We start from the raw sequence: 72,089 nt of genomic DNA, 5'->3' as shown, positions 1-72,089 counted from the left end.
CCTGACTGAACTTCTGGAGAGAGTTTGCTGCACTGAAAGTAAAGGGGCTGAATAATTTTGCACGACCAATTTTTCAGTTTTTGATTTGTTAAAAAAGTTTGAAATATCCAATAAATGTCGTTCCACTTCATGATTGTGTCCCACTTGTTGTTGATTCTTTATGTTTGAAGCCTGAAATGTGGCAAAAGGTCGCAAAGTTCAAGGGGGCCGAATACTTTCGCAAGGCACTGTAAATATAGGACAAAACACATCACAACAAGAGAGATAACACAACACTACATAAAGAGAGACCTAAGACAACAACATAGAAAGGCAGCAAAACATGACAACACAGCATGGTAGCAGCACAAAACATGGTACAAACATTATTGGGCACAGACAACACACAAAGGGCAAGAAGGTAGAGACAACAATACATCACACAAAGCAGCCACAACTGTCAGTAAGAGTGTCCATGATTGAGTCTTTGAATGAAGAGATTGAGAGTGTTTGTTGCAGCTCATTCCAGTCGCTAGCTGCAGCGAACTGAAATGAGGAGTGACCCAGGGATGTGTGTGCTTTGGTAACCTTTAACAGAATGTGACTGGCAGAACGGGTGTTGTATGTGGAGGATGAGGGCTGCAGTATCTCAGATAGTGGGGAGTGAGGCCGAAGAGGGTTTAATAAATAAGCATCAACCAATGGGTCTTGCGACTGGTATACAGAGATTACCAGTTTACAGAGGAGTATAGAGTGCAGTGATCTGTCCTATAAGGAGCATTGGTGTGTAACGGCTTTCCTCCTGGGAAGGAGAGGCGGACCAAAATGCAGCGTGGTTATAGTTAATGTTTTTTAATAGGAAAACTCAACATGAACATAATACAAAACAATAAATGTGCAACAAACACAAAGACAGGAAACAACCACCCACCAAAACCCAACACAAAACAGGCTACCTAAATATGGTTCCCAATCAGAGACAATGACTAACACCTGCCTCTGATTGAGAACCATATCAGGCCCAAACACAGAAACAGACAAACTAGACATCCAACATAGAATGCCCACTCAGATCACACCCTGACCAAACAAAACATAGAAACATACAAAGCAAACTATGGTCAGGGTGTGACAGTACTCCCCCCCCCCCCCCCAAGTTGCGGACTCCTGCCGCAAAACCTGAACTTATTGGGGAGGGTCTGGGTGGGCATCTGTCCGCGGTGGCGGCTCTGGTGCTGGACGTAGCCCCCACTTCACCATAGTCTTAGTCCGCCTCATTGTCCGCCTCCGTGGCCTCCTAACCACAGCGACCCTTCTACATGACCCCACTGGACTGAGGGGCAGCTCGGGACAGAGGTGGCAGCTCTGGACAGAGGGGCAGCTCTGGACAGAGGGGCAGCTCGGGACAGAGGGGCAGCTGGGGACAGAGGGGCAGCTCGGAACTGAGGGGTAGCTCCGTACTGGCTTGTTGGACATCAAGAAAACAAGTCAGTTGATTATTGACAAGTTTTTTCAACACTTTTGATAAACAAGAAAAAATAAAAATAGGCCTATAACAGCTAGGATCAGCTTGATCTCCCCCTTTAAATAAAGGACGAACCGTGACTGCCTTCCAAGCAATGGTATCCTCCCCAGAAAGGAGAGACAGGTTAAAAAGGTTGGAGATAGGCTTGGCGATGATAGGGGCAGCAACCTTAAAGAAGAAAGGGTCTAAACCATCTGACCCAGATGTTTTTTTAGGGTCAAGATTAAGGAGCTCCTTTAGCTCAGCCATGTGCTTCTTGTCAGTAACAACCAAATCATCAACATTAAGGGACATGGGCAGCTGTGAGGAGGAGGATTTATTCTCCAGGTCTTTAACTGTTTTCCAGAACTTCTTGGGGTTAGATCCACAGTGAGAGAACTGCTCCTTAAAGTAACTAACTTTGGCCTTCCGGATAGCCTGAGTGCAATTATTTCTCATTTGCTTGATCAATAACTAGTCAGCCTGAGTATGCGTGTGCCGAGCATTTCGCCGAATGCAAATCTTGAGGTGGAGTAACTGTGCATGATCACGGTCGAACCAGGGGCTGAACCTGTTTTTAATTCTCATTTTCTTTATGGGGGTGTGTTTGTTTATTAACAATACCACTGAAAATATCAAAAAAGAAGGTCCAAGCGTCTTCGACGGAGAGGATCAAGCTGATTCTATACCATTTTACAGAGGCCAGTTCGTGAAGGAAGGCTTGCTCAGTAAAGTTTTTCAGCAAGTGTCTATGACAAATCAGGACAGGTCGTTTCACTGAGCAGCCATTACGAACACAGGCTGTAAAACAGTGATCACTAAGGTCATTACAGAAAACACCAGACTGATACCTATCAGGATTATTTGTGAGGATAACTTCGAGGAGTGTAGCCTTTTCTGGGTGTTTGGAGTCATACCTTGTGGGATTGGTAATAATCTGCGAAAGAGTTAGAGAATCCCATTGCTTTAGGACTTGGTCAGGTGGTTTAAGCATGTCCCAATTTTGGTCACCAAGCAGGACCAATTCAGTTTTAGTGTAAGGGGCAAGGAGAGAGCTTAGGGCAGGTAGGGTACAGGCCGGTGCTGATGGAGGATGATAGCACCCAACAACTGTCAACAAAGAGCTATTTGAAAGTTTAATGATTAAAACCAGCAAATCAAATTGTTTGGGGACAGACTTGGTGTGTAACAGCTCTCGTTGGTAGAAGGAGACCAAGGCACAGGGTGGTAGGCATACATCGTAACTTTATTGATTACACCAAACAAAATAACAAAGCCAAAAAACGAAAGCACACAGTTCTGTCAGGCTACAGAAACTAAACAGAAAACAAGATCCCACAACCTAATGGTAGGAAAAAGGGCTGCCTAATTATGATCCCCAATCAGAGACAACGATAGACAGCTGCCTCTGATTGGGAACCACACTCGGCCAAAAACAAAGAGACAGAAGATATAGAATTTCCCACCTGAGTCACACCCTGACCTAACCAAACATAGAGAATAATAAGGATCTCTAAGGTCAGGGCGTGACATGGTGGAGACAACTGAGCACTGAAGGTGATCCTTGGTAAAGATTGCCAGATTGCCACCTTTGGAATATCTGTCTTGCCAAAAAAGGTTATTTACTTAGGGAGCTGAATACTTATGCAATGACTATATTTGTGTTACATTCTTTAAAGATGAATACCATTTTTGTAAGAAATTGTTTTCCACTTTGACATGACGGAGTATTTTGTCTAGATTGTTGACAAATGACAATTCAATCATTTTGAGTCCCACTTTGTAACACAATAAAATGTAAGGTGTCTGAGGGGTATTCAGAAAATCCAAGGGGTCTGAATACTTTTGAAAGGCATTGTATTATGGAATTACCTTTTATTTTTACACAATAACAGACATGAACATTTAAATGGTAAAATTTCAGGTAATCATATCCCAAATACAATTTGCCCATCCTAACCTACAATTTGTCAAGAACGGTTGGGATCACAAAAGATGACTGCCTTAACTTTGGAGGACATAAAATATCTGCATGGAACCAGCTTTACCCGAAACTTGGGCTCCAATAATACGTTCAATCCAAAATCATAATTTGGACAATGGAATAATGTCATTAGGTAGTAATCGTTATTCCATTATTAATACTTTGTCTGTCAGTTGATATGTCTGGGACTCTTCTGTGCCTCTAGCTATAAATGATCCTCTCAGGGTTATAAGTAAAACCTTGTCCTTACAATGATTCATAGTATCCATCAGATTTTGGCATTACAAGAATAATTTTGGTAATCCCCCCATCTCCCCTGTAACTATTCCCCAGGTCGTTGCTGTAAATGAGAAGGTGTTCTCAGTCAACTTACCTGGTAAAATAAGGGTTATATAAAAAATAAAAAAACATTTGTAGTAAATCTACTATAAGCTCCAACCCTTACAAGTAGAAACACGTGGACGGAGCCAGACGCTGCTTTCTGCAAGTGTATAGCTCAGACGCTTGGAGAGGAATGCTCATTAAAAATATATATATATTACCTTTAAAACTCTACCTGCTACAATGCTCCAATTCTTAATAGGCTTTAGGCTTTAATTCCATATTAGCTTCATGTTACTAAAACTCTTCCAGGTGCTTCTTTGAAAACATAATTTTACTACAATGTAGTTCTGGCTTCTTTTCTATTGCCTTATATCAAAAGGGAGAAGTGTTTTGCCAATAGTGTTTAGGCCACCATTGTCAACCTACTGTATTCACTGGGGGTTGGGTTTGGATTTTATGTGGAAACTATAAGTCATGTCAGATCCGACTGTAGCAGCTAAGGCATAACACCTTCTCTCATTGTAGCAGCTGTGGCATAACACCTCTCTCGCTGTAGCAGCTGTGGCATAACACCTTCTCTCTAACTGTAGCAGCTGTGGCATAACACCTTCTCTCTCACTGTAGCAGCTGTGGCATAACACCTTCTCTCTCACTGTAGCAGCTGTGGCATAACACCTTCTCTCTCAATGTAGCAGCTGTGGCATAACACCTTCTCTCTCAATGTAGCAGCTGTGGCATAACACCTTCTCTCTAACTGTAGCAGCTGTGGCATAACACCTTCTCTCTCACTGTAGCAGCTGTGGCATAACACCTTCTCTATCACTGTAGCAGCTGTGGCATAACACCTTCTCTCTCAATGTAGCAGCTGTGGCATAACACCTTCTCTCTAACTGTAGCAGCTGTGGCATAACACCTTCTCTCTCACTGTAGCAGCTGTGGCATAACACCTTCTCTCTCACTGTAGCAGCTGTGGCATAACACCTTCTCTCTCACTGTAGCAGCTGTGGCATAACACCTTCTCTATCACTGTAGCAGCTGTGGCATAACACATTCTCTCTCAATGTAGCAGCTGTGGCATAACACCTTCTCTCTAACTGTAGCAGCTGTGGGATAACACCTTCTCTCTCACTGTAGCAGCTGTGGCATAACACCTTCTCTCTCACTGTAGCAGCTGTGGCATAACATCTTCTGTCTCACTGTAGCAGCTGTGGCATAACACCTTCACTCTAACTGTAGAAGCTGTGGCATAACACCTCTCTCACTGTAGCAGCTGTGGCATAACACCTCTCTCTCACTGTAGCAGCTGTGGCAAAACACCCTCTCTCTCGCTGTAGCAACTGTGGTATAACACCTCTCTCACTGTAGCAGCTGTGGCACAACACCTCTCTCACTGTAGCAGCTGTGGCATAACACCTCTCTCTCACTGTAGCAGCTGTGGCAAAACACCCTCTCTCTCGCTGTAGCAACTGTGGTATAACACCTCTCTCACTGTAGCAGCTGTGGCACAACACCTCTCTCACTGTAGCAGCTGTGGCATAATGCCTTCTCACTCACTGTAGCAGCTGTGGCATAATGCCTTCTCACTCACTGTAGCAGCTGTGGCATAATGCCTTCTCACTCACTGTAGCAGCTGTGGCATAATGCCTTCTCACTCACTGTAGCAGCTGTGGCATAATGCCTTCTCACTCACTGTAGCAGCTGTGGCATAATGCCTTCTCACTCACTGTAGCAGCTGTGGCATAATGCTTTCTCACTCACTGTAGCAGCTGTGGCATAATGCCTTCTCACTCATTGTTACACTTCAGTTATGACTTTCGTGGGGCAATGATGGGATTTCTTCTTTCTTCCCAGAGGATTCTGGGGCATCAAATTCAGAAGAAGGGTATTCCTGCTCTTTCTTTCTTAAAGATTTGATGTTTAACTAGGCAAGTCGGTTAAGAACAAATTCTTATTTACAATGGCAGCCTAGGAACAGTGGGTTAACTGCCTTAGTCATGGGCAGAACAACAGCTCGGGGATTCATTGTCAGCTCGGGGATTCAATCTAGCAACCTTACAGTTAGTGGCCCAACGCTCTAACCACTAGGCTACCTGCCTCCCTAGGATGTGGAGGCTATAATTCTCCACTGTTGACAACATTATCATAAGACAGTCATAAAGATGTCCTCCCAAATCCTATTGTCAGGCTTTTATTGTAATCTAATTCAAAAGTTCCACCTTCTTGAAGATGTGAAGGCTGTCTTCATATGTGAATTACAACATTACCATAAGACAGTCTTAAAGATGTCTTCCTAATATAGACTTTTATTTTAAATCCTAGCAGTTTGTGTGGCAGTTATTTTACCATTGAGAAAAAGGTTTTCCCAGCAGACGTTAAAGACTGCTGAAACTCCACACTCTCACCCAGTCTGTTTCCACACTAGCCACCAGTCTGAACTCTGACACTCAGCCCACAAAAATATAGATTACGGTATTTTCAGTCCAACAAAAACACCAACAATCACAAGCTCTGCTTAAAACTCAGTTCTGCCGGGCTTCCTCCTCTTTCCGCTAGAATGGCTTTGTTTTAGCGTCTTTTAGTGTTCTTGAGTGTCTCGGTCTTGTCTCAGATATATTTGTACTCGGTCTTGACTCGGTCTCAGACAGTGAGGACTCGTAATTTCTTCCTGAGACCAGCCAAGACGAGCGGAGTAAAAAACTCATAATTATCAACTTCCATTCAGTCAGCGAATAAAACTGCTTGTATACACTCCTTTCTTGAAACAAAAATACAGTATATTAACAGCCTTAACATATATTATAGCCATGTTTACACAGTGGTGAACCTATAGGTCTTCAGTGTGTGACAGGTTAGTACAGTGGTGAACCTATAGGTCTTCAATGTGTGACAGGTTAGTACATTGGTGCACCTATAGGTCTTCAGTGTGTGACAGGCTAGTACAGTGGTGAACCTATAGGCCTTCAGTATGTAGCAGGTTAGTACAGTGGTGAACCTATAGGCCTTCAGTGTGTGACAGGTTAGTACAGTGGTGAACCTATAGGCTGTCACTGTGTGACAGGTTGGTGATTTTGAAAAGACAACAATGGTAATACCAGCACACTCATGTAGGAGAGTTCACTTTTTGTACAACCCAATGGGCCCTGGACGTTCTGTCGCCCTAGGCGAGACAAATCTCTGCCACCCCCCTCCTATCCCTGCTAAACCATGTATAGCAAGGGTCAGCAATAGGTTTGGCCATGGACCAATTTTTTTCTCACCTTAAAGTTGGAGGAACAGAACATAATAGCAGCCCAATTCTTAGGCCTACACTGCAAATTAAACACAATTTTTAACACATCTCGTTAGCAGGCTATATAATCAGTTCAATGTCAATATGAGTACATTGATAAAATCACCAATGTCTCTATTATATTTGTTATTTTTGTTTTTCTTGTGTGCGTTGATTGGGGAAAAACATCTTGTAATCAAAAGAAAATGTTGGGCTGAAAAAGTCTCAAAAGAAAGGAGGATGATGAAAATAGAAGATTCAGCAAAGAATGGACAGAGAAATAGGCATTCATACCATATTTCTCCAACTGTCACGTTCTGACCTCTATTTCCGTTGTTTTGTATTTATTTAGTATGGTCAGGGCGTGAGTTGGGTGGGCAGTCTATGTTTGTTTGTCTATGTTAGTGGCTTGTGTCAGCACAGGTCTCATTTTGTAGCTTCACGGTCTAATTTGGTTTATTGTTTTTGTTACTCGTTTGTATAGTGTTCAGTCTTTCTTTATTAAAGATTTTACCATGGACACTTACCACGCCGCATATTGGTCCTCTGATCCTTCTCGCCTCTCCTCTTCAGACGAAGAGGAGGACGACCGTGACACCAACATCCAACCAGAGTGTCTTGTTTGCAAATATTTAAATCTTAGGCATCCTTGTAATTCTAAGCATGGTACTTTCAAAAGTTACCTTTCCACCCAGACAGAGACGCTCTACTGGAGAAGAAAAATGTAAGCTTCAACTGCTGGTTACTCGTCCATTGCATAACCCTAAAACAGAAGTGCTTCCCTAAAAGCTGCCTGGGTTTAACCTGTTATGGCTGCAATCCCGATACCGGGATCGATATGACAACTACCAGTGAAAATAGAGGGCGCCAAATTCAAACCACAGAAATCTCATAATTACAATTCCTAAAACAAACATGTGTCTTATATCATTTTAAAGCTATTCTCGTTGTTAATCCCATCAAAGTGTCCGATTTCAAATAGGCTTTTCAGCGAAAGCACTACAAACGATTATGTTAGGTCTCCACCAAACCACAATAAGCACAGCCATTTTCCTGCAAAATATAGCATTCACAAAAAACAGAAATAAAGATAAAATGAATCACTAACCTTGAATTATCTTCATCAGATGACACTCATAGGACTTCATGTTAGACAATACATGCATATTTTGTTTGATAACGTTCATATTTATATAAAAAAGTTTACATTGGCGTGTTAGATTCACTAGTTCCAAAAATATCAAGTGATTTTGCATAGCCACATCATTCAACAGAAATACTCATCATACATGTAAATGATAATACAAGTTATACACATGGAATTATAGATATACCTCTCCTTAATGCAACCGCTGTGTCAGATTTCCAAAAAACTTTACGGAAAAAGAAACGCATGCAATAATCTGAGAAGGCGCTCAAAATGTAAAAACACCACAGCCGCAAAGATGGCATCAACATAAACAAGAAATTACATGATAAATATTCCCTTACCTTTGATGATCTACATCAGAAAGCACTCCAGGAATCACAGGTCCACAATACATTTTTATATTGTTCGAAAATGTCTGTTATTTATGTCCAAATACCTTCTTTTGTTAGCGCGTTTAGTATACATATCCAAACGCTATTTCTGGTCAGTGTTATATCGGACAAAAACTTCAAAAAGTGATATTACCGGTTGAAGAAACATTTCAAACTAAGTACAGAATCAATCATTAGGACGTTTTTAACATATAGCTTCAATAAAGTTCCAACCGGAGTATTCCTTCTTGTCTACATGAGCAATGGAACGCAAGTGACTACCATGAGGAAAAAGCGCGATCACAAAATGGCTGCTTGATGGACATCTGATATATTCTGCTCTCATATGCATCACGTCTTTCTCTGGCATTTTTAAGCTTGTTTCTACCATAAAGCATCACGGAGTTAAGCATTGTTATAGAACGCTTTATATGATCTGGATACTTTTTACGTATTTATTTTCAAATATAAATATAAAGCTGACAATAGGTATCCCTTTTTCCCTTTTCTTTAACAAAGGGAATGGGATACCCTCACTCAATTTGAGCCCAAAAATCCAAACACACCTAGCTCTTCCCAGACACTGAGCTATTTAAAGAGTGCATGTGACAGTAGGTATTGCGGTATTGTGGTATTGCTCACTTGAGGTAGAGTACCTTATGATAAGCTGTAGACCACGCTATTCAACGAGAGTTCTCATCTATATTATTTGTAGCCATCTATTGACCACCACAAACCAATGCTGGCACTAAGACTGCACTCAACAAGCTGTATAAGGCCACAAGCAAACAAGAAAATGCTCATCAAGAAGGGCACTCCTAGTGGCTGGGGACATATGGCTCCTAGTGGCTGGGGACTTACTTGCAGGAAAACCTATGTTCATTTTACATCATTTCTACCAACATGTCACATGTGCAACCAGAGGAAAGAAAACTCTAGACCACCTTTACTCCAAACACAGAGACGCATACAAAGCTCTCCCTCGCCGAGCTAAAAGCTAGAGCTGCCGCTTTCAATGAGCGGGACACCAACAGGATGCTTATAAGAAATCTGGCTATGCCCTCAGACGAACCATCAAACATGCAAAGTGTCAATATAGGACTGGGATTGAATCCTACTACATCGGCTCTGACACTCGTCAGATGTGGCAGGGATTGCAAACTATTACTAACTACAAATAAAAACCTAGCCGCGAGCTGCCCAGTGATGCGAGCCTACCAGACGAGCAAAAAATGCCTTTAATGCTCGCTTCAAGACAAGCAACACTGAAGCATGCATGAGAGCAACAGCTGCTCCGCAAGACTATGTGATCACGCTCTACGTAGCCGATGTGAACAAGACCTTTAGACAGGTCAACATTCACAATGCCTCGGGCCAGACGGATTACCAGGACGTGTACTCAAAGCATGCGCGGACCAACTGGCAAGTGTCTTCACTGACATTTTCAACCTCTCCCTGACTGAGTCTGTAATACCTACATGTTTCAAGCAGACAACTATAGTCCCCGTGCCCAAAAAAGCGAAGGTAACCTGCCTAAATGATTACCACCCCATAGCACTCACGTCGGTAGCCATGAAGTGCTTTGAAAGGCTGGTCATGGCTCACATCAACACCATCATCCCGGAAAACCTATTCAAGCTCCAATTCGCATACCGCCCCTACAAATCCACAGGTGACGCAATCTCAATCGCACTTCACACTGCCCTTTCCCACCTGGAGAAAATGAACACCTATGTGAGAATGCTGTTCAATGACTACAGCTCAGCGTACAACACCATAGTGGCCTACAAAGCTCACCACTAAGCTAAAGATCCTGGGACTAAACACCTCCCTCTGCAACTGGATCCTGGACTTCCTGATGGGCCGCCCCCAGGTGGCTGGCCCTCGCTACATATTCACCGCCAGACCCACTGGCTCCAGGTCATCTATGTGTCTTTGCTAGGTAAAGCTCCGCCTTATCTCAGCTCACTGGTCACGATAACAACGCCCACCCATAGCACACGCTCCAGCAGGTATATCTCACTGGTCATCCCCAAAGCAAACACCTCCTTTGGCCGCCTTTCCTTCCAGTTCTCTGCTGCCAATGACTGGAATGAATTGCAAAAATTGCTGAAGTTGGAGACTTATATTTCCCTCACTAACTTTAAACATCAGCTATCTGAGCAGCTAAACGATCGCTGCAGCTGTACATAGCCCATCTGTAAATAGCCCATCTAATCTACCTACCTCATCCCCATATTGTTTTTTATTTACTTTTATGCTCTTTTGCACACCAGTATTTCTACTTGCACATCATCATTTGCACATCTATCACTCCAGTGTTCATTTGACAAATTGTAATTACTTCGCTACTATGGACTATTTATTGCCTTACCTCCTCACGCCATTTGCAAACACTGTATATAGACTTAAATATATTTTTTCTATTGTGTTATTGACTGTACGCTTGTTTATTTCATGTGTAACTCTGTGTTGTTGTTCGTGTCGCACTGCTTTGCTTTATCCTGGCCAGGTCACAGTTGTAAATGAGATCTTGTTCTCAACTGGCCTACCTGGTTAAATTAAATAAAGGTGAAATTATTTGTATTTTTTATTAAAATATATATAATGTGTAACTGATGGCATTTGAACTACTTTGCAGATATGAAACAAACAGACAATCATAACATCAGTCAAAAATATCAAATTCCCAGTTTATGCTAAAAAAAAAAACTTTATAAGAGGTTCTAAAAATAGGTTCAATTTGACTCAACAGTCCATGATGTACACTAAGGCATTGTTGGCAGAATAGTGGGATGCAGTTCAATGCATGATTCATATAATTCACCAACACATTTCTTGGTAGTCCCAAAAATATTGCCATCAGGTTATAAATCACACCTGGCCTGCTAAATTGTTTGCTGCCTCCATTCTTTACGCACTGTTTCAGTTTCAATTACTCAATATTCTGGACAAAAATTAATGAATGTAACTATGGCTGGGAATGTCAATACAAATAAACTAGCAATGGCAATGATCACAAGTCAATCATAATGTGGCTAATAGGCTAGCTTATCTAATTTAGCAAGCTAAAAACATGGAGCATAAAGTTAGATAGATAGCTAGCTAGCTGCTAGGAGGATGTCATGCCATTGGAGGAGTGGGTGAATGACTGACTTTTTCCCCTCATATCGTTTTTCAGTGGCTATACACAGATAGAGATGCAGGTGTCATTTGGTTAGCTAGCATGAACTTGAACGACTGTTATTCAGATAGCATATCTCTTGCATTTGCAAATTCAGATCAATTGATTAATAACACCCGCTGAATATGACCGGTGTCAGTAAACGTAGACAAAAAAAGTCATAGTTAGTCAAGAACGCTCTAGATAACATGTAAACAGCCTAACCAGCTCTGCTACAGCGAGTACAATGGTCAGAGTGAGATGTTCTCTCATTTATGTTTGGAAGGAGCTAGCTAGCAAGCTAGCCAACTTTAGCTAGTTAGCTTGGGTGCTTGGTTGGGACAAGCATGTATTGGCAGGCAAGCTTCAGAAGGATGTGGAGGCCACAATTCCCCATAGTTTATCAGTGCAATTTTGATGGCCAACTAGCTGAAACATTTTGAGATGGTTTATCTAATGTCCTTCATTAGATTTTAGCTTACCTTGATCTGGCATTAGTTGTTGATCTTGTTGTTGTTCATGTGCATAACTGAGGGAGAGAGAGTGTACCTTTTCATGGTTTTGATCAATAAGACTGCAAAGTACCCAAATGTAAGAGGACTCCCGTGGTGTTTACATATTTGCAGAAATCCATTCAGGTGTATTTTGTGGCTTTTGGTGAATGCGTTCTAATGATCTAAAGTCCTCCAAAGTTCAAAGTGAATGATGGCAGGCCCATGTGGCAAATGGCTTGTTTGTATAAAGGCCTACTGTAGCTCTGATTGGCTATAGCGCACCGGTCTGTGTAGACTCCTGTCCCAGATATTTTTATTCAGTTGTATCTATTAATTGTCCAAACTCACGGACGCTTTCCCACTCTATATTGCAATAGAATGTCCACAAATGCCTTAGTATACGTAATTCCCAAACATTCTAAGAATTTATGAAAACATGAAAATGACCATATCTAAGTGGTCGCCTCCTGGGGGTGTATATGAACAGATTTCATGAATATTTAATGTTGCTAAAATGCTGTCAGTTCTACTTTAAATGCAACAATGTTTCACACACACAAGTTATTTTCAAAGAGATGGCTAACAACAGCAAGCGCGCTGCAATAAAAAACACAGTTCCACTCATCAGATGATGATCATTTGAAACAACTTCTTGTTGAAAGTTATTCTTGAAAAGGGAGAAGCTAACAAATTAGCAACAACATCCTCTTTGATAACACCTGCTGCAGCCGCTGCAAACTAGCCAACAACAAAAGCTAGCTAGCTAGACAGTCGGAAAAACTACAGCTCGCTATTGGTCAGTGACCTGTTGGCCTTCAAAAAGGCAGAAGATTCCATACGTTTTTGTAAGAACGGTCCCACCCATTAAGTGAAAATGTTATTGGTTGATTCCACTGTCACTCCAAAAAATGTCCCTTATTCATTTGAATGACAGATGCCTTTATCTAGCTTCTGATAAAACCTTGACGTTCTGATTAAGTGTTTTGAACTAAGTGTTCTCATTCCATTAACTTATGTTCCAACTGAAAGCAAGACCTCACCTATTCCTCTGGTCTTAAAATTATAAACTTAGTAAGTGATTTAAACTAACAACAGCTGCTTGATATCACTGTCCAACTAATAAACATTTCTCTTCAAATGTAATTTGGTAGTTGAGGCAGACATTGGGCAGTTTGAACAAGCCTGATTTCTACTCAAAGATATTGACCGTAGCACTGCAGTAACTGCATATCCCTATTTTCAATAGACACACATGATTACAGGGCAGACACAAATGACTGGAAAGAAAGAAGGCAAAAAATGTGTGTCTGCATTTTTAAATGTCGTTATGTTTATTTTACATGGAATACTACATTCTGAATGGACACACACACACATTATCCCTAACCCCTTCTCTCTTATCAAAGGAGATTTGGGAAGTGAGTGTTCTTGTGTTGTGGCTTGAAGCCCCTGCCTTAGGGCACCATGAACCATCTTCATGGGTTATTATGTGTTCAACGTAAACAACGGTTTTCTACAGTAGGCCTGGCGGAGTGAATTGTCATGTAGATTTACTTTATTTATTTACATTTGAGTCATTTAGCAGATGCTTGTATCCAGAGCGGCTTACAGTTAGTTACGGATTGAAGTTAAGTTATGTGTCATGCACCGCGTATAAAGATTATTCAAAATAATATAAGGACACAGCAAAAATATTACTTTCTTCACCAACGAGCCTCAATAATACCCAGCACACGTGTAAATATATATGACACCTAGCAGCATATAAATATATATAATACCCAGAATATATATATATAACACCTAGCAGCATATGTAACACCCAACATATACAGTACCAATAAAAAGTTTAGACACACCTACTCATTAAAGGGGGTTTCTTTAAAAAAAACTATTTTCTACATTGTAGAATAATAGTGAAGACATCAAAACTATGAAACAACACATATGGAATCATGTAGTAACCAAAAAGGTGTTAAACAATTCTTCAAAGTAGCCGCCTTGATGACAGCTTTGCACACTCTTGGCATTCTCTCAACCAGCTTCATGAGGTAGTCACCTGGAATGGATTTCAATTAACAGGTGTGCCTTTTTAAAGGTACATTTGTGGAATTTGTTTCCTCCTTAATGCGTTTGAGCCAATCAGTTGTGTTGTGACAAGTTAGGGGTGGTATACAGAAGATAGCCTTATTTGGTAAAAGAGCAAGTCCATATTATGGCAACAACAGCTCAAATAAGCAAAGAGAAATGACAGTCCATCATTACTTTAAGACATGAAGGTCAGCCAATACGGAACATTTCAGGAACTTTTAAAGTTTCTTCGAGTGCAGTCGCAAAAATCATCAAGCGCTATGATGAAACTAGCTCTCATGAGGACCGCCACAAGAAAGGAAGACACAGAGTTACCTCTGCTGCAGAGGATAATTTCATTAGAGTTACCAGCCTCAGACATTGCAGCCCAAATAAATGCTTCACAGAGTTCAAGTAACAGACACATCTCAACATCAACTGTTAAGAGGAGACTGCGTGAATCAGGCCTTCATGGTCGAATTGCTACAAAGAAACCACCACTAAAGGACACCAATAATAAGAAGAGACTTCCTTGGGTCAAGAAACACGAGCAATAGACATTAGACCGGTGGAAATCTGTCCGTTGGTCTGATGAGTCCAAATTTCAGATTTTTGGTTCTAACCGCCGTGCCTTTGTGAGACACAGAATAGGTGAACGGATGATCTCCACATGTGTGGTTCCCACCATGAAGAATGGAGGAGGAGGTGTGATGGTGCTTTGCTGGTGACACTGTCTGTGATTTATTTAGAATTTAAGGCACACTTAACCAGCATGGCTACAACAGCATTCTGCAGCGATACGCCATCCCAACTGGTTTGCACTTAGTGGGACTATCATTTGTTTTTCAGCAGGACAATGACCCAACACACCTCCAGGCTGTGTAATGCTATTTGACCAAGAGGGAGAGTGTTGGAACGCTGCATCAAATGACCTGGCCTCCTTTGGGATGATTTGGACCGCAGAGTGAAGGAAAAGCAGCGAACAAGTGCTCATCATATGTGGGAACTCCTTCAAGACTGTTTGAAAAGCATTCCAGGTGAAGCTGGTTGAGAGAATGCCAAGAGTGTGGAAAGCTGTCATCAAGGCAAAGGGTGGCTGCTTTAAAAAATATTAAATGTAAAATATATTTTAATATAATAACACTTGTTTGATTACTACAAGATTCCATATGTGTTATTTTATAGTGTTGATGTCTTCACTATTATTCTACAATGTGAAAATAGTACAAATAAAGGAAAACCCTTCAACGAGTAGGTCTGTCCAAACTTTTGACTGGTACTGTATATAACACCCAGCATATATATATATATATATATATATATATATATATATATATATATATGCTGAGTGTTATATATATATTTTTTTGGACAAATGTTGATTTCAGACATTCTAGTTGTTTTCTAGTGTGGGTCAACTGCAAAAGGGCTGTTGTAAACATAACATAAAACAAGTATTTCATTATTTATTTCAAGTATTTATAACAACCATTATATAGATATATATATAACACTCAGCATATAGATTCACCACACATTTTATATATATATATAACACCCAGCAAAATATATATTTATATATATATATATATATATAACAACCATTATATATATATATATATATATATATATATACCACTCAGCATATTTAACACACAGAAGTATATATACAGTGCCTTCCGAAAGTATTCAGATCCCTTGACTTTTTCCACATTTTGTTAGGTTACAGATTAATTATAAAATTGATTAAATGTTTTTTCCCCTCATCAATCTACATACAATACCTCATAATAACAAAGCAAAAACAGGATTTTATAAAAAACTGAAATATCTCATTTATGTAAGTATTCAGACCCTTTACTCAGTACTTTGTTGAAGCATGTTTGGAAGCGTTTACAGCCTCGAGTCTTCTTGGGTATGACGCTACAAGCTTGGCTCACCTGTATTTGTGTAGTTTCTCCAGAAAATCTTGTTCCTCATGGTCTGAGAGTCCATTAGGTGCCTTTTGGAAAACTCCAAGCAGGCTGTCATGTGCCTTTTACTGAGGAGTGGCATCCGTCTGGCCACTCTACCACAAAGGCCTGATTGGTGGAGTGCTGCAGAGATGATTTGTCTTCTGGAAGGTTCTCCCATCTCCACAGAGGAACTCTAGAGCTCTGTCAGAGTGACCATCTGGTTCTTGGTCAAATCATATCCAGGTGTGTGCCTTACCAAATCATATCCAGGTGTGTGCCTTACCAAATCATGTCCAATCAATTGAATTTACCATAGGTGGACTCCAATCAAGTTATAGAAACATCTCAAGGATGATCAATGAAAAGAGGACGCACCTGAGCTCAATTTCGAGTCTCATAGCAAAGGGTCTGAATACTTATGTTTGTAAATAAGCTATTTCTGTTTTTTATTTTTAATACATTTGCAAACATTTCTAAAACCCTGTTTTTGCTTTATAGTTCAAATCAAATCAAATCAAATTGTATTTGTCACATACACATGGTTAGCAGATGTTAATGCGAGTGTAGCGAAATGCTTGTGCTTCTAGTTCCGACAATGCAGTAATAACCAACAAGTAATCTAGCTAACAATTCCAAAACTACTACCTTATAGACACAAGTGTAAGGGGATAAAGAATATGTACATAAAGATATATGAATGAGTGATGGTACAGAGCGGCATAGGCAAGATACAGTAGATGGTATTGAGTACAGTATATACATATGAGATGAGTATGTAAACAAAGTGGCATAGTTAAAGTGGCTAGTGATACATGTATTACATAAAGATGCTGTAGATGATATAGAGTACAGTATATACATATACATATGAGATGAATAATGTAGGGTATGTAAACATTATATTAGGTAGCATTGTTTAAAGTGGCTAGTGATATATTTTACATCATTTCCCATCAATTCCCATGATTAAAGTGGCTGGAGTTGAGTCAGTGTGTTGGCAGCAGCCACTCAATGTTAGTGGTGGCTGTTTAACAGTCTGATGGCCTTGAGATAGAAGCTGTTGTTCAGTCTCTCGGTCCCAGCTTTGATGCACCTGTACTGACCTCGCCTTCTGGATGATAGCGGGGTGAACAGGCAGTGGCTCGGGTGGATGTTGTCCTTGATGATCTTTATGGCCTTCCTGTGACATCGGGTGGTGTAGGTGTCCTGGAGGGCAGGTAGTTTGCCCCCGGTGATGCGTTGTGCAGACCTCACTACCCTCTGGAGAGCCTTACGGTTGTGGGCGGAGCAGTTGCCGTACCAGGCGGTGATACAGCCCGACAGGATGCTCTCGATTGTGCATCTGTAGAAGTTTGTGAGTGCTTTTGGTGACAAGCCGAATTTCTTCAGCCTCCTGAGGTTGAAGAGGCGCTGCTGCGCCTTCTTCACGATGCTGTCTGTGTGGGTGGACCAATTCAGTTTGTCTGTGATGTGTACGCCGAGGAACTTAAAAGTTACTACCCTCTCCACTACTGTTCCATCGATGTGGATAGGGGGGTGTTCCCTCTGCTGTTTCCTGAACAGCACAATCATCTCCTTAGTTTTGTTGACGTTGAGTGTGAGGTTATTTTCCTGACACCACACTCCGAGGGCCCTCACCTCCTCCCTGTAGTTATGAGGTATTGTGTGTAGATTGCTAAGAAGTTTTTTTTATTTAATCAATTTTAGAATAAGGCTGTAACATAACATAATGTGGAAAAAGACAAGGGGTCTGAATATTTTCCGAAGGCACTGTATATCTAACACCCAGTAGCATATATACAGTATATACAGTGCCTTGCAAAAGTATTCGGCCCCCTTGAACTTTGCGACCTTTTGCCACATTTCAGGCTTCAAACATAAAGATATAAAACTGTATTTTTTTGTGAAGAATCAACAACAAGTGGGACACAATCATGAAGTGGAATGACATTTCAAACTTTTTTAACAAATCAAAAACTGAAAAATTGGGTGTGCAAAATTATTCAGCCCCCTTAAGTTAATACTTTGTAGCGCCACCTTTTGCTGCGATTACAGCTGTAAGTCGCTTGGGGTATGTCTCTATCAGTTTTGCACATCGAGAGACTGAATTTTTTTCCCATTCCTCCTTGCAAAACAGCTCGAGCTCAGTGAGGTTGGATGGAGAGCATTTGTGAACAGCAGTTTTCAGTTCTTTCCACAGATTCTCGATTGGATTCAGGTCTGGACTTTGACTTGGCCATTCTAACACCTGGATATGTTTATTTTTGAACATTCCATTGTAGATTTTGCTTTATGTTTTGGATCATTGTCTTGTTGGAAGACAAATCTCCGTCCCAGTCTCAGGTCTTTTGCAGACTCCATCAGGTTTTCTTCCAGAATGGTCCTGCATTTGGCTCCATCCATCTTCCCATCAATTTTAACCATCTTCCCTGTCCCTGCTGAAGAAAAGCAGGCCCAAACCATGATGCTGCCACCACCATGTTTGACAGTGGGGATGGTGTGTTCAGCTGTGTTGCTTTTACGCCAAACATAACGTTTTGCATTGTTGCCAAAAAGTTCAATTTTGGTTTCATCTGACCAGAGCACCTTCTTCCACATGTTTGGTGTGTCTCCCAGGTGACTTGTGGCAAACTTTAAACAACACTTTTTATGGATATCTTTAAGAAATGGCTTTCTTCTTGCCACTCTTCCATAAAGGCCAGATTTGTGCAATATACGACTGATTGTTGTCCTATGGACAGAGTCTCCCACCTCAGCTGTAGATCTCTGCAGTTCATCCAGAGTGATCATGGGCCTCTTGGCTGCATCTCTGATCAGTCTTCTCCTTGTATGAGCTGAAAGTTTAGAGGGACGGCCAGGTCTTGGTAGATTTGCAGTGGTCTGATACTCCTTCCATTTCAATATTATCGCTTGCACAGTGCTCCTTGGGATGTTTAAAGCTTGGGAAATCTTTTTGTATCCAAATCCGGCTTTAAACTTCTTCACAACAGTATCTCGGACTTGCCTGGAGTGTTCCTTGTTCTTCATGATGCTCTCTGCGCTTTTAACGGACCTCTGAGACTATCACAGTGCAGGTGCATTCATACGGAGACTTGATTACACACAGGTGGATTGTATTTATGATCATTAGTCATTTAGGTCAACATTGGATCATTCAGAGATCCTCACTGAACTTCTGGAGAGAGTTTGCTGCACTGAAAGTAAAGGGGCTGAATAATTTTGCACGCCCAATTTTTCAGTTTTTGATTTGTTAAAAATGTTTGAAATATCCAATGAATGTCGTTCTACTTCATGATTGTGTCCCACTTGTTGTTGATTCTTCACAAAACATACAGTTTCATATCTTTATGTTTGAAGCCTGAAATGTGGCAAAAGGTCGCAAAGTTCAAGGGTGCCGAATACTTTCGCAAGGCACTGTATATATACAGTTGAGTCGGAAGTTTACATACACTTAGGTTGGAGTCATTAAAACTTGTTTTCAAAAACTCCACAAATTTTTTGGTAACAAACTATAGTTTTGGCAAGTCGGCTAGGACATCTACTTTGTGCATGACACAAGTCATTTTTCCAACAATTGTTTACAGAAATATTATTTAACTTATAATTCACTGTATCACAAGTCCAGTGGGTCAGAAGTTTACATACACTAAATTGACTGTGCCTTTAGGCCGCATAGAAAATTCCAGAATATGATGTCATGGCTTTAGAAGCTTCTGTTAGGCTAATTGACATAATTTGAGTCAATTGGAGGTGTACATGTGGATGTATTTCAAGGCCTACCTTCAAACTCAGTGCCTTTGCTTGACATAATGGGAAAATCAAAAGAAATCAGCCAAGACCTCCAGGAGTCTGGTTCATCCTTGGGAGCAATTTCCATATGCCTGAAGGTACCACCTTCATCTGTAAAAACAATAGTACATAACTATAAACACCATGGGACCATGCAGCCGTCATACTGCTCAGGTAGGAGACTAGTTCTGTCTCCTAGTGATGAATGTACTTTGGTGCAAAAAGTGCAAATCAATCCCAGAACAACAGCAAAGGACCTTGTGAAGATGCTGGAGGAAACAGGTATAAAAGTATCTATATCCACAGTAAAACAAGTCCTATATCGACATAACCTGAACGGTCGCTCAGCAAGGAAGAAGCCACTGCTCCAAATCCGCCAAAAAAAAGCCAGACTAGGGTTTCAACTAGACATGGGGACCAAGATTGTACTTTTTGGAGAAATGTCTTCTGGTCTGACAAAACAAAATTAGAACTGTTTGGCCATAATGACCATCGTTATGTTTTGGAGGAAAAAGGGTGAGGCTTGCAAGCCGAAGAACATCATCCTAACCATGAAGCACGGATGTGGAAACATCATTTGTGAGGTGCTGCAGGAGGGACTGATGCACTTCACAAAATAGATGGCATCATGAGGTAGGAAAATTACGTGGATATATTTAAGCAACATCTCAAGACATCAGTTAAAGTTAAAGTTAAAGCCTGGTTGCAAATGGGTCTTCCAAATGGACAATGACCCCAAGCATATTTCCAAAGTTGTGGCAAAATGGCTTAAGGACAACAGTCAAGGTATTGGAGTGGCCATCACAAAGCCCTGACCTCAATCCTATAGAACATTTGTGGGCAGAACTGAAAAAGCGTGTGCGATCAAGGAGGCCTACAAACCTGGCTCAGTTACACCAGCTCTGTCAGGAGGAATGGGCCAACATTCACCAAACTTACTATTGGAAGCTTGTGGAAAGCTACCTGAAACGTTTGACCCAAGTTAAACAATTTAAAGGCAATGCTACCAAATACTAATTGAGTGTATGTAAACTTCTGACCAACTGGGAATGTGATGAAAGAAATAAAAGCTCAAATAAATAATTATCTCTACTATTATTCTGACATTTCACATTCTTAAAATAAAGTGGAGATCTTAAGTGACGTAAAACAGAGTATTTGTACTAGGATTAAATATCAGAAATTGTGAAAAACTCAGTTTAAATGTATTTGGCTAAGGTGTATGTAAACTTCCGACTTCAACTGTATATATATATATATATATATACATATCAAAAGTTTGGACACAACTACTCACTCATTAGATTTTCTTAATATTTTATGTTTTCTAGATTGTAGAATAATAGTGAAGACATCAAAACTATGACATTTGTTCTTCAAAGTAGCCAGCGTTTGCCTTGATGACAGCTTTGCACACTCTTGGCATTCTCTCAACCAGCTTCATGAGGAATGCTTTTCCAACAGTCTTGAAGGAGTTCCCACATATGCTGAGCACTTGTTGGATGCTTTTCCTTCACTCTGCAGTCTAACTCATCCCACACCTTCTCAATTCGGTCAGGTTGTCAAGTGATTGTGGAGGCCAGGTCATCTGATGCAGCACCATCACTTTTCTTCTCGATCAAATAGCCCTTACACAGCCTGGAGATGTGTTTTGAGTCATTTTCCTGTTTAAAAACAAATGATTGGCCCATTAATTGCAAACCAGATGGGATTACATATCACTGCAGAAGGCTGTGGTAACCATGCTGGTTAAGTGTGCCTTGAATTCGAAGTAAATCATCAACATTGTCACCAGCAAAGCACTCCCACACCATCACACCTCCTCCATGCTTCATGGTGGGAACCACACATGCGTTGATCATCCTGTCATCTACTCTGCATCTCACAAAGACACTGCGGTTGGATCCATGAACTTATCCTCTGCAGAAGAGGTAACTCTGGGTCTTCCTTTTTTTGTGGTGGTCCTCTTGAGAGCCAGTTTCATCATTTCACTTGATGGTTTTTGCGACTGCACTTGAAGAAACTTTCAAAGTTCTTGACATTTTCCAAATTGACTGACCTTCATGTCTTAAAGTAATGATGAACTGTCATTTCACTTTGCTTATTCGAGCTGTTCTTGCCATAATATGGACTTGCGCTTTTACCAAATAGTGCTATCTTCTGTATATCACCTCTATCTTGTCACAACACAATTAATTTGCTCAAACGCATTAAGAAGGAAAGAAAATCCACAAATTAACTTTTAACAAGGCACACCTGTTAATTGAAATGCATTCCAGGTGACTACCTCATGAAGCTGGTTGAGGGAATTCCCAGAGTGTGCAAAGCTGTCATCGAGGCAAAGGGTGGCTACTTTGAAGAATCTCAAATATAAAATATATTTTGATTTGTTTATTAACACTTTTTTTGGTTCCTACATGATTCCATATGTGTAATTTCATAGTGTTGATGTCTTCACTATTATTCTACAATGTAGAAAATGGTCAAATAAAGAAAAACCCTTCAATGAGTAGGTATGTCCAAACTTTTGACTAGTACTGTATTTATAACACCCACTATATATATATATATATATATATATATATATATATATATATATATATATATATTGCAGATACTGTATATCAAATAAGCCTAGTTAATGAAAGATTAGGTGACATAATTGAAGTAATAGCACAGCTCAACACATTTCAGACGATGTTTAGAAGTGTTGATTGTTATTTGTGATGTCCAGTATGAGAGTGTGTACATGAATTTTCAAGGAAAAATATTGCAGTGTCCTAAGTCATTGGGTCCTCTTTCGTTTTTAAACAGTAGGTCATTTAAAAATATAAATGTGACTTCCTCTCTTAGTGATGCTGGAGATACTGTAATTAACATTTTAAACGTTGAAATAACAATGCTGCAAAACGTGTAATTGTTGCCTCTGATTATTTTCACTCATTGTAATTAGAAAGTCAAATACATGTTTCTAGGTTGATTGCCTCAGTGGCATACAGTAGAAAAAAAACTAATTGGAGAAGGAAGGATGTCAGATATGGCTACGTTAATAGAAGCTGCAACGTGTCCTCTCACTGAGAGTGCAATGAGAGTGTTTTGTAATACTGCCACATTTTCCTCTCCAGCATCATCTACACATGGGAGGGGCAACCCAGATTTGGAGAAGCTGCATTATGCATGTCATGTAATTACAATGAATTTAATGCCAGAAGTTATTATTGTGCAGGATTGTATGCACCATTCAATTGTCTTTATGAAAGGTGGGTCAACCAAACACTGTGATGACTGAAACAAAATCACAATGAACAAAATCAATAAAAACAGAATGTTGGATGCACATTGTAGGTATACCATTTTAATTGAAGTTTTGTTTGGATGTTGTTGTCAAGTAAAAACGTGAATGAGAGTGTAGCCTATACAAGTAATACATGAATTTCAAAATCATCTCAACAACTATAAACTCATGGCACATATCTGTTCAGAGCTCATTACATCAAGACTATCTTAGCACAATGTTATGTCGTCTTCATTCTTAAGTGGGCCACTCCATGCCACGTTTCCAATTATTGTCAAGGGTGATTCATTTCCAAACTATTGTGATAGCATCCATCTGTAGGACCCAATAATGAAAACATTATGGCTATCATTGCATTGCTATCAATCAATAAAACGACACGAGACCCCGTAAGAAATGTATCAACTGTAGGCTCCATTGGCCAGCCTTAAGTTGCATCTCTATGTGTAAACAGTTAACATGTGTGTGTAAAATTGTGTGTAAACGTCAATCAAAGCTTAATTTCTGAAGCAATTTTCATGATCTGTCAGGATCAGATAATTATTCAGATCCTTGCATTCTGATATTCCATGACACGAAGGTGTCTGCTGGAAAACATCCACATGCAACAACATCATCTGAAATTGCACAACCTAAACCCAGCTGTTACTATTCCACATAAAATAAAATACTTAGCTTACTTAACGCAATTGAAATAATGAAACACTTGATTGCATGTTCCAAAATGTTGATTTAAAAACGTTCCTGACAAGTTGCCTCAAGTTGAATAGGCTACTATCAAGATTTAAGTAGGGTTGAAAATAGTTCGTTTGAATAAGCCAAAAATATCCATAGAGTCGGAAGATGACAGCCCCGGTGTTTGAATGTCCACGTTTTAACCGAAATGTGAACTTGTTTGTCATGTTTTAAATGCCGCCCTTCCCCCCTGAACTGTGAAGGAGGGACTCCTTTCACTTGAACATGTACAAGTTATCTTCTGCTCCCAGGACCTCCCCAAAAGTGTGGCATATAAAAGCCCAGTTTACTCATTTGTTTGGGCAGTAGGGTGGTTCTGTCAGGGTCTGGATTGGAGTAACAAAGAACCGGACTCTACGTTTTATGATTGGAGTCTGAGGAGTAAAACCAGGATTCCCCTTGCCGCAAAGAGTCTACATGTCTAATATTTAGACATGTTCAGCTTTGTGGATATTCGGTTAGCGCTGTTGCTGAGCGCAACAGTACTATTGGCGAGAGGTCAAGGAGAGGACGATAGTAAGTATCACTTTATATGAGATTATGGGACAGGGACGCTCGCATGAAGAATTGGATAGCGCGTAAAAGGATGCTGCGCACCTTTCTTTTGTGTTTGGGATGTTACAAATTATGCTTAGCTACCCTGTGCGAAACATGGGGTTAAATTGTCAGCAAAAGCTTATACCATTGCTTTTGGAGCTCCGAAGCTCGATGCATTGAACAAGGATTTTATATTGTTCTGCTTCCATGGCTGAGCGTTTCTCTGGCGTGCAGACACATGTTTAGCGCGCCCCTGCCATCGCTGTTCACGCGCTATTCCATGTCCTCGGGCAAGGGAAATTCTAGTTGCTGCTAAAGCTTGGATGCGCAATGATGACATGATGTTCAGATGGATTTGGAATTAACTAAACATTTACAAACCACTTGAAAAAATATATATTGCTGATGTAAATTAAATACAAATAAGCAATGAGGAAATATTTTTCTGAAAAAAAGCTCAGAACAAAAGTTGATTTGCATTTGAGGCCTATCACCAAAATCTAGGAATTATATTACGAACAACGAATTATGCCTGGACTGGAAAAAGCTCCTGAAAGATTAGACAATAGGAAAGCCACGCCTTATTCTCCATTGGCCTACTAGTATAAATGGAAGTTTGTAACCTATTTAACAAACACAAATGGAATTTGCAATAAGAAGTTTCCATTGCTTGTTTTGGAATAACTTTAAACCAGGGAGTCAAATTAAGTGAAAATAGTTTAACTATGATGTCTTCAATGGAATTGTCTAGACATCAATTTATCTGATTGGATATAGGGAGGGGCATGTGGCTCTGTAGATATGGTCATTGTACAGGCTGGGAGCGCCACTATGTGGTAGATATTAACAATTACAAGTATAGGGACCCACCGGAACCCCAATCAGAGAGCCTACAGGCCTGTCTGATATTGGCTATAGCATCGCTTGTAGTTCAAAGTTCAAACATAGGCCTTGGTAATTATGCATGCCACAAAGCATTTCATTGCATTTGGAAACATTTTATGTTTCGAGGGGGCGGCTCCCCCATTTTCACCAACCACGTTACAACTCCCATATTAGACACCCCCATGGCCTTTGGCCAATGCTGGTCTACTGCAAAGGTAACAACCAGTGCAACACAATAGGACATTCAGTTCATTTATTTCTGTAGTAGGGAGTTGTAGGGTAGTAGCCTACTTTTTCTTTAAAATTCTCTAAATAGGCCTACATCTAATGCATATCTAAAGGATTCTCAAGTTGGGCCTTGAGCCTTTGGGATCTTGGTAGTTCTAGGCCTTGCCAATATTAGGCCTATGTCGATTCATTGAGAGTGGCCTCCTAGGATCCTACATTAGGTCTACAGTACCTGTGGTAGGACTTCAGTTTCACAGTCATGACTGGTTTGCTCTTTTCTAGTTTTTCCTGCATTGTCACATTTTTATTCAAAGAGGTTTGGGTTATGCCTACACGTTAGAAGTAGGAGGCCTTCTTTTTAAATTATGTCACTTCTGGTTTATTTATTTGCCATGTGACTTACCTTGCATCTCCAAAACTCCATCATCCCAGGTGGATTCGGCAGCTGCTCGTTGGACGGCCAACAGTACAACGATAAGGATGTATGGAAACCTGAACCCTGCCAGATCTGCGTCTGCGACAGCGGAACCGTTATGTGCGACGAAGTGATTTGTGAGGACACAACCGACTGCGCCGACCCTATCATCCCCGACGGCGAATGCTGTCCTATCTGCCCCGATGACTCCGAGACAGAGGGTAGCCTGCCTTTGATGACCTTATATTTATTTTTTTAACTAATCAAGTCAGTTAAGAACAAATTCTTATTTACAATGACAGCCTAAGTACAGTGGGTTAACTGCCTTGTTCAGGGGCAGAATGACAGATTTTTACCTTGTCAGCTAAGGGATTCGATCTGGCAACCTTTCGGTTACTGGCCCAATGCTCTAACCACCAGGCTACCTGCTGCCCACCTGTGCTTTGTGGTAGTGTTCTGGCGCCGCCTAGTGGCACCAGTTGGCTGCAATGTTTCCAGTTATAGACAGAGGGGGACAAACCCGAAAAGGAACTGAGCAGCCCTTAGGCTACACTGCCCAGACTGGGCTGGCCATTACTTAGAATGGACTGTGGATACCTTATTGATGAGAAGCAAATCATCCAATCATCCAAATTTTACACTCACATCTCCTCATGCATAGGCCTAATCAGGATTAAGCCTGTGATGCCTTCACATTCCTGTATGGGATCCAGCCATCATGCATTCATTATCAACACAGTATTATTGTACATTGAGAAACATTGTTTTACAGGATAGTACTATGACACAGTTCATGTTTGATATGAGTTTATAAGGGGTAATAATAATATTATATTTTCCTCTCAATTGATTTCATAGGTCCCCAGGGGCCAGTAGTGTCTGAGACAGAGGTAATTATGCACATTTTACTCCCAAGATTGATTTATGTCGGTGAAAATGTATTAGTGCATGACACGGGAGGTTGGTTGCACCTTAATTGGGGAGGACGGGCTTAGTGGTAAAGGCTGGAGCGGAATCAGTGGAATGGTATCAAATATAGTAAACACATGGTTTGATGCCATTCCATTAGCTCTGTTCCAGCCATTATAATGAGCCATCCTTCCCTCTGCAGCCTACATTGGTACATGACTGTTATCATATTATTGAATAATGACAGTTCTGGCCTGATTACAGGCATCATAAATGAGCCCATTATGTTCATTATGGGTAATATTTGTTGAAATATGTGGTGTATGCTATTCATTTTAGTTCATTCAAACTGTGATATCTTTCGAATGTGCTCTAGGCTTACCATTTGACGCTCCACCAAACAAACGTTCAATGCCTTTATTTGTGCTAAGTATACTGCTACCTCAGTAGGACTACACCTCTCTCGTTGGTGCTTCAGTAGGACTACACCTCTCTCATTGGTGCCTCAGTAGGACTACACCTCTCTCATTGGTGCTTCAGTAGGACTACACCTCTCTCATTGGTGCCTCAGTAGGACTACACCTCTCTCATTGGTGCCTCAGTAGGACTACACCTCTCTCATTTGGTGCCTCAGTAGGACTACACCTCTCTCATTTGGTGCCTCAGTAGGACTACACCTCTCTCATTGGAGTGCAGTGAAAGGAGCACTGTAGCACAACTGATTCTCTTCCTCTTGTTGTTCTCCCATAGGGACCAGAGGGAGGAGTTGGCCCCAAGGGTGATGATGTAAGTTTCAAGTTCAACTTAGGACATAAGTTTAACTTAAGTTCAACTTGAAGTTGTTTATTTTCTGTAAGTAAATTGTATAGCTTGCTACATGTCCTATGGTTTAGATGTTCCATGGGAGGCCTAAGGAAAAACATATTCTGGCACGGTGGATTAGTGTCATTGATTCTTCTGACGAATCATGGCAAGTGGTGCTTGAAGTGGAAGTTGGGATTTGAACTGTAAAGGATTGTAAACACAGGTGGACATTTTGGAAGGTGAGGAGCAGGAGACGGTCTTTGGCTTATCTGCTGCTTCTGTTCAGTACTGAATCAAATGGAGTAACTAGACAATGAAATTAGGTTCTGAGTTTACACACCTATTGAATACACCTAATGAACACACCTATTGAACACACCTATAGAACATACCTATGCAACACACCTATGGAACACACCTATTGAACACACCTATTGAACACACCTATGAAACACACCTATTGAACACACCTATTGAACACACCTATTGAACACACCTATAGAACATACCTATGAAACACACCTATTGAACACACCTATTGAACACGCCTATTGAACACACCTATAGAACATACCTATGAAACACACCTATTGAACACACCTATTGAACACACCTATAGAACATACCTATGGAACACACCTATTGAACACACCTATAGAACATACCTATGAAACACACCTATTGAACACACCTATTGAACACACCTATTGAACACACCTATTGAACACACCTATTGAACACGCCTATAGAACATACCTATAGAACATACCTATGAAACACACATATTGAACACACCTATTGAACACACCTATTGAACACACCTATTGAACACACCTATTGAACACACCTATAGAACATACCTATGGAACACACCTATTGAACACACCTATTGAACACACCTATAGAACACACCTATTGAACACACCTATTGAACACACCTATAGAACACACCTATAGAACATACCTATGAAACACACATATTGAACACACCTATTGAACACCCCTATAGAACATACCTATGAAACACACATATTGAACACACCTATAGAACATACCTATTGAACACACCTATTGAACACACCTATTGAACACACCTATAGAACACACCTATTGAACACACCTATTGAACACACCTATTGAACACACCTATTGAACACACCTTTTGAACATACCTATAGAACATACCTATAGAACATACCTATGAAACACACATATTGAACACACCTATTGAACACACCTATTGAACACACCTATTGAACACACCTATAGAACATACCTATGGAACACACCTATTGAACACACCTATTGAACACACCTATAGAACACACTTATTGAACACACCTATTGAACACACCTATAGAACACACCTATAGAACATACCTTTGAAACACACATATTGAACACACCTATTGAACACACCTATTGAACATACCTATGAAACACACATATTGAACACACCTATAGAACATACCTATTGAACACACCTATTGAACACACCTATTGAACACACCTATAGAACACACCTATTGAACACACCTATTGAACACACCTATTGAACATACCTATGAAACACATATATTGAACACACCTATAGAACATACCTATTGAACACACCTATTGAACACACCTATTGAACACACCTATAGAACACACCTATTGAACACACCTATTGAACACACCTATAGAACATACCTATGAAACACACATATTGAACACACCTATTGAACACACCTATTGAACATACCTATTGAACACACCTATTGAACACACCTATAGAACATTCCTATGAAACACACCTATTGAACACACCTATTGAACACACCTATAGAACACACCTATTGAACACACCTATAGAACATACCTATGAAACACACCTATTGAACACACCTATTGAACACACCAATTGAACACACCTATTGAACACACCTATAGAACATACCTATGAAACACACCTATTGAACACACCTATTGAACACACCTATAGAACATACCTATGAAACACACATATTGAACACACCTATTAAACACAGCAAAGCTAATTTGCAGTAGAGTTTTTACAGTACAATGTTATTGTAACTGTTTAACTTACAACTTAGTCTATAAAAGTAAAGGTTGACATTAGTTTCTATTGACAGATATAGATTTTTCAAATATGAAACATAATGACCTATTGACCTTTGTTTGAACGTTGTTTGAACGTTGACACAGGTCAAATGTATGGATCGTTGTTCATTATAGGTTTGCAGCCCATACTGCAGCCTCTACTCTTTGAGTGGCTCCACCAGCACTTGCAAACCAACTGGTGTGAATGATTTTAAACATTTTTAAGAAAAAAATCAACAATTCCAGAATTTCTTTTTACAGCATTTACTACTTCACCACTTCAACCACCACTTTTAGGTCTATACCAATTATACCAATTCTAATATAATTTATTTTATGAAGTGCATTAGAAGATAGGCCTGAATTTGTCACAGAACTGTATTTATCTAAGTAACTCAGCCATGGGTTGTTGAAGGCTGAGCTGTTACTGAGTAGCTGTCTGTCAATATATCTGTCTCTGTTACTGATTAGCTGTCTGTGTATCTGTCTGTCCATCTCTTCAGGGTCCTGAGGGTGTTCCCGGTAACGATGGCATGGACGGCCAGCCTGGCCTTCCCGGCCCCCCGGGCCCCCCTGGACCTCCTGGCCTTGGCGGTGGAGTAAGTAACCTCATGACAAGACAATATCCACTGACTATTTCCTGTGGATATTGTCCAATTACTACCAGTCTTGAACCAGAGTTATTTACATCCATGCTTTTTACCTGAGAGGAAATATCAACCGATATGTGAGTTAGAGAGCAGTGAGTTTACAGTAGCCCCCTGCTCCCTTCAGCACCAGTGGTGAGTTTACAGTAGCCCCCTGCTCCCTTCAGCAACAGTGGTAAGTTTTCAGTAGCTTCCTGCTCCCTTCAGCACCAGTGGCGAGTTTACAGTAGCTCCCTGCTCCCTTCAGGGCCAGTGGTGAGTTTACAGTAGCTCCCTGCTCCTTTCAGGGCCAGTGGTGAGTTTACAGTAGCTCCCTGCTCCCTTCAACACCAGTGGTGAGTTTACGGTAGCTCCCTGCTCCCTTCAGCACCAGTGGTGAGTTTATAGTAGCTCCCTGCTCCCTTCAGCACCAGTGGTGAATGGACAGCTCCCTGGTTCTCTGATCTAAGGCAGGGTTATGGAGGAGAGGAGTTAGAGCTACCCTCCTATAGGTTTTCGCTCCAACCCCTGAAGAAACCAACCTGATTAATCTTATCGACAAGCTAATTATTAGAATCAGGTGTGCTAGATTAGAGTTGGAGTGAAACCCTACAGGACGGTAGCTCTCCATGAACAGCGTTGGAGTGAAAACCTACAGGAGGGTAGCTCTCCAAGAACAGAGTTGTAGTGAAAACCTACAGGAGGGTAGCTCTCCAAGAACAGGGTTGTAGTGAAAACCTACAGGACGGTAGCTCTCCAAGAACAGGGTTGTAGTGAAAACCTACAGGAGGGTAGCTCTCCAAGAACAGGGTTGTAGTGAAAACCTACAGGAGGGTAGCTCTCCAAGAACAGGGTTGTAGTGAAAACCTACAGGAGGGTAGCTCTCCAAGAACAGGGTTGAAGTGAAAACCTACAGGATGGTAGCTCTCCAAGAACAGGGTTGGAGTGAGAACCTACAAGAGGGTCGTTCTCCAGAATCAGGGTTAGATTGAAAACCTACAGGATGGTAGTTATCCAGGAACAGGGTTGGAGTGAAAACCTACTGTATGGTAGCTCTCCACGAACAGGGTTAGCGTGAGAACCTACTGTATGGTAGCTCTCCACGAACAGGGTTAGAGTGAGAACCTAATGTATGGTAGCTCTCCACGAACAGGGTTAGCGTGAGAACCTACTGTATGGTAGCTCTCCACGAACAGGTTTGGAGAGCCCTGGACTAGAAAGAGAAAACAGAGAGGCACACAAATCTGTAATGATAGTAGATAGAAAAGGTTCCTCCTCGTTAATAGTGAAACTAGTAGATACTTGCCCCATTTCCTAATGAATTTTTTGATGTAGCAAGCTGTTATTTCACCCTATATGACTAAATCTATGTCCCAAATGGCACCCTGTTCCCTATATAGTGCACTACTTTTGACCAGAACCCTGGTCAAAAGTAGTGTAATTTGTAGGGAATTGGGTACCATTTTGGAGTTTGAATTACAGACAGTGTTATTAACAGTTCTAATCTATTATAAACATGATTTACAGTACAGATAGTGTTATTAACAGTTATAGCAGTTATAAACACGACTTACAGACAGTGTTAATAACAATTATAACCAATTATAAATGTGACTTACGGACAGTGTTATTAACAATTATAACCAATTATAAATGTGACTTACGGACAGTGTTATTAACAATTATAACCAATTATAAATGTGACTTACGGACAGTGTTATTAACAATTATAACCAATTATAAATGTGACTTACGGACAGTGTTATTAACAATTATAACCAATTATAAATGTGACTTACGGACAGTGTTATTAACAGAAACAAATTTATCGTTTCTTTCCTTTCCTCCAGAACTTCTCTCCTCAGATGCACCACGGTTATGACGAGAAATCCAGTGGTGGCCAGGCCCAACAGGGACCAATGGTACAAACTGCTTTTTTTCTTCCTCTGTGCTGTTTAGTGTGGAGAGTGAAGCCACATTTCCAGGATAAATGTAATTTAATTTATTTGCGTAAAAACATATACAGCAATATATACATGGACATTGTATTCCCAGAGGATAGCACATACAAGGAGTAATTAAAACACATTTTTTCCAAAATGGTCCTCGCTGAGACAAACCCCTTCAGGAACCCTTCAGGAACCCTGAAGAGACAGTATCAAAACAGTGATGTTAACTATATGAAACAGAGATAATGTGGACTGCTGCAATGCAAAACTGTCTTCACCAATGGCCAACCATTGTCTATTACCAAACATCTACAAAATTATTAGTCAGAGTTACGCAATCACATAGCCAGACCCCAGGCAGACCAGATTAGTATTGGTGTTTCTGAAGAAGATCATGGATCCTGTCGACACAGTAGAGTTTATACTAAGCTAGTGCTTAAACAGTGCGATGCTTTCAGGTTTGCAGTAGTCCTCTGGTAGTGGTCGCTCACAATCATCAGCTATTTTATCCTTTAGATAACAATATCTCACAGAATCATTTTATCTCAATCAAAGGAGGAAAAGTACTGCTGCAAATGGATTCATTGATTCATTGGTTGTTGTGTTTCCAACAGGGGCCAATGGGTCCCCGTGGTCTCGCTGGCCCACCAGGAAACACTGTAAGTATCCTCTCATTAGTCATTTGATGTGTTGTCAACAACACCAACCTCACTCATCTATTTTTTTTTTAACAAATAAACATTTGCATCTGTGTTTATTATAGCAGCTACATTCTCATGTTCCCTCTGACCATAACATGTCTATAGTTTGTTTTAGAGACTCTTTCTACAGTATACAATGTAGTATATTTATGTCTTAAAACAGTACGTCTTATAGGGCCGCTTTCCCGGACGGAGATTAAGTCTAGTGTGGGACTAAAAAGCACAATGGAGAATCTCCTTTGAAAAAGCCTTTTAGTACATACAGGATTAGGATGAATTTCTTTCCGGAAAATGTCCCATAATTTGTTATAATAATAAGTCTTATTGGTTATATACCCTGTGTCATATGGTCTGATCTGTGTTCATGTCCAGGGTCCCCCCGGTCATCATGGTCCCCCTGGCGAGCCCGGTGAGCCTGGCGGTGCTGTGAGTATACAAACATTGCAACTTCCTGTGCCCATCAATAACAATTGACACACATTCTGAACGCATCACTTCCTGTCTATGACCATGTTGTAGTAGCCACCTCCCACGCCCACGCCCCCCCCCCCCGCCACACACACACACACACACACACACTGACTATTCACACTTGTGTGTATATTATATTTCAGTGAGCCCTGTCATTTGTGATCTATAACAGTCATAATGAATGTATACTATACCCCAGTAACCTTTGACACAAAGCAACACACACACACACACCTCCCTTCATGCTTTTTTCCCCCCCTGTAGGGTCCAATGGGTCAACGTGGTCCAATGGGCCCCCCAGGCAAGAACGGAGATAATGTAAGTTGTGTTTTCATGATCTCAACTTTCCTTCTATCTCATTCAATTTGTCAGATATGATATCCACTTTCCTTCTATCTCATTCTATTAGTCAGATCTGATCTCTACTTTCCTTCTATCTCATTCTATTAGTCAGATCTGATCTCTACTTTCCTTCTATCACATTCCATTTGTCAGATCTGATCTCTACTTTCCTTCTATCTCATTCTATTAGTCAGATCTGATCTCGACTTTCCTTCTATCTCATTCTATTAGTCAGATCTGATCTCTACTTTCCTTCTATCTCATTCTATTAGTCAGATCTGATCTCTACTTTCCTTCTATCGCATTCCATTTGTCAGATCTGTAGCTCAGAAACAAAGATCATTAGTAAAGACAGTAAACTGAATTTAATGTAGACTTCCTCTAGTTTTCCTCCTTTGCAACTTACACCATAATATTTCCCCCCACTGCATATTGACATGTATGATTACATAATTACATACATACTGTATTCATAATATATACAGTACCAGTCAAAAGTTTGGACAAACCTACTCATTCAAGGGTTTTTCTTTATTTTGTACTATTTTCTACATTGTAGGAATTATAGTGAAGACATCAAAACTATGAAATAACACATATGGAATCATCTAGTAAGCAAAAAAGTGTTAAACAAATCAAATTGGGTTGAAGTCGGGTGAATGTGGAGGCCAGGTCATCTGATGCAGCACTCCATCACTCTCCTTCTTGGTCAAATAGCCCTTGCACAGTCTGTAGGTGTGTTGGGTCATTGTCCTGTTGAAAAACAAATGATAATCTCACTAAGCGCAAACCAGATGGGATGGTGTATCGCTGTAGAATTATTTCCACCGGTCTAATGTCCATTGCTCATGTTTCGTGGACTAAGCAAGTCTCTTCTTCTTATTGGTGTCCTTTAGTAGTCGTTTCTTTGCAGCAATTCGACCACGAAGGCCTGATTCACGCAGTCTTCTTTGAACAGTTGATGTTGAGATATGTCTGTTTCTTGAACTCTGTGAAGCATTTATTTGTGCTGCAATTTCTGAGGCTGGTAACTCTAATGAACAAGTGACTCTGGGTCTTCCTTTCCTGTGACGGTCCTCATGAGAGCCAGTTTCATCACAGCGCTTGATGGTTTTTGCGACTGCACTTGAAGAAACTTTCAAAGTTCTTAAAATGTTCTGCATTGACAGACCTTCATGTCTTAAAGTAATGATGGACTGTCATTTCTCTTTGCTTATTTGAGCTGTTCTTGCCATAATATGCACTTGGTCTTTTACCAAATAGGGCTGTCTTCTGTATACCACCCCTACCTTATCACAACATAACTGATTGGCTCAAACGGAAAGAAATTCCACAAATTAACTTTTAACAAGGCACACCTGTTAATTGAAATCCATTCCAGGTGACTACCTCATGAAGCTGGTTGAGAGATTGCCAAAAGTGTGAAAAGCTGTCATCATATTTTTTAATCTAAAATATTACATATATTTTGATTTGTTTAACACTTTTTGGTTACTACATGATTCCATATATGTTATTTCATAGTTGTGATATATTCACTATTATTCAACAATCTAGAAAATATTTTTAAAAAAAAAGAAAATCTCTGAATGAGTAGTTGTGTCCAAACTTTTGACTGGTACTATGTAATTTAATCATGATATTTGCTATTTTTTCATCACTTTTTTATGCATTTTTGTATGCCACGTTATTCTCACTGTTTGCCACAGCATTGTTCACAGTGACAGGACCTCTCTGTCTCTCCATCAACCTCGCTCTCCTCTCTCCTCTGCAGGGTGAGCCTGGCAGGTCTGGTCGCCCCGGTGAGCGTGGTTCCGCCGGCCCTCAGGTGAGTGGCCTTCTAACCCCATAGATCAAGGGTCAGATGCTCCTATCCAAACAGACCTGGCTCTGATACCAAGTATGCATTCCAAATGGCTCCCTTTTCCCTATGTAGTGCCCACAGGGCTCTGGTCAAAAGTAGTGCACTATATAGTAAATAGGGTGCTGTTTGGGATGCAGCCCAAATATCAGCCCAAGATTTAATGTAGAGTGTCTACAGTGTGGGATTTAAAGTAGAGTATCTACAGGGTGGGATTTAAAGTAGAGTATCTACAGGGTGGGATTTAAAGTAGAGTATCTACAGGGTGGGATTTAAAGTAGAGTATCTACGGGGTGGGATTTAAAGTAGAATATCTACAGGGTGGGATTTAAAGCAGAATATCTACAGGGTGTGATTTAAAGTAGAATATCTACAGGGTGGGATTTAAAGTAGAGTATCTACAGGGTGGGATTTAAAGTTGAATATCTACAGGGTGGGATTTAAAGTAGAATATCTACAGGGTGGGATTTAAAGTAGAGTATCTACAGGGTGGGATTTAAAGTAGAATATCTACAGGGTGGGATTTAAAGTAGAGTATCTACAGGGTGGGATTTAAAGTAGAGTATCTACAGGGTGGGATTTAAAGTAGAGTGTCTACAGGGTGGGATTTAAAGTAGAGTATCTACAGGGTGAGATTTAAAGCAGAATATCTACAAGGTGGGATTTAAAGTAGAGTATCTACAGGGTGGGATTTAAAGTAGAATATCTACAGGGTGGGATTTAAAGCAGAATATCTACAGGGTGGGATTTAAAGTAGAGTATCTACAGGGTGGGATTTAAAGTAGAATATCTACAGGGTGGGATTTAAAGTAGAGTATCTACAGGGTGAGATTTAAAGCAGAATATCTACAAGGTGGGATTTAAAGTAGAGTATCTACAGGGTGGGATTTAAAGTAGAGTATCTACAGGGTGGGATTTAAAGTAGAGTATCTACAGGGTGGGATTTAAAGTAGAGTGTCTACAGGGTGGGATTTAAAGCAGAATATCTACAGGGTGGGATTTAAAGTAGAGGACCTACAGTGTTGGATTTAAAGTAGAGTGTCTACTGGGTGGGATTTAAAGTAGGGTATTTACAGGATGGGATTTAAAGCAGAATATCTACAGGGTGGGATTTAAAGTAGAGTGTCTACAGGGTGGGATTTAAAGCAGAGTATCTACAGGGTAGGATTTTAAGTAGTGTCTACAGGGTGAGATTTAAAGTAGAGTATCTACAGGGTGGGATTTAAAGCAGAATATCTACAGGGTAGGATTTAAAGTAGAGTGTCTACAGGGTGAAATTTAAAGTAGAGTGTCTACAGGGTGGGATTTAAAGTTGAATTAGAACCATTCTAGTATAAGTACATTAAAGTAAATAACCACTAATCCAAATCAAGTTAGTTTCAGCACTGAAAGACATACATTACATGAAGAATGAAAACGGTATGGTTTATGTCTGTTATGAAGACCAGTTCACAACATTCATTTTTCTGCCCTACAGGGTGCTCGTGGAACCCCTGGAACTCCTGGCCTCCCCGGCATCAAGGGACACAGAGTGAGTAATAGGAGGAGTGACATTAGGATGCTCCAGTGTGAAGTTTCCCCTAGGAACAGATCTAGGATCAGCTGGCTCCCGAAATCCTATCCCTAACCATTGGTAGTGGAAATGTATAACTGATCCAAGAACAGCGACTAGGGGCAACTTCACCCTACTCCCACGATGATATGACAGCCATGACACTACTACATTCCCACATTAAACTCCTAATCATACAGAATGTTACCTAACCTAAAAAATGCTCTTTGATTTCCTTCTCAGGGTTTCAATGGAATGGATGGTGCCAAGGGAGACGGTGGCCCAGCCGGCCCTAAGGTTAGAGGTCAATCTAATGATATCTATCATAATGTACGTCTATCGTTATCTGTTCTGGAGAACTCATCTGTTTCCTCTGACCACAGGGAGAGGGTGGTGCCCCTGGATCCAGCGGTAACCCCGGTGCTATGGTGAGTATCCTGTGCATATGACAAATACACTTTGATTTGAGTAATGCTCTCGTCTCAATAAACATATATTTTTCCCTCTCTTCGTCCTTCTGCTTTCTCCCTATCTTCCTGCCTCTCTTCCTCCCTCTCTTCCTCCTTCTCTTCCTCCCTCTCTTCCTCCCTCTGCTTCCTTCCTCTCTTCCTCCCTCTCTTCATCTCTCTGCTTCCTCCCTTCCCCCCTTTGCTTCATCCCTCTCTTCCTCCCTCTGTTTCCTCCCTCTCTTCCTCCCTCTGTTTCCTCCCTCTATTTCCTCCCTCTCTTCCTCCCTCTGTTTCCTCCCTCTATTTCCTCCCTCTCTTCCTCCCTCTGTTTCCTCCCTCTATTTCCTCACTCTCTTCCTCCCTCCCTCCCTTCCTTCCTCTCTTCCTCCCTCTCTTCCTCCCTCTGCTCCCTTCCACTCTTCCTCTTCCTAGGGTGCTCGTGGTCTTCCAGGTGAGAGAGGCCGCCCCGGACCCGCTGGCCCTTCTGTAAGTACTGCACAGCACAACCTTTACTGTTCGTTTGAGAGATTGATTGATTGGTTGATTGGTTGGTTGGTTGATTGGTTGGTTGATTTAATTTATTAATTGAATGTAATTATAAACTTGGTGGTTTGAGCCCTGAATGCTGTTTGGCTGACAGCTGTGGTATATCAGACCATATACCACGGGTATGACAAAACATGTATTTTTACTAAATAGCAGCAATACCGCAAACATTATCTAGAATGACACAGAAAAGTCAGTGACTTGTTGTCATATAGTATAAAGTATTGCTGCAGTACCCCTACAGATATTCATGCCCATTTCTGGCTTTAGGAATACTTGTTAAAGAATTGTCATAACAGTGTAATACCCTCTTCCTCTAGGGTGGCCGTGGTAATGATGGTAACTCTGGTCCTGCTGGATCCCCTGTAAGTATCTTTATTACTGGTGACTAATCCTACCTGTCGTAGCAAGTCAGAGTACACCACTCAGTGCCATGTGTTAGTCCTGACTATGTTAGCTAAATAATGTTTATTTGATCTCTTCAGGGACCCACTGGCCCATCTGGTTCCCCTGGATTCCCCGGAGGCGCTGGAGCTAAGGTATGTCATAGCCCCCACCCAAACCCCTACCCCTAAACCTAATCCACATGTTGCTTCCAAATGTTCTCTCAATTGGATAGCATTGGATAGAGCCAGTTTCACCCATATTTCTTACTCCAGTCCTTTCCTCTTAAATCCATGAAGGGAAGTGAACAAGTACAGATTTAGGGCAGAAGGGTAGAGAATTGGGACACAGATTGAGATCCTGAGCTGATACAGGTAGTGGCCAGCAGATGGCATATGATGACCTCGTGGAACATCTCCGTCCTGTCCCTTTACTGTAGACTACTGTAATGTACAGACCTCTATTAGAGAGGAAAGAGTGAGAGACTACTGTAATGTACAGACCTCTATTAGAGAGGAAAGAGTGAGAGACTACTGTAATGTACAGACCTCTATTAGAGAGGAAACAGTGAGAGTGAAAAACTGAAATTGTTCTCAATAGAAATAATATAAACATAACACATAAAAATTAACAATGATTAATTATATTCCTACACTCACACACACACACACACACACACACACACACACACACACACACACACACACACACACACACACAAAACCTCCCCCTCACACACACACACACACACAGATGATAACATCAGTTTCAAAGAATGTGATCATCCAGCACCCTCCTAATGTCCTCTCTGCTGCCCCCTTTAGGGTGAGACCGGTCCTCAGGGAGGCCGTGGCTCAGACGGACCCCAAGGATCTCGTGGAGAGCCCGGTAACCCTGGACCTGCTGGTGCTGCTGGACCCTCTGTGAGTACTGTTGTGTATGGTTGCCCTTAAATGCTTATATTATTATTTGTCCTGGTTGCTTGTGCTTGTAAATCCTAATCTTAAATATGCTTAAAGATCATTATCTTTATATAGGTCCTTATCTTGATATAGATCATTATCTTGATATAGATCATTATCTTTATATAGGTCCTCATCTTTATATAGGTCATTGTCTTTATATAGGTCATTATCCTTATAGGTCATTATCCTTATATAGGTCATTATCCTTATATATGTGTATATGCTTATGTTCACCCTCATAGTGCACCGTTTAACCTCTGACCCCTGAAGTTTACAGTAATATAATGTCCCCGCCTCTCTTTCCCGCTCTTTTTCTGTAACCAAACAGGGTGCCCCCGGAAGTGATGGCCAGTCAGGAGGCAAGGGTGCCACTGTAAGTATGAGCCTTGTGGATACATCTATCTGAATATCTATGATTGATTATGTTCAAATGAACACTGGTAATACTACACGTACTATACTAATGATAATAAATTCCATTTAGTAGATGCTTCTATGTAAAGTCATTAACCTTTCTGGGAAGGGGGTTCCGCTAGCAGAACACCTGGCCTACAGCCAGTGAAATTGCAGGGTGCCAAATTCAAACAAAAGAAATCTCATAATTAAAATTCTTCAAACATACAAGTATTGTACACCATTTTAAAGATAAACTTATTGTTAATCCAACCCCAGTTTCCGATTTCAAAAAGGCTTCATGAAGAAAGCACACCATGCGATTATATTAGGACAGCGCCTAGCCACAAAACTATTTTTTTCCAGCCAAGGAGAGGTGTCACAAAAGTCAGAAATAGCGTTAAAATTAATCCCTAACCTTTGATGATCTTCATCTGGTGGTACTCCCAGGACTCCATGTTACACAATAAATGTTTGTTTTGTTCGATAAAGTTCATCTTTATGTCCAAAAACCTCAATTTAAATTGGCGCGTTATGTTCAGTAATGCATTGTCTCAAACAAACATCCTGATAAATTGCAGAGAGCCAAATCAAATTACAGAAATACTCATCATAAACATTGATGAAAGATACAAGTGTAATACATAGGCTTAAAGATAAACGTCTTGTTAATCCAGCCACTGTGTCCGATTTCAAAAAGGCTTTACGGCGAAAGCACACCATGCGATTATGTTAGGACAGCGCCTAGCCACAAAAAACATATAGACATTTTCCAGCAAAGGAGAGGTGCCACAAAAGTCACTTACCTTTGATCTTCATCTGGTGGCACTCCCAGGACTCCATGTTACACAATAAATGTTTTTTTTGTTCGATAAAGTTCATCTTTATGTCCAAAAACCTCCTTTTTGTTTGTGCGTTTAGTTCAGTAATCATTATGCACACAGCACGGGCACAACATCCAGACGAAAAGTAAAAAAAGTTCCATTAAAGTTTGTAGAAACATGTCAAACAATGTTTCTAATCAATCTTTAGGGTGTTTTATCATAAATATTCAATAATGTTTCAACCGGACAATACTGTTTTCATTAGAAAGGAAAGGGAATGAACGTCGCGCTCACAGCCACGCGCCATAAACAACTCATGGCTTTCAGCTGAGCCACATACTCTGAGTGGTCTTATTCTCTCCCCTTTCACAATAGAAGCCTGAAACTACTTCTAAAGACTGTTGACATCTACTGGAAGCCTTAGGAAGTGCAATCTGACCCCACGGACACTGGATATTCCATAGGCATTCACTTAAAAAATACAAACCTCAGAATTCCCACTTCCTTGTAGGATTTTTCTCAGGTTTTCGCCTGCCATATGAGTTATTTTATACTCACATACATTATTTTAACAGTTTTGGAAACTTTGGAGTGTTTTCTATCCACATCTACTAATTATATGCATATTCTAGCTTCTGGGCCTGAGTAACAGGCAGTTTACTCTGGGCATGCTTTTCATCCAAACTTCCCAATGCTGCCCCCTATCCCAAAGAGGTTTTAAGACTGTAGCATGTGGGAAGCCACTAAGACTGGAGTATGTGGAAAGCCACTAAGACTGTAGTATGTGGAAAGCCACTAAGACTGTAGTATGTGGAAAGCCACTAAGACTGTAGTATGTGGAAAGCCACTAAGACTGTAGTATGTGGAAAGCCACTAAGACTGTAGAATGTGGAAAGCCACTAAGACTGTAGAATGTGGAAAGCCACTAAGACTGTAGAATGTGGAAAGCCACTAAGACTGTAGTATGTGGAAAGCCACTAAGACTGTAGTATGTGGAAAGCCACTAAGACTGTAGTATGTGGAAAGCCACTAAGACTGTAGTATGTGGAAAGCCACTAAGACTGTAGAATGTGGAAAGCCACTAAGACTGTAGAATGTGGAAAGCCACTAAGACTGTAGTATGTGGAAAGCCACTAAGACTGTAGTATGTGGAAAGCCACTAAGACTGTAGTATGTGGAAAGCCACTAAGACTGTAGAATGTGGAAAGCCACTAAGACTGTAGAATGTGGAAAGCCACTAAGACTGTAGAATGTGGAAAGCCACTAAGACTGTAGAATGTGGAAAGCCACTAAGACTGTAGTATGTGGAAAGCCACTAAGACTGTAGTATGTGGAAAGCCACTAAGACTGTAGTATGTGGAAAGCCACTAAGACTGTAGTATGTGGAAAGCCACTAAGACTGTAGTATGTGGAAAGCCACTAAGACTGTAGAATGTGGAAAGCCACTAAGACTGTAGTATGTGGAAAGCCACTAAGACTGTAGTATGTGGAAAGCCACTAAGACTGTAGTATGTGGAAAGCCACTAAGACTGTAGTATGTGGAAAGCCACTAAGACTGTAGAATGTGGAAAGCCACTAAGACTGTAGTATGTGGAAAGCCACTAAGACTGTAGAATGTGGAAAGCCACTAAGACTGTAGTATGTGGAAAGCCACTAAGACTGTAGAATGTGGAAAGCCACTAAGACTGTAGAATGTGGAAAGCCACTAAGACTGTAGAATGTGGAAAGCCACTAAGACTGTAGTATGTGGAAAGCCACTAAGACTGTAGTATGTGGAAAGCCACTAAGACTGTAGAATGTGGAAAGCCACTAAGACTGTAGTATGTGGAAAGCCACTAAGACTGTAGAATGTGGAAAGCCACTAAGACTGTAGTATGTGGAAAGCCACTAAGACTGTAGTATGTGGAAAGCCACTAAGACTGTAGTATGTGGAAAGCCACTAAGACTGTAGTATGTGGAAAGCCACTAAGACTGTAGTATGTGGAAAGCCACTAAGACTGTAGAATGTGGAAAGCCACTAAGACTGTAGAATGTGGAAAGCCACTAAGACTGTAGTATGTGGAAAGCCACTAAGACTGTAGTATGTGGAAAGCCACTAAGACTGTAGTATGTGGAAAGCCACTAAGACTGTAGTATGTGGAAAGCCACTAAGACTGTAGTATGTGGAAAGCCACTAAGACTGTAGTATGTGGAAAGCCACTAAGACTGTAGAATGTGGAAAGCCACTAAGACTGTAGAATGTGGAAAGCCACTAAGACTGTAGAATGTGGAAAGCCACTAAGACTGTAGAATGTGGAAAGCCACTAAGACTGTAGTATGTGGAAAGCCACTAAGACTGTAGAATGTGGAAAGCCACTAAGACTGTAGAATGTGGAAAGCCACTAAGACTGTAGAATGTGGAAAGCCACTAAGACTGTAGAATGTGGAAAGCCACTAAGACTGTAGTATGTGGAAAGCCACTAAGACTGTAGAATGTGGGTGTTGGTGCGTTAACGTGTGTGTTCTCTTGTCCATCCCATAGGGTGCTGTTGGTATCTCTGGTGCTCCTGGTTTCCCAGGATCCCGTGGCCCCGCTGGACCTCCCGGAGCTGGTGGTAGCCCCGGCCCCAAGGGTAACCATGTGAGTACCACTGTAACGTCACTTTTTAGTAAATTGATCAAATAGCATTTCATGAATAAGTTTGCAGCACTAGTCCATTTTGTGATGTGCTTGGGCTGTTTTGATCAAGCAGTGGTGGTGAGCATTGCTTTGTAAATTGATACTTTGTAAATTGATACTACACAGAATTCAATAGAACACAGTCATTTAATGCATGTCTATGGATGTATAAAAACAATTAAACGTTTGTAGCACTACACTCTAGTTTGTGATGTGTAATATGGACCAGGAATTAGTGGTGAGTGTTACCTGATATGCAGTGGAGGCTGCTGAGGGGAGGACAGCTCACAATAATGGCTGGAATGGAGCGAATGGAATGGCATCAAACACATGGAAACCATATTTGATGTATTTAATAGCATTCCACCTATTCCTCTCCAGCCATTACCATGAGCCCTTCCTCCCCAATTAAGGTGCCACCAACCTCCAGTGCTGATGTGATTTGTTTGTTTTCCCTACAGGGTGAGCAAGGAGCCCAAGGCTCCAAGGGAGAGCCCGGTGTAAAGGGAGAGCCTGTAAGTTGGACCGCCCTTATATATAACCTATGGAAATATTTATTTAACAAGCAGCTGACCATGTCTGAAAACATTTAGTGCTGATTTCCGGGACACAGATTAAGCAAGAAGCCCAGTTGAGGACCAAAAAGCATGCTCACTGGAGAATCCAATGACATAGGTTTTTTGTCCAGGATTATGCTTAATCTGTGTCTGGGAAACAGGACCACAGGTCTCTAACCCAGGGATAGACACCTGTTTCTTCTGAAGGTATTGTTAGAGGTTTGACTTTACTACAGGTCTGATGTCTGACCCCGCCATCCTTTCCTCCTCTTTATCAAACCAGGGCTCCTCTGGTCCTGGCGGCCCCCCGGGCCCATCTGGGGAGGAGGGAAAGAGAGGTGCCCGTGGTGAGCCTGGTGGAGCTGGTGGTGCTGGACCCCCTGGGGAGCGTGTACGTTACCCCCCCCTCCCACCCGCGACCCCTTAGCCCCCTTCTTCCGTGTCAGATACCCCATCTCTGATGTGCCCTTACTCATAAGAACTATGTCCCTACACAGACAGATTTGTTTTAAAGTTGTGTTTTGTTATCTCCATATGATTCCAGTAAATGACCATATAGATTTTGGAATATGAAAAAGCATCAACCAACCATCAGAGCCTCAGTCACCAGTCTATACTAGACCATGTGCATATTATACCTTTCATTCCCAGGGGACACTGATTGTCAGTCAAGCCTTGACTTTGTGATATGGTGTGCCTGTGCCATGGTCCACTGTGTAATACAGTGTGTCGGCCTGTTTCTTCCAACAGGGTATGCCTGGTATGCGTGGTTTCCCCGGCTCTGATGGAGCTGCCGGTGGCAAGGTGAGTCAATTGTCCAATATAATAATAGTAATAATAATAATGACAGTAATAGTTGAACAGTAAACTATAAAGTCCATGTGAAGAAACATGACGCCTGGTGTTAAATTCAGCCGATAACAGAAACATCCTTATCCTTGAAGCTAGGATCCTTAATTGAAACAACAACAAAGCCGGCACACCGCCTTTGTTTTGGTAAAAAGCTGAGGGATGGGCCTGGAGAAATATAACCACTTTATAATTCATTAACATGGATGCATGGGCTGACTATCCATGATATTAAATCATAGTTTTAACAATGTTGTGAGGCTATACAGTGTTTGTTTACATTTACATTGTTTACAAACATTGGAGTATTTTGCATTCTGTTGAACTAAGCGCTTGAGGCAAGTTATATTCAAGTTATATTCTTCAAGAATCAATGGGTATATATCATTAATTTATAAATCCAGAAATGGATGTAACAGCTGCCGATTGTAGCTTTAAATATGCTCACTGAATGTGTCTTGGTGGCTTGGTTACCCTCACAGAGCACTATTTAATCTCTAAGCCCTGAAGCTGACCATAATGCTTGCCTATCAAAACTTGACACAGACATCACCAATTAACCTTCCCACGTGATAGGGTGGCCCTGGTGAGCGTGGAGCCAATGGACCAATGGGAGCCCAAGGTGCCACTGGTGAGGCTGGTCGCCCCGGGGAGCCTGGCATGCCTGGATCCAAGGTGAGTGTCACCTGTTCACATCTCTCTCTTTCTCTCGCTCTCTCTCTCTTTCTCTCTCTCGCTTTCACTCTCTCTCTCTCTCTTTCACTCTCTCTCTTTCACTCTCTATCTGTCTTTCTCTCACTCTCTATCTGTCTTTCTCTCACTCTCTCTCTCTTTCTCTCACTATCTCTTTCTTACTCTCTTCCTGTTTCTAGTTTTTGAATATTATTTGTGTTCATTATCATTTAGCTGCACCCGCTATAACACCCACTATAACATCTGCTATAACACCCGCTATAACACCCACTATAACACTCTCTATAACACCCATTATAACACCCGCTATAACATCTGCTATAACACCCGCTATAACATTTTCTAAAATGTGTACGTGACCAATAAACTTTGGTTTGGTTTGATCTAATGTGTGCTCTTCTCTCCCTGCTTGCTGTAGGGTATGACTGGTAGCCCTGGCAGCCCTGGCCCCGATGGGAAAGTTGGCCCTGCTGTAAGTACTACTGATCTATTCACCACAAACTCAATGCATACCTAATTACTATATTATTACTATGTATATAATAAACTATATTGGCAAGAGGACATTATCGAGAGGATTTAACATGTTTTGACCTCCACGTTCCTTGGTCTAAAGTAGAAAGTAGAACAATAATTGTGTTGGTTCAGTCAGGAGAGCACCATAGCCTTTGATAGCCTGTGTGATCCTCCTCTCATGTAGGGTATCACTGGAAACGATGGTCGTGCCGGACCCCCAGGCTCCTCTGGATCCAGAGGTCAGCCTGGAGTTATGGGATTCCCTGGGCCCAAAGGACCTGCTGTGAGTAATCAAACATACAAAAAAAGAAACAAAAGCATTCATTTCATTCCTAAATGGTGGCTACAAATGTATTATTTTCACCACTCCACAAGTCGGTCTAGTTCATATACTGAACACATGTAAATGAATGGTAGGGTATTCAGTGTGTTTCTTACTGAGTAGAATATGAATGTACAGTAAGAGTAATCATCGTCTGTCTCTTCCCTACAGGGTGACAGCGGCAAGCCCGGTGAGAGAGGAGAAGCCGGAGCTGTTGGGGGTGTTGTAAGTGAAGCTATACTAAAACCTGAAGCAGATAGGATCAATCATTCAAACTGTAACATACTGTATGCTGTATCAACATTGGTTGACTTGTCCACGTTAAATCAACGTATCTCAAGTCTGTGTCAATAGGTCATTTTCCATGTTAAATCAACTTATCTCAAGTCTGTGTCAATAGATCATTGTGTGTGTTCTTGGATTTGTAATAGATGGCATCTTCTTGTTTCTAGGGTGCCCCTGGCAAAGATGGTGACTCTGGTGCTCCCGGACCACAAGGCCCTGCTGTAAGTTTTGACACATCTCCTTCTTAGAATGAATGGCACATTTAGCCACATACATCTTCAGTACATAATTGTTACGGTGCGTGAATGAGGACCCAAAAGCGAATTAACAAAACAGAGTATCTTTAATTACAAAACAAAACGTAGGCTCAGACGGACAGGCAGATTCCGACAGGACAGGACAAGGTTACAGGAACACGACGATGGTCTGGTTCAGGCATGAATGACACAAACAAACAAACAAGAATCCGACAAGGACAGGAGCAGAAACAGAGAGAGATATAGGGACCTAATCAGAGGGAAAAAGGGAACAGGTGGGGAACGGGGTGAATGGGTAATTAGGAGGAGACAAGGCACAGCTGGGGAAAAGAGGGGGAGAAAAGGTAACCTAACACGACCAGCAGAGGGAGACAGGGTGAAGGGAAAGGACAGAGACAAGACAACATGACAGTACATGACAGTACCCCCCCACTCACCGAGCGCCTCCTGGCGCACTCGAGGAGGAAACCTGGCGGCAACGGAGGAAATCCTCGATCAGCGCACGGTCCAGCACGTCCCGAGAGGGAACCCAACTCCTCTCCTCCGGACCGTACCCCTCCCAATCAACAAGGTACTGGTGACCACGGCCCCGAGGACGCATGTCCAAAATCCTGCGGACCCTGTAGATGGGTGCGCCCTCGACAAGGATGGGGGGGGGGGGGGGAAGACGAGCGGGGGCGCGAAGAACGGGCTTAACACAAGAGACATGGAAGACCGGGTGGACGCGACGAAGGTATCGCGGAAGAAGAAGTCGAACTGCGACAGGATTAATGACCCGAGAAATACGGAACGGACCAATGAACCGCGGGGTCAACTTGCGAGACGCCGTCTTAAGGGGAAGGTTCTGAGTGGAGAGCCAAACTCTCTGACCGCGACAATATCTAGGACTCTTAGTTCTACGCTTATTAGCAGCCCTCACAGTCTGCGTCCTATAACGGCAAAGTGCAGACCTGACCCTCTTCCAGGTGCGCTCGCAACGTTGGACAAAAGCCTGAGCGGAGGGGACGCTGGACTCGGCGAACTGAGATGAGAACAGCGGAGGCTGGTACCCGAGGCTACTCTGAAAAGGAGATAGCCCGGTTGCAGACGAAGGAAGCGAGTTGTGGGCGTATTCTGCCCAGGGGAGCTGTTCTGACCAAGACGCAGGGTTGCGAAAAGAAAGACTGCGTAAGATGCGACCAATAGTCTGATTGGCCCGTTCTGCTTGACCGTTAGACTGGGGGTGAAAGCCGGAAGAGAGACTGACGGAAGCCCCAATCAAACGGCAAAACTCCCTCCAAAATTGAGACGTGAATTGCGGACCTCTGTCCGAAACGACGTCTGACGGAAGGCCATGAATTCTGAAAACATTCTCGATGATGATTTGTGCCGTCTCTTTAGCAGAAGGAAGCTTAGCAAGGGGAATGAAATGAGCCGCCTTAGAGAACCTATCGACAACCGTAAGAATAACAGTCTTCCCCGCTGACGAAGGCAGTCCGGTGACAAAATCTAAGGCGATGTGAGACCACGGTCGAGAGGGAATGGGAAGCGGCCTGAGACGGCCGGCAGGAGGGGAGTTACCGGACTTAGTCTGCGCGCAGACCGAACAAGCAGCCACGAAACGACGCGTGTCATGCTCCCGGGTGGGCCACCAAAAACGCTGGCGAATGGAAGCAAGCGTACCCCGAACGCCAGGGTGGCCGGCTAACTTGGCAGAGTGAGCCCACTGAAGAACGGCCAGACGAGTAGGAACGGGAACGAAAAGAAGGTTCCTAGGACAAGCGCGCGGCGACGGAGTGTGAGTGAGCGCTTGCTTTACCTGCCTCTCAATTCCCCAGACAGTCAACCCGACAACACGCCCCTCAGGGAGAATCCCCTCGGGGTCAGTGGAGGCTACTGAAGAACTGAAGAGACGAGATAAAGCATCAGGCTTGGTGTTCTTAGAGCCCGGACGATAAGAAATCACGAACTCGAAACGAGCGAAAAACAGCGCCCAACGCGCCTGACGCGCATTAAGTCGTTTGGCAGAACGGATGTACTCAAGGTTCCTATGGTCAGTCCAAACGACAAAAGGAACGGTCGCCCCCTCCAACCACTGTCGCCATTCGCCTAGGGCTAACCGGATGGCGAGCAGTTCGCGGTTTCCCACATCATAGTTACGTTCCGACGGGGACAGGCGATGAGAAAAATACGCGCATGGGTGGACCTTGTCGTCAGAGAGGGAGCGCTGAGAAAGAATGGCTCCCACGCCCACCTCTGACGCGTCAACCTCGACAACGAACTGTCTAGAGACGTCAGGTGTAACAAGGATAGGAGCGGATGTAAAACGATTCTTGAGGAGATCAAAAGCTCCCTGGGCGGAAACGGACCACTTAAAGCACGTCTTGACAGAAGTAAGGGCTGTGAGAGGAGCTGCCACCTGACCGAAATTTCGGATGAAACGACGATAGAAGTTCGCGAAGCCGAGAAAGCGCTGCAGCTCGACGCGTGACTTAGGAGCGGGCCAATCAATGACAGCTTGGACCTTAGCGGGATCCATCTTAATGCCTTCAGCGGAAATAACAGAACCGAGAAATGTGACGGAGGAGGCATGAAAAGTGCACTTCTCAGCCTTCACAAAAAGACAATTCTCTAAAAGGCGCTGGAGGACACGTCGAACGTGCTGAAGATGAATCTGGAGTGACGGTGAAAAAATCAGGATATCGTCAAGGTAAACGAAAACAAAGATGTTCAGCATGTCTCTCAGGACATCATTGACTAATGCCTGAAAGACAGCTGGAGCGTTAGCGAGGCCGAAAGGAAGAACCCGGTATTCAAAGTGCCCTAACGGAGTGTTAAACGCCGTCTTCCACTCGTCCCCCTCCCTGATGCGCACGAGATGGTAAGCGTTACGAAGGTCCAACTTAGTGAAAAACCTGGCTCCCTGCAGGATCTCGAAGGCTGAAGACATAAGAGGAAGCGGATAACGATTCTTAACTGTTATGTCATTCAGCCCTCGATAATCTATGCAGGGGCGCAGAGACCCGTCCTTCTTCTTGACAAAAAAAAACCCCGCTCCGGCGGGAGAGGAGGAGGGGACTATGGTACCGGCGTCAAGAGCTACAGACAAATAATCCTCGAGAGCCTTACGTTCGGGAGCCGACAGAGAGTATAGTCTACCCCGGGGGGGAGTGGTTCCCGGAAGGAGATCAATACTACAATCATACGACCGGTGTGGAGGAAGAGAGGTGGCCCTGGACCGACTGAACACCGTGCGCAGATCGTGATATTCCTCCGGCACCCCTGTCAAATCACCAGGCTCCTCCTGTGAAGAAGAAACAGAGGAAACAGGAGGGATAGCAGACATTAAACATTTCACATGACAAGAGACGTTCCAGGAGAGGATAGAATTACTAGACCAATTAATGGAAGGATTATGACAAACTAGCCAGGGATGGCCCAAAACAACAGGTGTAAAAGGTGAACGAAAAATCAAAAAAGAAATGGTTTCGCTATGATTACCAGAAACAGTGAGGGTTAAAGGTAGCGTCTCACGCTGAATCCTGGGGAGAGGACTACCATCCAGGGCGAACAAGGCCGTGGACTCCCTTAACTGTCTGAGAGGAATGTCATGTTCCCGAGCCCAGGTCTCGTCCATAAAACAGCCCTCCACCCCAGAGTCTATTAAGGCACTGCAGGAAGCTGACGAACCGGTCCAGCGTAGATGGACCGACAAGGTAGTGCAGGATCTTGAAGGAGAGACAGGAGTAGTAGCGCTCACCAGTAGCCCTCCGCTTACTGATGAGCTCTGGCTTTTACTGGACATGAAGTGACAAAATGACCAGCAGAACCGCAATAGAGACAGAGGCGGTTGGTGATTCTCCGTTCCCTCTCCTTAGTCGAGATGCGGATACCTCCCAGCTGCATAGGCTCAGCTCCCGAGCCGGCAGAGGAAGATGGTAGTGATGCGGAGAGGGGGGCAACGGAGAACGCGAGCTCCTTTCCACGAGCTCGGTGACGAAGATCAACCCGTCGCTCAATGCGAATAGCGAGTTCAATCAAGGAATCCACGCTGGAAGGAACCTCCCGGGAGAGAATCTCATCCTTTACCTCTGCGCGGAGACCCTCCAGAAGACGAGCGAGCAAAGCCGGCTCGTTCCAGCCACTGGAGGCAGCAAGAGTGCGAAACTCAATAGAGTAGTCTGTTATGGATCGATTGCCTTGACATAGGGAAGACAGGGCCCTGGAAGCCTCCTCCCCAAAAACAGATCGATCAAAAACCCGTATCATCTCCTCCTTAAAGTCCTGATACTGGTTAGTACACTCAGCCCTTGCCTCCCAGATTGCCGTGCCCCACTCACGAGCCCGTCCAGTAAGGAGAGATATGACGTAGGCGACACGAGCAGTGCTCCTGGCGTAAGTGTTGGGCTGGAGAGAAAACACAATATCACACTGGGTGAGGAACGAGCGGCATTCAGTGGGCTCCCCAGAGTAACACGGCGGGTTATTGATTCTGGGCTCCGGAGATTCGAAAGCCCTGGAAGTGGCCGGTGGATCGAGGCGGAGATGGTGAACCTGTTCTGTGAGGTTGGAGACTTGGGTGGCCAGGGTCTCAACGGCATGTCGAGCAGCAGACAATTCCTGCTCGTGTCTGCCTAGCATCGCTCCCTGGATCTCGACGGCTGAGTGGAGAGGATCCGAAGTCGCTGGGTCCATTCTTGGTCGGATTCTTCTGTTACGGTGCGTGAATGAGGACCCAAAAGCGAATTAACAAAACAGAGTATCTTTAATTACAAAACAAAACGTAGGCTCAGACGGACAGGCAGATTCCGACAGGACAGGACAAGGTTACAGGAACACGACGATGGTCTGGTTCAGGCATGAATGACACAAACAAACAAACAAGAATCCGACAAGGACAGGAGCAGAAACAGAGAGAGATATAGGGACCTAATCAGAGGGAAAAAGGGAACAGGTGGGGAACGGGGTGAATGGGTAATTAGGAGGAGACAAGGCACAGCTGGGGAAAAGAGGGGGAGAAAAGGTAACCTAACACGACCAGCAGAGGGAGACAGGGTGAAGGGAAAGGACAGAGACAAGACAACATGACAGTACATGACAATAATTCTGTATTCTGCATTCTGTACAGTCCCTTTTAATGAAATATTGAGACACATACTGTATGATTTCATTCATGAGCCACCCAAACACCGTTGTGTTCCAGGGAGGTCAAGGAGAGAAAGGAGAGGGCGGCCCCGCTGGTCCTAACGGATTCCAGGTAGATTACCAGCCACAATTCTTACCTCTGCTATCATTACTTGTCTAGATATTCACATTGTAACTGATAATGTTACATGTTGACCTGAAATCTCAACCACACCTCTCCCATCATCCCTATAGGGTCTGCCTGGAACTCAGGGAGCTACTGGTGAGCCTGGCAAGGCTGGTGATCAGGTAAGTGGTGCCTTCCCATCACAGAGATCCTATAGGTTCTAGATGTAATGCTATGCCCTCCATGACATGTTGAATTGATGAACAATTAGACCCCTGTAAGTTGCTGGAAAGCAAGTTTTTACCCAAATGCAGTGTTTGAAGTGTAATCAGACATTATCTAGCAATACATTTAATTATGTGGCAAATGTTGCTGTAAAAAGGGCTATAAATATATTTGATTGATTGATTGATTGGTTGGTTGGTTGGTTGGTTGGTTGATTGCTCCCCTCTCCTCTGTTGCTCCACAGGGTGTGCCTGGTGAGGTTGGAGGTCCCGGCCCCAGTGGATCCAGAGTAAGTACAGCATCACAGCAGATGGATCTGAACCCCCGGATCTGTCTCTAAGCTGCCTGCTTCAGTAGACATGATGTTCACAGATCTTCTCCTCTTCTCCTCCTCCTCTCCTCCACTCCTCTCCCCTCTTCTCCTCCTCGTCTCCTCCCCTCTTCTCCTCCTCTCCCCCCTCTTCTCCTCCTCCTCTCCTTCCCACTTCTCCTCCTCATCTCCTCCCCTCTTCTCCTCCTTGTCTCCTCCCCTCTTCTCCTCCTCCTCTCCTTCCCTCATCTCCTCCCCTCTTCTCCTCCTCCTCTCCTCCCCTCATCTCCTTCCCCCTTCTCCTCCTCCTCTCCTTCCCCTTCTCCTCATCTCCTCCCCTCTTCTCCTCATTATCTCCTCCCCTCTTCTCCTCCTCATCTTCTCCTTCTCCTCTCCTACTCCTCTCCTCCCCTTTTTTTCTATGTCCCAAGGGTGACAGAGGTTTCCCAGGTGAGCGTGGTGGCATCGGCTCTGTCGGCCCCTCTGGACCCCGTGGACCTAATGGTTCTCCTGGTAACGATGGTGCTAGGGTAAGAGAACACTGGAGAACACAGATACAGATTACATCATTGATTAAATAATTAAGTTGGTCCTTATGTTGATCCTAGGACTGAGAATTACCTTAGGCCCTATACAACCATATCATTTGTCCTTTTCTTATTTATTTTTGCACCACAACAAATATTTTTGAACATATATTATTTTGGTACAGAGCAAAAGGAGGTTTAATGTGTGCCTGTCTACCATCTCTATTAGTTTAATGTTACTCTGTCTACCATCTCTGTTCCTTTTTGTAAATATATTATTTTGGCACAGAGCAAAAGGAGGTTTAATGTGTCTCTGTCTACCATCTCTGTTCCTTTTTGTAAATATATTATTTTGGTACAATGCAATAGGAGGTTTAATGTGTGTCTGTCTACCATCTCTATTAGTTTAATGTTTCTCTGTCTACCATCTCTGTCCAGGGTGAGACTGGAGTTGCTGGTGCCCCTGGCGGTATGGGAGCCCCAGGTCTGCAAGGAATGCCCGGAGAGCGTGGCTCAGGTGGCAACTCCGGTGCCAAGGGAGAACGAGGTGATGGTGGCCCCAAGGGAGCCGACGGTGGCCCAGGAAAAGACGGCATGCGTGGTATGACTGGACCCATTGGACCCCCTGGACCCACTGGTGCTCATGGAGAGAAGGTAAGAGCAAAAAGCTGTTTGGATTGAAACAGTTTGATTACACAGTAAACGGTAAAATATCATGTGTTGAAACAACTACTGTGTAGCTACAGCCTTGATGTGTTGAAACAACTACTGTGTAGCTACAGCCTTGATGTGTTGTAACAACTACTGTGTAGCTACAACCTTGATGTGTTGAAACAACTACTGTGTAGCTACAACCTTGATGTGTTGTAACAACTACTGTGTAGCTACAACCTTGATGTGTTGAAACAACTACTGTGTAGCTACAGCCTTGATGTGTTGAAACAACTACTGTGTAGCTACAGCCTTGATGTGTTGAAACAACTACTGTGTAGCTACAGCCTTGATGTGTTGAAACAACTACTGTGTAGCTACAGCCTTGATGTATAGGATTGTTTTGGTAAATCTTCATTCAAATATGAGATAGTTCTCCCCTCCTCTCCCTCCTCTTTCTCCTCTCCCTGTTCTCCCTGTTCTCCCTCCTCTCCCTCCTCTCCCCTCCTCTCTCTCCTTCCCCTCCTCTCTCTCCTCTCCCCTCCTCTCCCTCCTCTTTTTCTCTCTGTGTTAGGGTGAGGGTGGTCTTGGCGGCCCCCCTGGTCCCGCTGGAGGTCGCGGTTCCCCTGTGAGTAACTTCCAATGACATACTACATGTTCACCTGCTTATGACAGCGGTGTAATGCACATATTGATGGCCCGCCATTTCTCTTCATCACACTGAACAAAGCACATTGATGGCCCGCCATTTCTCTTCATCACATTGAGCAAAGCACATATTGATGGCCCGCCATTTCTCTTCATCACACTGAGCAAAGCACATATTGATGGCCCGCCATTTCTCTTCATCACACTGAACATAGCACATTGATGGCCCGCCATTTCTCTTCATCACACTGAGCAAAGCACATATTGATGGCCCGCCATTTCTCTTCATCACACTGAACAAAGCACATTGATGGCCCGCCATTTCTCTTCATCACACTGAACAAAGCACATTGATGGCCCGCCATTTCTCTTCATCACACTGAACAAAGCACATTGATGGCCCGCCATTTCTCTTCATCACACTGAGCAAAGCACATATTGATGGCCCGCCATTTCTCTTCATCACACTGAGCAAAGCACATATTGATGGCCCGCCATTTCTCTTCATCACACTGAGCAAAGCACATATTGATGGCCCGCCATTTCTCTTCATCACACTGAACATAGCACATTGATGGCCCGCCATTTCTCTTCATCACACTGAGCAAAGCACATATTGATGGCCCGCCATTTCTCTTCATCACACTGAACAAAGCACATTGATGGCCCGCCATTTCTCTTCATCACATTGAGCAAAGCACATATTGATGGCCCGCCATTTCTCTTCATCACACTGAGCAAAGCACATATTGATGGCCCGCCATTTCTCTTCATCACACTGAACATAGCACATTGATGGCCCGCCATTGATGGCCCGCCATTGATGGCCCGCCATTTCTCTTCATCACACTGAACAAAGCACATTGATGGCCCGCTATTTCTCTTCATCACACTGAACAAAGCACATTCTGCTTGTTTATGAATCAGTTTTTCATTCCCAACCTCTGACCCTATGTGTTTTCTACCCATAATCCTCCAGGGTGAGCGCGGTGAGCATGGTGCCCCTGGACCTGCTGGATTCGCTGGACCCCCTGTGAGTAACATCATCACCCAGCCTGGTCCAGTCCAGACCACTCTGAAGCTGGTCACAGTTCTGTTTCCAGGTGGAATCCTATAACCCAGCCCTGACCCGTCCTTTCCTCTTCTCCCTCCTTGCTTCAGGGTGCTGATGGTCAGCCTGGCAACAAGGGAGAGACTGGTAACAACGGCCCCAAAGGTGATGCTGGTGCTCCTGGGCCCGGTGGACCGGTTGGTGCTCCTGGACCTCAGGTATGGATGTCTGAGGCTGTCCTATCAGCTTTAACTCCTGAACCGACAGATTTGTTAGAACTACAAGCTCTAATCTCAAATCTCCAAGAAAGAAAGAAATATACAGTTTGCTTTTTGCTGTTTGTTCCTGAATCAACCAATTCAGGAATAGTTTGCAGATATATAGCACAAGTTACTTTTGGCTAACAGGCCACCCTTGTATATCCTTATTTTACTGTAATCCAGTGACCGATTGAAATTGTCTCTCACCATTAGAAGGTGTTGAGGACTGACTCGGTGATGTGACCATCAGTGTTCAGGACATGTATATATTGTCATGTGTCCTTTATAGATGTTTTATGGCCTAACTGCTGTTTGTGTCCTCAGGGTCCTGCTGGTAATGCTGGTACTAAAGGAACTCGTGGTGCCGCTGGGCCCCCTGTAAGAACTATAAACTCAAATCATTCATAACAACACTAGTTTTCATTTATTTTAACTGAAGAAAAATGTAAAGTATGTTTTTTTAAGAAAGCTGTTCTGTATTCCTCTGTCTGTGTGTGTGTGTGTGTGTGTGTGTGTGTGTGTGTGTGTGTGTGTGTGTGTGTGTGTGTGTGTGTGTGTGTGTGTGTGTGTGTGTGTGTGTGTGTGTGTGTGTGTGTGTGTGTGTGTGCGTGTGTGTGTGTGTGTGTGTGTAGGGTGCTTCTGGTATGCCTGGTCCTGGTGGAAGAGTTGGCCCTCCTGGTGGAAGTGTAAGGTCACCTTTGTAGCACTTCATCTATCACCAATCTATCATTCATCCACACTGAAACATATAAAGTTTGGCTTTTCAAGTTAGAAATCTTTAACTCACATACTGTAATACTTAAAAGATTTGCTCTAAACAAACTACCCTCATCTCCTAAATGTTTTCAGGGAGCCCCCGGACCCCCAGGCCCCCCCGGCCCCTCTGGTAAAGAAGGACAGAGGGGTGGACGTGGTGAAACTGGTCACGCTGGTCGCCCCGGTGAGGCTGGAGCCGCCGGACCCCCAGGACCCTCAGGACCATCTGGAGCCAAGGGTAATGATGGCCCAATGGTAAGTACAGAGCAATAAACATATAAACATATAAGCAAAAACATTCATAAACAAATAAACAACAACAATACACATATAAACAACAATAATAAACAAATTAAGAACAACAATAAACAAATAAACAACAACAACAGCAATAAACAAAGTAGTAAACAGAGCAACACATCAAGGATGAAGGGTTGAAGGGAAGGGCTGAAGGGATGAAGTGCTGAAGGGATGAAGTGCTGAAGGATGAAGGGAAGAAGTGCTGAAGGATGAAGTGCTGAAGGGCTGAAGTGCTAAAGGATGAAGGGATGAAGTGCTGAATGGATGAAAGGCTGAAGGGCTGAAGGGATACAGGGCTGAAGGGATGAAGGGATGAAGGGCTGAAGGGATAAATGGATAAAGGGATGAAGGGATAAAGGGATGAAGGGCTGAAGGGATAAAGGGATGAAGGGATGAAGGGCTAAAGGGATGAAGGGATGAAGGGATGAAGGGCTGAAGGGATAAAGTGATGAAGGGATAAAGGGCTGAAGAGATAAAGGGCTGAAGGGATGAAGTGCTGAAGCATGAAGTGCTGAAGGATGAAGGGATGAAGGGCTGTTATATTATAATTATATTATTAAAAGTTTATATGTTTCTCAGCATTACGAAACAAATACGAAAAAAGACAGATAATTTAAAGAATTAGATGGAATGTTTAACAAAATAATAAAAATGAAATAATACAAATATATAAAATAATACATCCAAATATGTAATGCTACATAAACGTTATGCATGTAGTAAAGTTTAAACCATGGGGATGAATCCCTTTATATAGGCTTGTTCTGGTTCTCCGTGCTGCATTGAAGAATATGTCATCTTTGCCTCGATCTGTTCTCTTTCTCCAGGGAGCCCCAGGAACCCCCGGACCCGGAGGTATTGCTGGACAGCGTGGTATTGTGGGAGGCCCAGGAGGAAGGGGAGCCAGTGGTAGCCCAGGAGTTCCAGGACAAGCTGTGAGTGTTCCCATCAACAGCACCCCCACCCTACTCGACATATTACTATTTAAGGGCATCAAGTAGCTATGTAAGAGCGGCAGGTAGCCTAGCGGTTAAGAATGTTGGGCCAGTAACCGAAAGGTCACTTTGAATCCATCAGCTGACTAGGTGAAAAATCTGTTGATGTGTCCTTTTCTAAATTACATTTTTATTTAACTAGGCAAGTCAGTTAAGAACAAATTCTTAATTACAATGACGGCCTACCCCCCCGGCCAAACCCTCCCCTAACCCGGACGATGCTGGGCCAATTGTGCGCCTCCCCATGGGACTCCCGATCACGGCCGGTTGTGGCACAGCCTGGGAATGAACCAGGGGCTGTAGTGATGCCTCTCAGACTGTAATACAGTGCCTTAGACCGCTGGGCCACTCAGGGGACCAAAAGCAAGGCACTTCAACCTAATTGCTCCTGTAAGACACTCTGGATAAGAGTGTCTGCCAAATGTAACTTTTAACTTCTATCAAAAGTGTTATCTCACAACTCAAATCAGCTTCATTATTTTTCACACAAAAAGCCAATCAGATCCTTCATTCTTAAGTTATCTCATGGCTTTCTTTGTCTCTACTTCCAAATCTTAAGAGTCTTAACCCTTGAGCTGTCCATTGTCCTCTCTCAGGGGGAGCCTGGTAAGCAGGGACCTGGCGGCCCTGTCGGTGAGCGTGGATCCCCTGGCCCCATGGGACCCCCTGGCCTGTCTGGTGCACCCGGTGAGGCTGGTCGTGAGGGTTCCACTGGTCACGATGGTGTTGCCGGTCGCGATGGACCCCCCGGTCCCAAGGTAAGCCTCTACTATAAAACCACGTCTTACTCTTCCATGACACTGTTGTTATAAACAACATTGCTGCTGGATAATAGAAACAGCCTAATTGTCTTGAAATTACACACTCAGGGCTCTATTCATTCCGCATCGATGATGTTCAACGCTACAGCGTGATGGAAATTTAAAGGCAATATTCCCGCTTTAGCATTCACGGTAAACGCTGCACATATTAGCTCAAATGGGAATTACTATATATTTCTATTGCGCATTCTGTAACACTTCAGCTTGACTTATTGAATGGTTTATGTACTTACTGTTGGTTTATGTAGAGCTCTTTCGGGTGCTCTTATCCAGCACTTTACAATGTAAGGAAGGAAACTCCAACACTTGTCCCCGTTACTGGTGGTGTTACCCTCATGGCTCTTTGTTCCTGTGTGTGTGTGTTCATTGCAGGGTGACCGTGGTGAGAATGGTAATGCTGGTTCCCCTGGTGCTCCTGGACCTCCCGGTGCCCCCGGTCCATCTGGTGCTTCTGGCAAGACTGGTAGCCGTGGAGAGTCTGTAAGTACTCTTCTCATCAATTTAGGGGTCGACTATAGTATCTCTGTCACTTTCAGGCCGAAGGCCTTACAATATTTTTCTTACGATTTGGACATTTGTTGGACTAGCTTACAATGTTACCCTGAATTAACCCTGAGATTCATCAATGTTACCTTGACATACCCTGAGATTCATCAATGTCACCCTGACATACCCTGAGATTCATCAATGTTACCCTGACATACCCTGAGATTCATCAGTGTCACCCTGACATACCCTGAGATTCATCAATGTTACCCTGACACACCCTGAGATTCATCAATGTCACCCTGACATACCCTGAGATTCATCAATGTTACCCTGACATACCCTGAGATTCATCAGTGTCACCCTGACATACCCTGAGATTCATCAATGTTACCCTGACATACCCTGAGATTCATTAATGTTACCTTGACATACCCTGAGATTCATCAATGTCACCTTGATATACCCTGAGATTCGTCAATGTTACCTTGACATATCCTGAGATTCATCAATGTTACCCTGACATACCCTGAGATTCATCAATGTTACCCTGACATACCCTGAGATACATCAATGTTACCCTGAGATTCATCAACGTTACCCTGACATACCCCGAGATTCATCAATGATACCCTGAGATACATCAATGTTACACTGACATACCCTGAGATATATCAACGTTACCCTGACATACCCTGAGATATATCAATGTTACCCTGACACAACGTTACCCTGAGTTCCATCAATGTACACACATAATTATCCTTGATTCTCTCTCTCTCTCTCTCTCTCTCTCTCTCTCTCTCTCTCTCTCAGGGTCCTGCTGGTCCTGCTGGCCCTAACGGTCCTGCTGGTGGTCGTGGGGGTCTTGTAAGTTTTCTGTCAGCATTTTGTCATCCATACTCCTCAACCTAATGTATTGTAAGGATGTCCACTGTCTTTGCTGAGTACATGTTTGACCTTTGACCTGTGTCTGTAGGGCCCTGCTGGTGCTCGTGGAGACAAGGGAGAGGCTGGAGAGGGTGGAGAGAGAGGCCACAAGGGACACAGAGGTTTGAGCGGCATGCCCGGACTTCCTGGACCCGCTGTGAGTATACCAGCTTTCCAATATCATACAACTCATGCTGTTACATTTAGCTTCTTCTCTTCACGATAATTTACTGCCCTTTTAAAACTTGTTTTTAGTGATTTGTGGCATTAAGGAAGCATGCACATTGTGTCTGGGTTGAAGATCTGTTGTTCTCTTTGCTTTAACATATATAATGTGTGATTAATGTGATATAATGTGTGATTAATGTGATATAATGTGTGATGAATGTGATATAATGTGTGATTAATGTGATATAATGTGTGATTAATGTGATGTATCTGGTTCCAGGGATCCCCTGGAGAGTCTGGGCCTGCTGGACTTAACGGACCTTCTGGACCCCGAGTGAGTATGACTCTGACTCCCAGTTCATCAATAGAACATGGTTGATAATGTAATATAAGTTACACATTGGCCCTGCCCTCCACAACAGTCTTCAGTTGGATAACATTGGCCCTGCCCTCCACAACAGTCTTCAGTTGGATAACATTGGCCCTGCCCTCCACAACAGTCTTCAGTTGGATAACATTGGCCCTGCCCTCCACAACAGTCTTCAGTTGGATAACATTGGCCCTGCCCTCCACAACAGTCTTCAGTTGGATAACATTGGCCCTGCCCTCCACAACAGTCTTCAGTTGGATAACATTGGCCCTGCCCTCCACAACAGTCTTCAGTTGGATAACATTGGCCCTGCCCTCCACAACAGTCTTCAGTTGGATAACCTTGGCCCTGCCCTCCACAACAGTCTTCAGTTGGATAACATTGGCCCTGCCCTCCACAACAGTCTTCAGTTGGATAACATTGGCCCTGCCCTCCACAACAGTCTTCAGTTGGATAACATTGGCCCTGCCCTCCACAACAGTCTTCAGTTGGATAACATTGTTCATAGAATGATCCTGTATGTGATGTTGTGTTCTTAACCTTAACAAGAAGATTCCTCACATCAGATTACGCAAGGATATCCTATCTAGTCATTTATTAGTGATGTTGTCGCTGGAATGGAAGGAATAGGACCTCTGATGAAGGCCATTGATGAAGGCTGAGAGGTCAAGTTGTTAATAGTTAAATAATGGTGAGTGAGCGCTGTGACTTCCCTGTTCAAGGTATATGACTTCTAATGGAGTTGTTGTTGTGTGTCCTACAGGGACCCCATGGTTCTTCTGGCTCCACTGGTAAAGATGGCATGAATGGTCTGCCTGGACCCATCGGACCCCCCGGACCCCGTGGTCGCAACGGAGAGATGGGACCTGCTGTAAGTCTCACACTGACCTCCACATGTACCATGCATACGCACAAGAACACACACAGATCCTAACACACATAGCACAGGCCTTCGATGCCAGATTTGACCCCTTTCTGTCTTCTTCTTCCCTATCCAGGGTGCTCCTGGTTCTCCTGGTCTGCCCGGACCTCCAGGTCCTGCTGGCGGCGGCTTCCATGTCGCACCGATCTACAACCAGGAGAAGGGACCTGACCCCATGCGAGGAGGAGGAGGATACCACTACCGTGCTGACGAGCCTGACATGATGAACGGCCGTGACATGGAGGTGGACACCACCCTGAAGAGCCTCAGCCAGAAGGTGGAGAACATCCGCAGCCCTGAGGGAACCCAGAAGAACCCCGCCCGCATGTGCCGTGACATCAGAATGTGCCACCCTGAGTGGAAGAGCGGTAAGGTCCAGGCTCAGTCCAGCGCACGCCGCAGACAAACACTGGTTATATAGTATGTAGGCATGTTGTGATCAGTGATTGGTTGGTTGGTTGGTTGGTTGGTTGGTTGGTTGGTTGGTTGGTTGGTTGGTTGGTTGGTTGGTTGGTTGGTTGGTTAATTGGTTGGTTGGTTGATTGGTTGGTTCAATGAATGAATGATTGAATTATTTAATTTATTCAATATTTAAAAAGCAAACATCAAAGTGCTAGCAACCTACATTAATAACTATATCAATATAATAACATCTACTTTATTGGACCTCTATGGTCACCTGAAGCACCTTGATGGCTTATATTCTGTTCTCTCTTAAACCCACAGGCCAGTACTGGGTGGACCCCAACCAGGGCTCTCCTCTGGATGCTGTCCAGGTCTTCTGCAACATGGAGACTGGAGAGACCTGCATCTACCCATCCCAGGACACTGTCCCCATGAAGAACTGGTATACCAGCAAGAACATCAGGGAGAAGAAGCACATCTGGTTCTCAGAGTCTATGGACAACGGCTTCCAGGTAAGGACCATTCAGCGTAACCATGTGACAAGGACTACAATCAGAGCTCGGGTAGAAACGACTCAGACTTACACTCAAACTTGGATTACTGGGGACATGGGTCTTGACTTGGACTCAAGTTTTAGTGACCTGCCTTCACTACAAATCTGCCTTCATGATACTAACCCCCCTCCTCTCCCTCTCTTCTCCAGTTCCAGTACGGTAGCGAGGGCTCCAACCCAGAGGACGTCAACATCCAGCTGACCTTCATGCGCCTGATGTCCAACGAGGCATCCCAGAATGTCACGTACCACTGCAAGAACAGCGTGGCCTACATGGACAAGGGCACGGGCAACCTGAAGAAGGCCCTGCTGCTCCAGGGATCTAACGAGATCGAGATCAGAGCTGAGGGCAACAGCCGCTTCACATACACTGTCAGCGAGGACGGTTGCACGGTGAGACACCTACTACTACTGTCCACTTGTACTGTCCTCTACTCTTTTCTCTTATCTTTCAACTCCCTTCTGCTGTCTGTTATTCTATTCTCTCTTCTACTCTCGTCTTTTACTGTTTTCTGTCTTCTACCTCTCTTCTACTCTCCTCCATTCTCTTCTTCTACTCTCCTCTATTCTCTTCATCTACTCTGCTCTATTCTCTTCTACTCTCCTCCATTCTCTTCATCTACTCTCCTCCATTCTCTTCTTCTACTCTCCTCTATTCTATTCATCTACTCTCCTCTATTCTCTTCTTCTACTCTCCTCTATTCTCTTCTTCTACTCTCCTCTATTCTCTTCTACTCTCCTCCATTCTCTTCTTCTATTCTCCTCTATTCTCTTCATCTACTCTCCTCTATTCCCTTCTTCTACTCTCCTCCATTCTCTTCTTCTACTCTCCTTTATTCTCTTATTCTACTGTCCTCATTTTGAATTTAAAATTGTGTGAAATCCATGTTATGAAACTAAAGATGAATGAAGTAACTACATAAACAGAGGTTATATAGAGGTTAGTGTGTCATCAATCATCTTTACTAGGACTGGTTTCTGATTCTGACCTATGCTCTCGCTCTCTCTCTCTCTCTCTCTCTCTCTCTCTCACTCTCTCTCCACAGTCACATACTGGCACATGGGGCAAGACAGTCATCGACTACAAGACATCAAAAACATCTCGCCTGCCCATCATTGACATCGCTCCTATGGACGTTGGTGCACCTGATCAGGAGTTTGGCGTCGAAGTTGGCCCTGTCTGCTTCGTATAAAATCAAAAAGAAATATGGACATGGAATTGTTTGCAGTCATCTCTAATTCTATTTTCTATGCATTACCTACAAACTCATTCGGCTGCCACTGGTCCACGAGCTTAAAACTACTCTGCTGAAGACGTCGTTTGCATGTTTTTTATTCTGAAGAAAATACATTTGGGGGACTGCTACTTCAACCGAAACTTACAACAATCAAGGAAACTTAAAAAATTATATTTTGTTTCCACTGGCAACAAGAAAATAAGTGTAATATGAAGTGTAAAATCCCCATGGAGAAACACAATGAGATACAGGTGACTTTTTTGCCGTTTTTTACCACTGCGGAAGGACAATGAAAGCAACAAATGCTATGTACCATTTTCTGGTATTAAATACATCTTAAAAACGACAGTGAAGTGTCTTCTTGTTCTAAATTCATGACAGAAAAACACCTGAACATTCACATTAATTTTGAATACATTAATGGCTACCTCAGAGAAGAACTCCATGTTACCAAAAATGTTTCACAAACCCTCGGGACGATTTTACACTACAGGAATATTATTGGATAGAAAACAAATGTCAAAGGTGCTATAATATCAACTGATGAGGTCCAGTTATTGGTCTTTGTTAGAACAATCTTTTCCTGTCATAATTAGCTAACAACCATCGGATCTTTGGTGCTAACAAATCACCACGTTGTCTTCCTTGTTGTCAGGCTAGTACAATTGTTTTCTTTGTCAAGTGTTGGTTAATTAACAGTTCTGAAATATGTTTTACTGTGGATAAAATGCATGCCAATGGTGTCTGGTGTGGATTTAGGGAAGTGGTTTTGTTTTCAGTTGTATTTCATTTACCCAGCTGATGTTTGTGTCCACCCTCTATGCTACCCTTGTGATTGTCCCTATCACTGCATCACTAAAGCACCACTCAAACCCTCCTGATGTTTGTGTTTTGTTTGTTGAAGAAAAACGTTTTAGGTTTCTAAAAAAGAAAAAGAGTTTTACAAAATCTGAGAAGCAGACACACCTTCATGGTTTTGAAAAAAGAGAATCTGTACTGATGTTGTACGTGTATAATAAATCAAGATGTTTTTAATTATTTGGATGCTGAATAAAGCATGTGAAGTGGTCTACACAATGTTTGACATGTCCCCTTGGTTTTCTCCATTCAGCTCACATCAAACCGACAGACAATTCAGCGACCGTGGCTGATTATACATTTTTTATATTTTATAGTTTATTTTGGGCAACTGATAAAATAATCTCCCAAATAACGTAAAAGTTTAACTTTCATTAAAATCTAATCTTATAGGCTTATAGTCAAAAACATAACTTCAAATAAGCGCATGTTGGTCTTGTTCTTGGGAACATAATGTTGAGGCATTAACCAACATAGCCCTAGTTATTACCACTGACTCAAACCCTGATGAGTGGGACTTGTAGGACATAGAACACATTGGTAAGGAGCATTTGGGATAACAGGTGATGTTTATTTAAAATGTATTCAACTAGGCAACACATTCTTATTTACAATGATGGCCTACCAAAAGGCAATAGGCCTCCTGCGGGGATGGGGGCTGGGATTAAAAATAAAATATAGAACAAAACACACATCATGACAAGAGAGACACCACAACACTACATAAAGAGAGACCTATAAGACAACAACACAGCATGGCAGCAACACATAAAAACAGAGCATGGCAGCAACACAACATGGCAGCAACACATAAAAACAGAGCATGGCAGCAACACATAAAAACAGAGCATGGTAGCAACACAACATGGCAACAACACAACATTGTAGCAGCGCAAAACATAGTACAAACTTTCTAGTTGGTTTGGTTGAAAAAAATGTATAATTTTCTAAATGTCCAGTGCTCCTAATTTCCAATGACACAGTAATTGCGCAATAATAAATATGAGTTGACTTCTGAGCCAAGTCACCATTTTGTTGGGATCCTAGAATTATTAATGTAGCCTTGTACTGAACCCTGGAGGTATTCGGTGGAACAGTTCTGAATTAGACTAGGCTACAGTGAGGGCTACAGTCTATCTACCTCACACGGGTCTGTGGTCTACCCACTGCAAGTCTACGTGTTTTTGTTTCCGGCCAGTTCCATTCCAGAAGGATATCCTCCAAACCAGGTTTGGCGCTACACATCCACAAATCCTGTCACAAAAAGAAGACATGCTGAAACGTGAGGATTATGTGGATGCGATTCTACTAAATTTACAATGTATTTTTTATAGATCTTCCGTATTTTTCTTTTGAAAATGAAGCGCAGATGACACGCGGAGTTTTTATCCTGTTATTTTACTTTTTAAAGAGGATTTGTCTTCCTAAAGACGGCGTGGATGAAGTGGATAAAAGTCAATGATGCCTCTGTGTGGTTACCCTGTAATTAGTAGTCTATTTGTTGTGCTTTTTTTTTATTGTGTTACTAAATTGCTTCTATTTGATAGTAGTATGTTAAGTACTAGGCACGTCATTGGCAGCGCTCCTCTGATTAATAAGACATTTTTGGACAAATGTTATTGCATGGTAATTACAGAATTATTACACAGGCTATTTGGTGATCGAGATTACCATTAAAGCAATAATGGAGTCAGTTAGGGGTTTTATTTAGAAGAAAAAAAAAGAAGAAAAAAAAAAATATATATATATATATATATATAAGAAAAATTCTACCACTACGTGTAGGCTATATGCCTACCAATGATTAGGTTTAGGAAAGTATTTATGAATCATTTAAAAAAACAGGCCTGGAGAGCCTTTACACACCAAAGGAAAAAAACGGTGGTTTGATTCATTCTGAAAATTGCCACATTCAGTTCTTTAACCCATGTTAATGTTGGAAGATAAGTGTAAAATAATTATTATGGGAGAATAGTGTACAATAGTAGGCTATACCCTGGTCTATTGCCTGCACTATCCATGGGACTGTGTGATGACAACCAAGTAGTACGCCATTCGTCGGGTCGGTAAGACTTGGTCTCCACTCTGCTTTATAACATTCAGTCATTTAAAAAAAAAGATAATGTGTTACTAATGATCCTCAGCAACAACCACATGGCCGTGACGGCGTTTACAGAGGATGCAAATTAAGGTAAACAATACAATGTAATTAAATGGAATGATAATGTAGGCTACACCATCTGACGGGAACTAACAGTGAATTGGTAGTTGAGTATGTGTGGTCATTAAGTCTACTGACAGTCGATAATGATAGTGGCTAATATTTAACATGATAGAAACAGGAAACGGAGGAAGTGGGGGTAGTTTATAATTAAGACGCTCGAGAGTGCCCAACACTGCAAGTTAAAGGGCTGTACAATTTAAATCATACACAATGGCACAGCATTTCATCAACTTTACGATGGGAAAGTTGATATGTTGATATGCTTCAGTTTTGTGGCCATATGACTGGTTTCATATTTGTCTCCAGCGATTATAAGGTAAAATAGATGTAAAAAATATTTGTCATTTATATTTACAATTCCCTACTCATTTATCAATAGCTCTAAACAAGTTGTAAATGACAGTGCATGGAGAATTGTGTTATTTCTATAGGAAAAAGTAAAGTAGATGATTTTCCCTCTTGGAACCGGCAGGTTCGCATGACCTTATTAATCGTTTCCTTGCGTCAGAATACGAATAGAGAGAAAAGTGCATAAAATGGGGATTAATTCCCTCATAAGAATGTTGAGCTCAAGGATCAACCTCTCAGCTGTTTGGTGCCCTGACTACCACGCTGAAGCGAACGCATTCACATGCGCAGACACTGTGACCATGTGAGAGAGAATAGTGAAGACTAACAGCCTTATTCTAATATTGATTCAATTAAATGTTTTCCTCATCAATCTACACACAAAACCCTATAATTGCAAAGCGAAAACAGTATTTTAGAAATGTCTGCAATGTATAATAAAATGAAAAACAGAAACACCTTATTTACATAAGTATTCAAACTATTTGCTATGAGACTCGAAATTGAGCTCAGGTGCATACTGTTTCCATTGATCATCCTTGAGATGTTTCTACAACTTGATTGCAGTCCACCTGTGGTAATTTCAATTGATTTGAAATGATTTGGAAAGGCATACACCTGTCTATATAAGGTCCCACAGTTGACAATGCATGTCAGAACAAAAACCAAGCCATGAGATTGAAGGAATTGTCCGAGGACGCCGAGACAGGATTGTGTCATGGCACAGAGTTGGGCAAGGGTACCAACATATTTCTGCAGCATTGAAGGTCCCCAAGAACACAGTGGCCCACATCATTCTTAAATGGAAGAATGGTGCAAAGTACAGAGATCCTTGATGAAAACCTGCTCAAGAGCGCTCAGGACCTCAGACTGGGGCGACGGTTCACCTTCCAACAGGACAACAACCCTAAGCACACTGCCAAGACAACGCAGGAGTTGCTTCAGGACAAGTCTGAATGTCCTTGAGTGGCCCAGCCAGAGTCTGGACTTGAACCCAATCGAACATCTCTGAAGAGACCTGCAAATATCTGTGTAGCGACCCTCCCCATCCAACATGACAGAGCTTGAGAGGATCTGCAGAGAATGGGAGAAAATCCGGAAATACAGGTGAGCCAAGCTTGTAGCGCCATACCCAACAAGACTCGAGCCTGTAATCACTGCCAAAGGTGTTTCAACAAAGTACTGAGTAAAGGGTCTGAATAATTATGTAAATATGATTTTCAGTTGTATTTATTTTAAATAAATGTGTAAGTTTTTGCTTTGTTATAATGGGTTATTGTGTATAGATGTGGGAAAATATATTTAATCTATTTTAGAATAAGGCTGTAATGTAGCAAAATGTGAAAGTCCAGGGGTCTGAATGCACTGTATACTTAACTTGGAATTTACTGGTACACTTTGAAGTTGATCCACTAGGTGGTGGTATAGACCAAATATCATAATCCAAGTTGAATATTATTATCTATTTCTCTCTCTCTCAATGGCTTTATTGGCATGGGAAACACATGTTAACATGTCATATGTCTACAGTGCCTTGCGAAAGTATTCGGCCCCCTTGAACTTTGCGACCTTAGGCCACATTTCAGGCTTCAAACATAAAGATATAAAACTGTATTTTTTTGTGAAGAATCAACAACAAGTGGGACACAATCATGAAGTGGAACGACATTTATTGGATATTTCAAACTTTTTTAACAAATCAAAAACTGAAAAATTGGGCGTGCAAAATTATTCAGCCCCCTTAAGTTAATACTTTGTAGCGCCACCTTTTGCTGCGATTACAGCTGTAAGTCGCTTGGGGTATGTCTCTATCAGTTTTGCACATCGAGACACTGAAATTTTTTCCCATTCCTCCTTGCAAAACAGCTCGAGCTCAGTGAGGTTGGATGGAGAGCATTTGTGAACAGCAGTTTTCAGTTCTTTCCACAGATTCTCGATTGGATTCAGGTCTGGACTTTGACTTGGCCATTCTAACACCTGGATATGTTTATTTTTGAACCATTCCATTGTAGATTTTGCTTTATGTTTTGGATCATTGTCTTGTTAGAAGACAAATCTCCGTCCCAGTCGGAGATGTTGCTTTTACGCCAAACATAATGTTTTGCATTGTTGCCAAAAAGTTCAATTTTGGTTTCATCTGACCAGAGCACCTTCTTCCACATGTTTGGTGTGTCTCCCAGGTGGCTTGTGGCAAACTTTAAACAACACTTTTTATGGATATCTTTAAGAAATGTCTTTCTTCTTGCCACTCTTCCATAAAGGCCAGATTTGTGCAATAAACGACTGATTGTTGTCCTATGGACAGAGTCTCCCACCTCAGCTGTAGATCTCTGCAGTTCATCCAGAGTGATCATGGGCCTCTTGGCTGCATCTCTGATCAGTCTTCTCCTTGTATGAGCTGAAAGTTTAGAGGGACGGCCAGGTCTTGGTAGATTTGCAGTGGTCTGATACTCCTTCCATTTCAATATTATCGCTTGCACAGTGCTCCTTGGGATGTTTAAAGCTTGGGAAATATTTTTGTATCCAAATCCGGCTTTAAACTTCTTCACAACAGTATCTCGGACCTGCCTGGTGTGTTCCTGTTTCTTCATGATGCTCTCTGCGCTTTTAACGGACCTCTGAGACTATCACAGTGCAGGTGCATTTATACAGAGACTTGATTACACACAGGTGGATTGTATTTATCATCATTAGTCATTTAGGTCAACATTGGATCATTCAGAGATCCTCACTGAACTTCTGAAGAGAGTTTGCTGCACTGAAAGTAAAGGGGCTGAATAATTTTACACGCCCAATTTTTCAGTTTTTGATTTGTTAAAAATTTTGAAATATCCAATAAATGTCGTTCCACTTTATGATTGTGTCCCACTTGTTGTTGATTCTTCACAAAAAAATACAGTTTTATATCTTTATGTTTGAAGCCTGAAATGTGGCAAAAGATCGCAAAGTTCAAGGGGGCCGAATACTTTTGCAAGGCACTGTATATAGTGTTGTAACGATGTGCAAAAACAGAAAATAAATAAACATGGGTTGTATTTAAAATGTAGTTCTTCACTGTTTGCTCTTTTTCTTGTGGCAACAGGTCACATGTTGCTGCTGTGATGGCACTGGTGATGGTGTGATGGCACACCCAGTAGATATGGGAGTTTTTCAAAATTGGGTTTGTTTTCTAATTCTTTGTGGATCTGTGTAATCTGAGGGAAACGTGTCTCTGGTCATACATTGGGCAGGAGGTTAGGAAGTGCAGTTTAGTTTCCACCTTAGGCTATGTGCACACTGCCACCAATCTTCTCTTGAGAGCCAGGTCCGTCTACGGAGGCCTCTCTCAATAGCAAGGCTATGCTCACCTGAGTCTGTACATGGTCAAAGCTTTCCTTAAGTTTGGGTCAGTCACAGTGGTCCGGTACTCTGCCACTGTATACTCATTATTTAGGGCTGAATAGCATTCTAGTTTGCTCTGTTTTTTTTTGTTCTTTCCAAGTAATTATCTTTTTGTTTTCTCATGATTTGGTTGGGTCTAATTGTGTTGCTGCCCTGGGACTCTGTAGGGTATGTTTGTTTGTGAACTGACCAGGACCAGCTTGCTTAGAGGACTCTTCTCCAAGTTCAGCTCTCTGTAAGTGATGGTTTGTTATGGAAGGTTTGGGAATCACTTTTTTTTATTTGGTTGTAGAACTTAACGACTCTTTTCTGGATTTTGATAGTTAGCGGGTATTGGCCTAAGTCTGCTCTGCACGCATTATTTGGTGTTTTACGTTGTACAGAGTCTCAATTTGGTGTTTGTCCTATTTTATAAATTCTTGGTTGGTGAGCGGACCCCAGACCTCACAAACATGAAGGGCAATGGGTTCTATATCTGATTCAAGAATTTTTAGCCAGAATGTTTGTTTGCCAGATCTCTCCCTCGCTCTCATAAGCAGTATGTCTTCTATGTGGAGTTGCGCTAGCCGGGTCCCATATGTGCTGTAGCAAAAAATTGACAAACGAGTTGGCTAAAGCCCAGACCACCAGTTTAGGGCCAGGTTGAGCTACTGTTTTGAGTCTCTACTAGTAGTAACAGTAGACTACTTCCTGCTGGGCCACCAGGTTGATCTACTGTAGTGAGTCTCTACTAGTAGTAACAGTAGACTTCTCCCTGCTGGGCCACCAGGTTGATCTACTGTAGTGAGTCTCTACTAGTAGTAACAGTAGACAAATTCCTGCTGGGCCACCAGGTTGATCTACTGTAGTGAGTCTCTACTAGTAGTAACAGTAGACTTCTCCCTGCTGGGCCACCAGGTCGAGCTACTGTAGTGAGTCTCTACTAGTAGTAACAGTAGACTTCTCCCTGCTGGGCCACCAGGTCGAGCTACTGTAGTGAGTCTCAGCCTGGCAGGGCTTTCTTTTTTCTGAAATCGAGGCCAGTGGGAGGAATAAACAAATATTCACTACTGTCACTGAGTGAATCTGAAATGTCACTACTACAATGCCTTACTTTTGACTGGAGCCCATAGGGCTCTGATCCAAAGCAGTGCACTATAAAGGGAATAGGGTGCCATTTGGCACCTTGGTCAAAGGTAGTGCCAATTTCGATGCAGCCACTATTTACATGGTTTAGACGCAATACTCTCCCATTACCGAATTCATACCGCTACCTAAATAGTAATAACC

The 72,089-nt window shown here is 42.5% G+C and overlaps 1 protein-coding gene across 1 annotated transcript; it reads left to right on the top strand.

The window, feature by feature from the left end:
- The first annotated feature begins 24,509 nt into the window (after positions 1-24,509).
- On the top strand, positions 24,510-65,086 carry LOC110503033 (uncharacterized). Its single transcript, XM_036960785.2, has 49 exons — positions 24,510-24,597; positions 26,164-26,367; positions 27,005-27,036; positions 27,806-27,841; positions 30,466-30,561; positions 32,439-32,510; positions 33,152-33,196; positions 33,611-33,664; positions 33,974-34,027; positions 35,826-35,879; positions 37,390-37,443; positions 37,708-37,761; positions 37,848-37,892; positions 38,346-38,399; positions 38,780-38,824; positions 38,945-38,998; positions 39,668-39,766; positions 40,137-40,181; positions 43,547-43,645; positions 44,146-44,199; positions 44,525-44,632; positions 44,992-45,045; positions 45,667-45,765; positions 46,202-46,255; positions 46,484-46,582; positions 46,793-46,846; positions 47,074-47,127; positions 52,346-52,399; positions 52,522-52,575; positions 52,863-52,907; positions 53,360-53,458; positions 53,894-54,109; positions 54,681-54,734; positions 55,734-55,787; positions 55,916-56,023; positions 56,390-56,443; positions 56,698-56,751; positions 56,915-57,076; positions 57,949-58,056; positions 58,713-58,874; positions 59,310-59,417; positions 60,240-60,293; positions 60,403-60,510; positions 60,802-60,855; positions 61,655-61,762; positions 61,890-62,181; positions 62,540-62,730; positions 62,922-63,164; positions 63,818-65,086. The coding sequence occupies exons 1-49, from the start codon at positions 24,516-24,518 to the stop codon at positions 63,962-63,964; spliced, it is 4,383 nt and encodes a 1,460-aa protein (XP_036816680.1). The 5' UTR covers positions 24,510-24,515; the 3' UTR covers positions 63,965-65,086.
- The last annotated feature ends 7,003 nt before the right edge of the window (positions 65,087-72,089 follow it).

This window comes from Oncorhynchus mykiss, chromosome 23 (assembly GCF_057628025.1).
Source record: "Oncorhynchus mykiss isolate SJ-2025 chromosome 23, ASM5762802v1, whole genome shotgun sequence".
Taxonomy (NCBI): domain Eukaryota; kingdom Metazoa; phylum Chordata; class Actinopteri; order Salmoniformes; family Salmonidae; genus Oncorhynchus; species Oncorhynchus mykiss.
The sequence above is the reverse complement of the archived record's forward strand: the minus strand, read 5'-3'. Positions and strand labels throughout refer to the sequence as shown.

Coding starts and splice junctions, on each gene's coding strand:
- LOC110503033 (XM_036960785.2), top strand. CDS start 24,516: ATGTTCAGCTTTGTGGATATTCGGTTAGCGCTGTTGCTGAGCGCAACA. Junction 37,762..37,847: donor GTGGCCCAGCCGGCCCTAAG/GTTAGAGGTCAA, acceptor CTCTGACCACAG/GGAGAGGGTGGTGCCCCTGG. Junction 45,046..45,666: donor ATGGAGCTGCCGGTGGCAAG/GTGAGTCAATTG, acceptor CCCACGTGATAG/GGTGGCCCTGGTGAGCGTGG.